Source organism: Triturus cristatus, chromosome 9 (assembly GCF_964204655.1).
Source record: "Triturus cristatus chromosome 9, aTriCri1.1, whole genome shotgun sequence".
Lineage (NCBI taxonomy): Eukaryota > Metazoa > Chordata > Amphibia > Caudata > Salamandridae > Triturus > Triturus cristatus.
The window spans coordinates 123,669,630-123,741,718 of NC_140592.1; the positions used below are offsets into that span (position 1 = coordinate 123,669,630).

Sequence of the window (72,089 nt, forward strand, 5' to 3'; positions counted from 1 at the left end):
TCTTCGTGGTCTGGGGGCTGGTCCTCAAGTACTGATGGCATTAGTGGATGTAGTGATAGCTCCTCACAAGGTGATGCAAGTACTTTGTTGGCGAAAAATCTTTTGCTCTTGTTGACCACCCTCAATTTGGAATATTTTCAACAACCCACCTTTGCTGACTTTGCACACTTTATCAGTCAGCTAATATGAGAAATTGAAAATCTATTCAACAAAATCAAAATCATACTCATGGACTCTAGTTTTACTGTGTCATCCCCCAAAGTTGTCGTGCTATTTGTGAATCAAAAGCATTTTAGGTGGTCTTTGGGATTCAGAGTTCATTAAGTGAAAAATAGGAGGAAATTTCAGTTGAGAATTTGCAGTGGCATAGCTTCAACAATCAGCACCATATTTGCTGACAGGCCAAAGGAGTAACTGTGTTAGCAAGCCAGCCAGTGAGCTGTTGGACTGCTGGGCTTCTTCACTAGGAAAATGATAAGAACTTCATCGGATCTGTTATAAGGCACACCTACCGTGCCCTTTGCTGAAGAGGTGTTCCACGGAACATCTGCTAACCCCAGGCTCCCTTGATACACCAATGATAATAAGCTGGATGGAGGCCTTGTCACCCAGGCCGTGTGGTGGCTGGTGTTGCTGAAAATGCAGGTGGAGGATAGACGCTTCCCCCTTGCCAAGATCAGAGGATGATACAATTGTGTCCTCTATGCCTGAACTTTAAAAAGTGTATATATGTTCTCCTGCAATATACATATATGGACTAATCTTGAATTAGGGTTTTGAAGCAGAAGATGGGAGGGAAGGAGGGGACTAAAGTTGCTGATACCAGCAGCCCAGTTCCTCTGGACTCCCTATGACCCTCTTCTGGACGGGAAAGCCCTGGACAAACTTTTTTTGGGCGAAGCTGTTTGCTAATGCTGCGTAGCATCAGCAACAAGCAAAATGCCTTTTGCTGATGATGCAGCATCGGCAAAAAAAGATGGGTAAAAACACACAATGACACAGCCGCTGTTGCCAGTTGAATCATGGTGTAGGCCAGCATATGCAGCGCCATTTTCTTTTTTTTCACTGACCAATTAAAGATAGCAGGTGCTCCTTAGATTGGTAAAAAAAAAAAGCGAAGTTTGCTAAAGTGCTTTTGATTTAGCAGAGTGCCCATCAGCAAATGGCAGGTGTTGGGCCCTTGAATAAAGTGCAACCAAACAATAATTGAAATCCCCACGTGGGGTGGGGCACAATGGAAGAGAGGTTGAGGGCGGGAAGCAATGCAGTGGGGAAATAAAAATGAAGGCAGGTTGGGGTGGAGGGGCAAAGCACCACATGAGGAAAAAACCAACACTAAGAGTGAGGGAGAAGCAGATGAGAGAGAAAGAGAGAGAAAGCAGAACATGACGGAGAGAGTAACACAGCCCAGGGGCAATGGAGAAAGACATGAAAGAGAGAGCAGCACACAAAGGAGTCTACATACATAGCGCCCATGGAGGTTGACAACTGTTTGGAAGAGGGAAACAGCAAACAAGGGAGCGAGCTAGACAACACAGACTCATTCATGGAACGCTGAAAAAAAATGAAAAAATAACTCCCTCAATGTGAGCAGTGGAAATATACACGTTATCCAATTAAAAGGATGGTAAAGTGGCAAAGCTCCAGTGGAAGTCTACTACAGGGAAGGCAAGCAACCGAATAAGAAACAAGCCAATGAGAGTGACAATGAAGCCAACCAATGCTAAGCAATGTATAGGCTCTAGCCCCACGATAAACGTCGTTTGGTAAGCCCGTTAAAGGTCTTTCACAAATACACTGCATGTACTCTCTGGTGGACAAAACTTTAAATTTGGAGCGCAGAAACAGGTTTAGGTCATTGAACGCAGCACAGGATCGCCCCCGTGCACCAGACCGTTATAACATCAAGTTTCCTTCACAGAAGATATCTGCTTCACATGAAGACATGATCTGAAGTCAATGCTTTTCAATTGAAAGTTCAACCAGACCCTGCATTTTTATGTTGTCATTTTGTGCTAAGCCGACAGTCTGGGAGTCGTGCATTCCTGGCGTGAGTGCCAGACTTGGATCCAGTTGGGTTGCACATTGAAGTGGCCAATGCACAAGTAGTCAAAATCCCTCAAAGTACTCACTGGACCTGGCAATGATTCCCTGAGGGCCTTGGGTGTCACAGACAGCATATTCCTGCTTACCTTAGACTTTTCTTTTAGCATTTTAAAGAGTTACTCCAGAAGCCAAGCCTTGTCCATGAGTGTGATATTATGCAATATTCCTTTCTTGTACATCATTGGATGCAGTGTGAAACCATGACATTCATCAGGGGTGTCGTCAATCAATCAGGAGTTGTGTGAGTGTGTGTAAGGCAGGTTCAGTGATTGCTGAACACGCAGCGCGCTCGCTGACCCTGCCAGGAGGTTAACAGGACTCATTAATGTCTGAGTCCAGGTGCCTCGTTAAGGGACATTGTCTGATTGCTATTCAAAGAAAGGTTATTCCATTGTGATTAATGAGTCACATTAATGCTGCAAGGTGAGCAGCCCAGGGCTCGGCTCTGTGACATTTTAGCAGTGATTCTATGCGCAGCCTCATTTCCTGTCCATTTACCAGTCTCGCTCTAATGGGAGGGTGTTTACCGTGCAGTTGGCGGACTGCATTGTACACTAGGGGATAATTTACAGAGCTGCAGACTTTTATCCTACAGAAATGTGAATTTACAGTCTTGGATTGAGGCCTCCACATTTCACACTCCCATAGGATAATGGAAAATGGGATATTTTAGGGGAGACATTAGGGGCATTTACAATTTTTAAATGTAATATAATGATCACACTAGTTTTCGAAATCAAAGAAGGCTATTCTCAATTTGAGAAAGTTCTGACGCCCAGTGTGTGAACACAAATTGTATGAGAGCCGGAGGGGGAGGGTAATTGAAGGTGTTGAATGAGGTGCATAGGACAAAGCCCAGATGGCCTGTAGTATGGGCTCACAAGAGAAGTTTCTCTGATCACAGATGGAAATGAATCAACCACATTAGAGCCCCAGGTGAAGAATAGGTAAGAGGCCTCTGATCAGAAATAAATCAGCAGGAGTCTATTGGCAAGTCACTGTGAACTCACTCGCAATTTCATAGGCGTTACTGCAATCCATGGTGGAGGCTAACTCCCGATCCATTGAGCCTCTCCCCTCCCTTCCCTGCCCCCTGGGCTGCTCCTCTTACTGATTTACTCCTGTTTTTTACAAATCCCTAAATATCATTCTTTCCCCCATCCACTCAGCCCCCTTCCATTACACCCAACACTTTTATCTTCTTACCTCTTCGTCAAGCTGTCCTCTTCTTTCTTCCTGTGTCTCCCTTCTTTCAAAAACGTTCTGGGTCATCTAGACATGAAAGAAAGACGACTGGAACACTCTTTTATAATAAAGATTTACCCTTTCCACGAAAACATCATACTTTCATAGAAAAGGTATTTCAGCATTGGGAGTTTACTATAATGACGTTTCTTCACCCTGTTTCTGTCAGGCTGACTTTCTTCAGTATAGAGATTCGGCAAAATGACATATCACAGGCAGGAATTCACATGTTTTACAAATACGTACCTTAGCTGTTATAACTCCAGCATGGTGAGTCTCATCTTTTCCCTGGATGGTGTGTCTTGGTGTCATGAATCTCCCGGAGATCTTAATATAAGTTGGAGGAAGTTAAAATCTCTCGATCTGCCAGCACTCACTGTTCACCTGCCACTTCTTTCGATGTTTCCTGGTTCCAATTAGGGGCTCGTCACAAAGAAGACATTTTAATATATATAAATCTTTAAAGTGGTCCTTGTGTGACTTCAAGTAAAATGTAATATCTAAGAAATTTCAGGTGTGGACAAATGTAATTCACTTAATTTTACTGAGGTTATTATCTATCAAGGGTTGCCAAAAGTCGTCCTTAACTCTAAAGGCCCAATTATGAATCTAGCGGTACACGGACCGCCGAACTTGTTGGGATGTAGCTGTCTCCCGACCGCTCTATTACAAGTCGGAGTGTGAGATCACCAAAGCCCCACCGCAACTGCCAGGGAACCAGCATTCCCTAGTAGTGTTGCTGTGGTCAGGAGGCCACAATATGCTTGGCAGGACTGCTGAGGTTCCTCCAAGCATATTAGGAGTTTCCTCTCCGCCGGCTGTCGTGAAGGTTCCTCCTCCATGAAAACCGTGGCAGAGAGGGAACAAAGGGAGCCCTGCAGGGCCCTCTGAGCCTCCTCTGCATGGGGATGGACACAGGTGGCACAACATGTGCCCCCTGTGTGCATGCACCCCAGTTTCTGCACGGCATAGACTTTTCAGTCTGGAGGTTTAATTAACTCACACAGCAGCACGTCTGCGCAGCTCAACCGAGCACTAATGCTGTAACCAGCTTCTGCCCAATCTCAGGCCTGCTTTTAATTTCCTTGTAGGAGTTGGACACATTAGGCATCAAACCCCAGTTTAGAGGTGCCTGGCTCCCTCTCAACAACGGGCGCCATCTTGGAAGGGCCCGATTTTAGCTTTTTGATCATTTTATTAGTTTCTTTCTCACCTTCTAAGTTTGTTCTGCCTTGGTTTCCAGGACATTCCTCTGCAGGGAAGCCTGTGCAAGGTTTGCGGGGTGTCTGAAACCCAGGTTTGCCCCTTTTTACTTTGTCCACTTATTTTCAGGCTCTCTTGCATGTCACGCTGCTGTGTTGGTCACGCCCCCTCTAAGGGGGGCTATTTAACTCACACAGCAGCATGTCCGCGCAGCGGGCACCGAGCTGGCGCAACAAAGGCGCACCAAAGGCAAGCCCGTCTGCACGTGTCCGCGCCTGGCCGCGCCTAGTTCCAGCCACGCTGTCAGTTTTGTTCCCCAGTCTGATTCAAGGAGAACCTACATAAGATCTCAGCTGTTAGATTGGAACTTCACAAGTAAGTCTTGTTTGGGACCTCCACTATGCTTAGATGTGTGTTCTGCCCCAACTCACTGTCCTGACTGCAACCTTCGCCTCTGTAATCTAAAGTCGAAATTGCGAATACCTAGCTCAGTCCCTGATTTGGGAGTATAACCTGCAACCAAGTCAGTTCGCTATACCCTAATCAATGCTCAATCTTAATGTGAGCATGCGCTTGAATCTGCCATCTTTCTGGACGCTCATGCTGTTGACCTAGCGTTTATAACAGAGACGTAGGCAGATGCCTCATCAGGCACAGACTTAGCTATTGCTGTCCCAACAGGATATGCCATCTTTAGGCAAGATCGGATAGGAAAAAAGGGTGGTGGCATTGCCAAAATATACCGAAGCAGTTGGAAATGGACATTTCTAACCCAGAACAACATAGCAACCTTAGAATCCTTGGCTTTTAAGATTTTAATTAACAATCAATACACTTTCAACGGCTTACTAATTTATCAACCCCCAGTCCCCAGAGCAGATTTTTTAAATGCTGTGAGCCAGTCACTGGATGTTATCTCTCCGTTATCTGACTTTACCTTTCTGGGTGACTATAATTTACACTTACAGGACCCTCTACATAGGGTTGCTGTACTTGTCATAGACGTCCTGGAAAGCTTAGGTCTCATACAACAGGTCACGGGTGACACCCACTCAGCAGGTCATCTGTTGGAATGAGTATTTTCTAATACCGTCCTCCTCCATTGTCTTCCTTCCCTCCCACTGACCTGGACTGATCACAAAGCAGTCATGTTCTCCCTCTGCTTTCATCAACCCTGTTCAGAGAATATGAGAGATACATTTCCCAAATGGTTCCATTCTTGGAACCGAATTTTGACTGAAGCTCTGGAAAGGTCTTTGACCCGGAAACCCCCTGAGGTCAGCAGTAATCCTAATGCAGCAGCAGCCGCATTTGAGAAATAGCTTCTTAGCTTGATAGACAGCCTACTACCTGAAAAGACCAACTCTAATCATAGATCCAAATGTTCTGAACCTTGGTTCTCAGATCAACTTAAGCATCAAAAACAAAAGTGCCACAGTCTCAAAAGGAGATGGAGGCATCACTATAATGCCAGTGACAGGGAAGTCTATAAACAATCGCTGCTAGACTACAAAGAATTAATCCATAGTGAAAAAACTCACTTCTATACTGCAGCCATAGTAGCAACAAAAAAACTTGTCTGAAGAACTCTTTGCCAAATTAAAGAAGCTGGCCAAACCTCCAGAAGTGGCACACGCACCTGTTAGTCAAGCCTTCTGCAATTCTCTGGCCACCTTTTTTCAGGACAAAGTTAAGTCAGTTTACAGTAACTTTCCTGCAGTCGCATCTCAGAGCCCAGTCCCTGCCCAAAGCAAGTTGACTAACCATGACACGCCTAAGGAGGCCCATTTAGTCATCACAGAAGCCCCCACTCCCTCTGCGCTATTTTACTTTCCACCACTGACCTCTGACCAGGTATCTAAGTCACTCCTGTCTACTTAATCTGGCTCCCCTCTTGATCCTTGTCCGCCTAAGATTTTTCATCTCCTGCCGGAAGTATTTGCAACTCATCTGTCAACCCTCTTCAACCAAATGTTTACTTCAGGCATCTTTCCCACCAAGTGAAAACTAGCATTGGTTCTTCCACTTTTGAAAAAACCTAATTCAAACGGGCCAACCCAAACAGGTATTGCCTTATCTCAAGACTCCCACTGCCCGCCAAAATGGCTGGAAAGGCCATGAACATGGTCTTTTCTGACTATATTGAGAAACATGCATACCTGGAAACCACCCAGTATGGTTTCAGGAAGCATCGTGGCATGGAACTGGCACTGATCTTGACATCAGAACAGATCAGACAGACGGTCAACACAGGGGGCAATGCAGCACTGGTGCTGCTTGACTTGTCTGCCGCGTTTGATACCGTCAACCACAAAAAACTGCTAAAATGTCTTGCCGGGATAGGCATAAAAGGTAAAGCCTTGGAATTACTTGGATCATTTTTGTCTGATCTAGAACAGTTTGTTGCTCTTTTTGAGTTCAAATCGCCCAAACTTACACTGCCTTGCGGGGTACATTGAGCCCTACCCTTTTTAATATTTATGCAGCCCCTCTACCACAGTTGATTCGATCTTTGGGTTTCTTAGCAATTTCTCATGCTGACGATACCCAAATTATTGCATCTGTGACAAATACCCAATCTGACACAGCCTCACAGTTTCATGCCTGTCTTCTTCACGTTGGACAGTGGATGGCCGCTAACTGTTTATAACGAAACTCCAATAAACCGAGGTCCTGCTTTTTGGTGGCAACACTTCTTTTGGGTCTCCTGCTTTTTGTCTGCCGGAACTGGGGGTCATATTATCAAGAAACGGCATTAAAATTATTGCCGAAGTGGCGATAATGTGCTTGATAATATGCCCTTGATAATTCCCATAGAAGCCCATGTTCTGGTGTCAACATGGGCATCTATTGGAATTCTCTGTGGCATATTATCAAGCACATTATCGCCGCTTTTGCGGCAGTTGTCTGCCGCTAATGCGGCGATAATTTTAACACCGTGATTGATAATATGCCCCCAAGTTCTTTGCCCACCCCTACTAACAAAGTGAAAAACCTGGGAGTTTCTAAGCTTACGTTTGAAGGTCATGTGAATAATGTCACCTCGGCATCCTTCTATACATTAAAACTGCTTAGAAAAATCTTTCCGTTTGTACCTGCCAATCTTCGCAAACTTGTCATCTCAGCCCTGGTCTTGTCCAGAGCCGATTACTGTAATGGCCTTTTCATTAACTTAAGGACAAAATGTCTTACAAAACTACAGATTGTAAAAAATACTGCAGCTCACATTTTGCTGGATAGTCCCAAGCATAAATCTGCTGCTGCTACATTAAGACAATTACATTGGCTCTCTGTAAAAAGATGCATTGAGTTTAAAGCTCTATGCATAGCGTTCAAAGCAGTACATGGTATAGGACCCATCTTTTTGAAACAGAATCTTCAATGATATGTTCCCACTCGACAGCTTCGCTATGCCCATGCCCATAATTTGGTGATCAAAGCAAACACAAAGAGATGATGGACGGAGTGCTGAAACTTTTCAAACACTCACCTCCAGTCACAGATCTGGGTTGAATCCATCATCATTTTTTAGCTCACTTTGTCACCCTAGTTCAGACACAGCTATATGCAAATCAGTCTTGACCCTGTGCCTCATGGGAACAGTCCAGCCCAAACTGCCAAGCCATGTGTTCCCTGGACCGGAAACAAGCATCCTGTGACCGGTTTCGGGCTAACAGCCCTCATCAGCCAGGCTAGCTTGAATCCAGTGACAAAGTGAGCAAGGAACCCACGTCTGGGCATACCCTGCCAACTTAGGGTGACTGGGGGTGAGTGTTTGCAATGTTCAGCACTCCGTCCATCATCTCCTTGTGTTTGCTTTGCATAATTTGGTGACCCCAGGTTTAAGAAAACTATCTGGGGTGGTAGAAGCTTTTTGGTGGGTACTACCAGACTTTGGAACTCTCTTCCCCTAGCCTTAAAAAGTGAAGCCAACTGTTAGCCTTCAGGAAAGCCCTAAAAACCTGGCTGTTTACACTCTGATCCATTTAGACAGATCTCATGGCTTAGTTGCTCTACGAGCTAGCGCCTCGACACGTTCAGGTAATTGTTCGCGCTCATTTTTCATTTAATTTTATTTCATTTCTATACTGCAAACGTGAGAGAGACACTATCAGTGGGTGTATAGGAATAACTTTTTTTTAGCAAAATTATGATGTGACTTGATATTAAACTGAGACATTGAAGCCTGTCTGTCCTCCATTTGTTAGGATCTAAAGTTAATTCTTGTATAATTATTTAGAAAACAAATCATAAGCATTAAAAACAGTGTAGTCTGTAGGTTAACCGTCTGCTAATAATTAGTGGCATTTTCTTCTTTCTATGTGTGCTGCAGAAGCAGTACATGTGGAAAAAGGAACTAACAAGGAGAAAATATATTTCTATTTCTCCTCCTTACTCATCTCTGAGGAAGGCATAGTATTTTGGCACATTCCAAGGTTTACACCTTCCCAACGCAAAGTAACTCAAGGCAGTGTTATGCACTGCCTTTCGTTACTTTGCATTTACTAAACCACACAAAGGGGCTTTGCATGGCTTAATAAATTCTATACGCGCTGGGGGTACGCACCGTACATACACGGGTGGGGGTACGACTCGAACGTACACAGGTGTACATACACGGGTGGGGGTACGACTCGAACGTACACGGGTGTACATACACGGGGGGTTCGACACATACACGGGGGGGTTCGACACGTACACAGGTGTACATACACGGGGGGTTCGACTCGAACGTACGGGGGCTGGGGGGGTTCGACTCGAACGTACGGGGGCTGGGGGGGTTCGACTCGAACATAGGGGGGCTGGGGGGGTTCGACTCGAACGTACGGGGGCTGGGGGGGGGTTCGGCACGTATGCGGGCACATGTCTCCATGGTTGCTATGGGAGTTCGGTGCGGACAGTGTTTTTTCCATACGGTTGTAACATCGGACGCACGGGATGGATCGTAATTCCGCGGTCGGACTTCACTTTTCACATTTGTACGGTAAATCGTCCGTGGACGTGTCCGATCACATTTTCCGACCCGAGGACTTGTGGGGAATAATTCCCAATGCGATTCGTATGGAATTTTTACCATGCTAATCGTAATTGGCAGTTTGTACGGCACTTGTACGATTCGTACGGTAAAAAGACCGGATACGAGTCGTACGGGGAATTTTTTTACCGGATCGTGATCGGCACCTTAATGTTGAAGACTTACATTTCACACAATGCAATGCAGCAAGGCAACTTGCTATGCTGTGTTAAAGGGAGAAAGCTGAAATCTGCCATATCTACAAAGATATCGTGCATTACTACTGTCTACTAATGCTGGTGCACTGTGTGCTGCCTAGCGCCACTGCAGGTACTCTTATGCCATATTGCAAGGGTGCCTGTGTTACATGCAGTATTGATTTTGTGCAGGAAAGGGCACCTTCCTGCACAAGTGCAATCATTGGAGGCATCTTCCGCTTTCTATGTGTGCTGCAGAATGCAGCACATGTAGAAAGAGGAAATAACGAGAAAAAATAAAGATATTCTACTTGTTACGCCTCACTAGGGAAGCCATAGCATTCTGATGCATTTAAAGGTGTACAAGTCCCTGTAAACCTGGAAATGTAACAAATGCCATGGGTGGATGCATGGGAACGCCCATGCTCCACCAAAGAAATGCCTTCCCAAAGCGAGGCAACGCAAGGCTGCACTATGCACTGCATTTCTTTACTTTGCATTTACTAAATCATTCAAGCCACGTAAAGAGGCTTGGCGTGGCTTAGTAAATCCCAGATAAGGACTTGTGTTGCCGCGCAACAACTTGTGTCACACAAGGACAATGCAGGTTCTTAGTAAATCTGGGCCATGGAATGTGAATTAAGACATTTCTTACAGGAGGACTATGAAGACAAATTAAAGTTAGTTTGTTAAGTATGCAACAAGTGTGAAATGCAAGAAACGTGTGAAAAGATACAGGCTTGTAGGATTAAAAGCCATCATAATTCAATGAAGCAAAACCCTCTAACTAAGAATGTACCCCTAGATTGTTCATAACTTTTCTTGGGATAGTTCCCATGATTTATTATGTACAGATAAGATAGGTGTCGCTTAGTAGTTAAAATAATTCCATTTACTCCACATTGTAGAGACTGATATTTAATCAATGAATGCTTCAATAACCTTAACAGAAGCATGATTTATTTTTCAGCACTAAAATCAGACAATTCAGCAGGGTCAGATGCATTTGAAATAAGACCCTGATCTCAATATTCTTCAAGGGACCTACAACACATTTGGAGTAAATTATTCTCCCAAGACGCTTGGAAGGACGCAGTCATCACAGTAATTTTAATGAGATCTTAATCTCTGATCTCAAATTCTGTCTCAATAACTGATTAAGGTTACATCTTATTTGATCTGTCCAGATCAGACGGGCTTCATTACCAAAACGCCCCCTTTTGCCATTCCCACAACTTGATTGAAGCAATGGATAGTAGTACCAGCTGCAGGTTCCTGTTCCGTTGCCACTGTTGATGCCACATTGTGGGCTAAATTAGAGCAATTCAATCCTGGCTCACGATTTATCCCCAGTATTTACATTTTATGACCCTTCAAACTGCAAAGAAAGGGGTAAATAATGCTCTTTCTAAACAATAACAGCGAGAGACAAGCCAAGACTGGCCGTTTTCCCTGCACTGTCCTAATTATTCATAGAATCATGACTATGCTAGTGAGGCAAGAATCCTTTATACTTATATACCAGGGTTGCAAACAAATTGGCACTACTGTGAGCAATCTTCTGTTTTTACTGCATCTATTTGAACCATTGTTCCTAAAAAAAAAAATCGAATTTGGAAGAATTCAGAAGACTTTCCATTGATCAATTTTGGAATCAGATGAGATTCAGTGTATTCAATAAAATGCAGTAAAAATGGAACTACATCATGGAATCCTCAATATAACTGTCAACTCGATCGAGACTAAATCCGGATATTCGGAGTACCAATTCTGCTACAAATTCACCAATTCTCTATTGGTTACTCTGCATAAATTGGAATAATAAGTTGAACAGAGCCTCACAGGAAGTTTTGGTTTCTCCTAACAGTCTTTGGCAGAGTAAATGCTGCACAGATGTCAATCTTTACAAAGATGAAATGTTTCTAATTCATTCAAGAATACTTTTAGAATATCCTGACATTCAGACATTAGTAACATAATATCACACGATAACACAGGAAATCTCACGAATCAGACAGCAATGATGTCATAGAACATGTCATGGTCATGTAATATGTGAGGTAATAAGCAGGGGTGGCTGGAGTTGGCGGAGTGCCCTACATGTAATTCCATGGAGTTGTCTAAAAACTCTGTGGAATTCTGCTCCGCTCCAATCCACCCTACATGCAGGCAGCAGACCTGGAGGGTTCCTGGCCCCTAGACTGCCTGCCACCTGAGGAGGGCATCCCAGGCACGGCGGAGTTCGCCAGACCAAGGTACGACCTGGTCCTCCTCACCCCTTATATCTCTCCACGGGGTGGGAGGCAGGGGCAAACTCCACCACGGCAAGGAATTTGAGTTTTTGCCCGAATTCCACGTTCCCAGCGGAGCGCAGAGTTGGCAAAACTCTGCAAACTCCGCTGCTGGAGTGGAGTTAGCCACCCATCCCTAGTAATAAGCAGTGCATGGTGAAAGCTTGAATTATAGTTACTTCAGTTAATTATAACTGGTGAATTTCAGTGTTTTTGTGAGTTTAAAATGTAAAATTTTAACTAACATTTTCATCTGACTGTAGAGTCACTTTAACAATTGTTTTATTTTCCGGTGAATTTTTCTGTTTTTTTAAATATAAAGTAAAATATTATAACCATACCTGACTATAACGTCACAGCAACCTTTATGTTTTAGTGAATTTCTATGTTTTTAACAAAAGCAAAATAGTATTTTACCATACCTAAGAAGGCTTACCCCCTGTTGCTCATGACCAAAGACAATGCATGGCATTGCCAGGCCCTGCAGGCAACACAGCATGGGAACATGAACTCTCATGAACTTGCAGTTCCTCAAGGAGCAGCATTGTTTGTTTTTTGAAACACACAGGGGCCACGCTGAGTGCCGCTGTAGTACTGCAGTACAACTGGAGGAATAAATCTTTTTTATTTGACCCGGGTGGGTAGAGGAGGCTCTCACTGGGGTGAGGGGGTATTTGTACCCCTACCCTGCACACTTCTTGCTTATTTTTTATTTGTTTTCATCAATATTGTAATTTGAGATTTCATCAGTGATGTTATCAATGATGTTATTGAACATTTCATGAGTGGTGTAATATGTGAGGTCATAAGCAGTGCATACTCTAAGTGCTCATGACAGTTTGGCTAGCCGTCTTGGGCCGGCCAAACAGTCATGTGCACTTTGCATGTTCTCCACCAGAGAGAACATGCACAGGATCCCAGTCCCTGTCTGAACCACAGCACTCAGACCAATCGCAGTGCTGCATTGCAGGGTTGTGTTTGGCTTAGGGAAGCCTATGTGCTTCTGGGACCGAAGCGGAGGAGAGGGTGGCCCCGAGAAGGAACCGAGGTGAGGCGAGATGGAGGCCGTGAAAAGGTGAGTGGATTTGTTTGTTTTTTAAATTGTACCCCGTCTCACACCCTGCCACACCCATTCCCTGCTAGCCGCCACTGAGCTGAGGTGAGGTATATGAACCTTCTTTTTATGAAAAGTGTTAGAATTGGGGATCTCTGGTTGGCACAGGTAGGTACTTGTGACAAACAGGGAACCTCTCCTCTAGGGGGGGTTACACTCCTAAAATGACCCCTGCTCACCCTCTAGGTAGCTTGACGTGAGCAGACAAGGCTTATCTCAGAGCGTTATAGGTTAAGCATTTGTGACCACATACAGTAACCCAGTGACAACACCACAAATGGACACCACACTAGATTTATATCAAGAATAGTGATCTTTTATATAAAGACTTAGCACAAGACCAAATAACGACAAAAATGACATACACAGTTCAAGAATATGCTTTTAGAAAGAGTTCTTAGGTTAGCGACAAAATCATTCACCTTAGCGTCCGTTTTAACCCACAGTACCTTATGAAGCGATAAAAAGTTCCTAGCGGCACTTCAGTGTTGAAAATCAAAGTGTAGCTTATCCGGTAGAAACTTACACGCTAAGGCACAATGCGACAAAATTCGGCCTGCTAACGAGCGGGTCGACAATTTCACCAGCGGTTATCTTGGTTGAGTCTGCGACGATTTTCGCAGCGATAAAATTACTCACGCTAACGAGCGGTGCGATGATCTTGGCTTGTTCTGCGACAATTTCACACAGCAGCGGCAGGCTCTGCGACGAAGTTCGCAGCGATAGAATTCTTCCCGCTAACAGGCGGAGCGCGGATCTTGGGCTGGTAGCGATCAAATTCGGTCCGCTAACGAGCGGTGCGATGATTTTCCCAGCGCTGATCAGGCTCAGCGGCAGCAGGCTGTGCGACGATGTTCGCAGCGACAGAATTCTGCCCGCTAACAGGCGGAGCGCGGATCTTGGGCTGGTAGCGATCAAATTCGGTCCGCTAACGAGCCCTGTCACTCACACAAACCAGACAGGCAGATACACATCATAGCAGAGGCGGGCTGAAATGGTTAGGCAAGCAAATACCAACTTTCTAAACGTGGCATTTGCAAACACAGAATATTTAAATAAACTTTACTAAAAGATGTATTTTATTATTCTGAGTTCAGGCATACTAAAATTGATTTTCTACCATGTTCCCTGGGTCTGTTAGGATCATAGGATGTAACAATTCGGAATGCTGCTGATCAGGTGGCGCCGGAGAAGTTTACGCGACCTAACAGATTATCCCCTTCGGCGGTTTGGTATACCGAAGAGCTTAGGCTCCACCGACAACATTGCAGGAACTTAGAAAGGCGCTGGAGGAAATTTTACTGCCCCATAGCCAAGCATTCCTACAAAGATGCCCTGACAATATACAAAAAGGCTATCATTGCACGAAAAAGTGCATTTTTCTCGGCTCAAATCGAGAATGCCAGCAACTCTGCTAGAGAGCTGTTTTCAGTGGTCACCACTCTGTCCACCCCCTCTACGGGATCTGGGGTCGAACCCTATCAGTCTCTCTGTAATGCTCTGTCCAGCTTTTTCACCGCTAAGGTAGCAGATATATACTCATCCTTTGCAGGGAACGCAGAGACAAGATCCAGAGTCTGCAGTGGTGTAGAACCTGCCACCAATCATGATCCCTTCTCTTCCTTTGCTCCCATTACGCAAGATCAAATCAGCAGACTTATCTTTACTACCAAGTCTGGCTCCCCTTAGACCCCTGCCCTCCTTCAGTGATGGCTAACCTTAGCGAGGTGATCTCTTATCCACTTATGAAAATCTGTGACACCGCATTTCAAACTGGTCACTATCCAGATCTTTGGAAGAAGGCCATGATCAAACCTCTCCTGAAGAAACCCTCCCTGGACCCCACAGTTCTGGCCAGCTATAGACCAATAGCGTGTCTCCCCTTTCCTGCCAAAATATGCGAATCTCTGATGAATAAACAACTCTCAGAGTTCATCGATACTCACCAACTTCTCGACGAAACGCAGTTTGGCTTTAGGAAAGGTCATGGAACTGAGACCGCTTTAATAAAAGCTTCAGATGAGATTAGAGCCATTATGGACCAGGGAGGTGCGGCTGTCCTGATTCTGCTGGATTTGTCCGCAGCCTTTGACACGGTCGACCATGATATTCTGGTCGACCGTGTCACAGCCCTGGGGATAAACGGTATGGCTATAAATCTCATTTCATCTTTTCTTGCCTACCGTACCCAGACAGGGAAGTTGGGTAACTTCTATTCTCCTGTCTCTGCACTCCCCTGTGGAGTCCCACAGGGCTCCTCGCTAAGTCCAACGCTATTTAATATCTATGTAGCAGACTTAGCGAGGGTAATAAAGGCCCATGGGCTGCGACTTACATCCTACGCAGATGACACCCAACTGGTTCTGGCAATACACAAGGACGGCCCAGCGGTGGCAGCTAATTTCCAAAGCGCCATGCTTGCTGTCAGTACCTGGATGTCCTCCAACTGTCTGAGGCTTAACTCGGACAAAACCGAGGTCATGACCTTTGGTAATCTCTCCCCAGTTTGGTCTTCTGCCTGGTGGCCTGACCAGCTGGGCTCTCCTCCTGTCCCAGTTGATAAGGCCAGAAACCTGGGAGTCAATTCAATTCAATTCAATAGTTCTTTATTCGATGTTTAGAAATCATCATAAAAGAGTGCACATTTCTACAATTAAAACAGTATTAAATCAGTATACAGAACATTGAATGACTCTATGTATATATAAATAATTCATTATTCACATGCAATCCTCATGGGTGGTTATCCTAAAACTAACAATTTAGCGAATCTACAATATTCATGAGTAGGGCTGACCTCTAGAGACTCTAAGTCTAAATGCGAATTTTAAAAAACTTGTCACTGCACATAAAGTTAACGGGTCACTAGCCCTTTGTAAAAAAGTCAATGCCTCCTTAGCTCGGGTAAATCTTTCCTTTTTTAGAATGCCTTTTAAAAATCTGCGTCTAGGGAGGCTATAAATAGGACATAAAAGTACAAAATGAAGGGTGTCCTGCGGAGACATATTGTCGCAGCCGCAGGCACCCTTCTGCTCAATTGACATGCTAAAACCAGCTGGATCAGCTAATAAATAAGGTAAAAAATTGAGCCTAAAACGTGCCATTAGAAACCTCTCCTGGGCATTATAAAGAACACAGAGGTACGGTTCCATCCCACCAGTCGTTTCAAGCCTACTGTGGGTGGTCACTGAGGGTTTTCTCCCTTCTAGTGTGCTCCTAGCCGCTACTCTTAATTCCAAGAAACTTCTCTTTAATTTCAGCTTATCCTGTGCTGTAATCGATAAAGGGTTAAGGTACATCTCTGGGTGACCCATATTTTCCAAAGTATTCTAAATATAGTTGATCCATGGGATTTTCAGATGTTTATCTCTGCCCAAACAGTCTTGTATGATCAGCCTACTCAGTGCAGCTTCAGGGTTCGTCCATAATTTAAGCCAGGCCACGATTGGTCTGAACTTGATCAAATCCTCTATGTAGGGTCTTCCGAGTTCTTTATGGGCAATAATAGCTGGTGTGCAATTGGGAACGTTCAGTATTGAGCGAAATATTTTGTTTTCTTCCCTTTGCAATCCATCCAGGTTTATAAATCCCCATACTTCTGATCCATACATAGTTTTTGGGCAACACATCTTGCCATACAAGTTTATTGTTTGTTCTGGGCACCAACGGCCAACTTTCCTCCCATAGCCGGAGATTGCACCAAAAGATGCCACCAGTTTTCCACCCCTTTCAGGAACAAGGGATGTAAATTTTAAAGATTCGTCAAATAGCACCCCTAGATATGAAAATGTTTGCACCCTTTCAAGAATGTGGGTGCCAATTCAGTGGCCTATGGCCTGCTGTCATTACATATGATTTTTTTAAGTTGACAGACAGGTCTATTTCCTCCATAAATTTAACGAACCCATCAATAAGAATCTGCAGACTATTGGGGGTCCGTGCCAACAGAACCGCATCATCTGCGTACAGCAGCACTGGAATGTTACGTGTCCCAACCCTTGGGCAATCTGCTTTTAAATTATTGAGGCATTGTTCCAAATTGTTAATATACAACGAAAACAAAAAAGGGGCTAAAATACATCCCTGCCTCACTCCACTTGTGCAGCTAAAAGATTCTGTCAGTCCCCCGTTTTTATTATACCGTACCCTGGCCGAAGTATCACTATGTAGTTCCCTCAATATGTGGATTAACCCGGGGTCAATTCCGAGCTGATTCATCATTGCCCATAACTTATTCCTGTTGACATGATCGAATGCCGCGGCCAAGTCCATGAACCCCAAATACATAGCTTCGTTGCTGGTTTTAGTGTACTTTGCTACCAGCATGTATAGGTTCAGGCATTGATCGCTGGTGGACCTGCCAGTCCGGAAGCCGTACTGGGCATCTGAGATGATATTATTGTCCTCGGCCCACTCAGTCAATCAGTTCAGGATTACCCTTCCCAAGATTTTAGCAGTGACATCTATCAAAGAGATGGGCCGATAACATTGGGGATCATCTTTATTGCCTTTTTTGAAGATTGGAACTATAATGGCCGTTGACCATGATCGTGGCAAACCGGCCATTATAGCTGCATTCAGCACTCTGGTTACAATAGGGGCCCAAAGATCCACTTGGCTCAGAAATAGATCTGGGGGGATCCCATCTGGTCCCGGGGCTTTGTTTTTAGTGAGTCCTTCAATACCCAATCTAATCTCTTCCAAGGAGAATACCGCTTGATTACTCAGAGGATTCGTCCCCTTCTCCTTTAATAAAGTCTCCTTCCCATGATTATATAGACCCTCAAAGTGAGCAATCCACTGTTCGGGGAGGATGTTTGAGGCGATCACAGGGGCATTATTATCTTGAAAACAAGGGAGTTTATTAATCTCCAAAATTCAGTGATATCCCTGTTTTCAGAAGCCTCCCTCAGGGCCGCCCATGCTTCCACCTGCAGTGTAACTTTCCGTCTTTTTAACTCCTTCCTATATGCTGACCTACATATTTTTACTACTGCCTGGTCCCTCGGTATGCCACTCAGGGCCATTTTTAAGTTCTTCAGTGCTCGTGTGCAACCCCTGTCAAACCATTTTGGTGAGTTTGAGTAAGTTTTCGTGGGGGCCTTGGCCAACAGTAATTTATCCACCAGACACGTTATTTGGTCAAACACCTTTATAAGGCGAACCCCTGCCACCGAAGGATCTAAGCACTCCTCAATGAGAGACTTGCCTTTTTCCATCAGGGCTTTGTAGAATCTGGGCCCGTCTATTTTTGCCCACTTAAGCCTTCTACCCTGGGCCATCACGCATTCCATAATAGTACCATCCACTGGCTTGATTTTTTGCTTTCCTTGATATAGGAGCTCCATAACCAAAGGGTTATGATCGCTAAATGGGCTCCATTTGATATCTACCTTAGTAATGCGATTTTTTAAACCTCTCGAGACAAATATGTAATCTATATAGGACGAGCACCCTCTCCCCTTAAAAGTAGGGGGGAGAGTGCCGTCCGGTCCCAGAGTAATCATGTCAACTGTGTGCTCAAGGTCGTGGGAATAAAACAACTTACCCCATTCCATGCCACTAAAAGAGTGGCCAAAATGGGGACCCTTTTCTATGGGGCATTTGGACCAATTAGCACTGATTGGAAACAGGCCCGGGCATAAGTGACAGTTCAGGTCACCCATGACTAATAACCAAGGGGCCAAGGCGCCGTGAACTGGGGCAAGTTCTTGTTTCAACCTGGCATCCAGTTCCTTCATAGTGGTGGAGTCGTTTTCCGAGGCAATGGCATTGTACACATTGAACAAAACAAGACCCAACCCTTTATTACTAAACCTCAGGGCCTGAACGTTCCATGCGAACCAGTCCACCTTAGACCATTTGCCTTCTATATTTAGGTCAATATATATTAACAGGCCACCCTTAGCCCTGCCTGAGGAAGTTTTCTGTGCAGGTGTGAAAAAACATTTGTTGCCAGCTATTTGGAGGTGAGTATTATCCGTAGCCCAGGTTTCTTGCAGACAAATTATATGGAAAGAGGCCATGAACTGTCGCCATTCCTTGTTGTTAAATTTCCCTGCAATGCCTGCTATATTCCACAAAATAATTCTCAAGCCCTCTTTCTCGATGGTAACGGGCCCTACCGCTACCATTTCTTTCCCAGGGATTGTATCTGTATATCACTATCCTGTTTTCTTTGTTCAGTGGCTATAATGCCTAGCTCAGGGGGTGTTTGTGCACAACCCACACCAAGAGTATCTAAGACTCCTCGGGTTTTTACTAGGGTCCTGGGCCTATCCCCCCCTGCTGATAATTGCCCAACTTCAGTGGTCAAACCATGTCCCAGAGAGACTTCATCTGACGGGACTACCTGGTTAATTATTATATGGTCCATATCAGCCTGTGCTAGGGGAGAGTGTGAATCAAATAGTCAATCAATCTCCTCTAGTGACCTTAATGGGGTGAACCTGTTTACCCAGCAAGGGTGTCCCCCATCCCATAGCCCAGTCGCTTGTCGGGGGATATTTAGGCCTCTATTTAAACCAGGGTGTCGTCCCTCCACACGTCTCCATGCGCCATGCAGTCCCTCTTTTAATACCTGTTGCTTTGAATAGAAATAACTAAGTGGCAGCGGCCTTATACTTGTCATACAACCAGGTGGTACCGGGCTCAGAATATGCTCGACCACCCTGCTGTCCCTAAAATTTGCAATGATGCAGTTTCCCTCGATATTTTTCAGGCTCCTCCCTATCCAATTTACTCGTCTAACCAAAAGAATTTCCCCGTCCTGGTTGTTAGAAATTGGTCTATTCTGGTTAAGCCAGAAGATGACTTTATTTTTTAACTCCTCATGGGATTCTTTCTGTGCCTCTTTTAATTCTGGAACCCCTGCAAACACAACAACCAACGGGCACGCCTCAGGGGGAAGGTTTATCGTAGGGAGTTGCTTATGTGTAGGCAAGGGCCTCTCTTCGTGGGCAACTACCTCATTTATAGGGCCATCCGTGGGTTGGGGCTGTACATCTAACTTCTGTTTGCCTAGTCCATTATCGGGGCACCGTTTGCTCTCACTAAAGGTGTCTTTACTAGCCACTTGTCCATGGGAGATCGGTGCATCATGAATTTGTGCTGAAATTATATGTATATTCCTACTATCATTAAAATTATTCACCCTTTGAGTTGCTGGGTGGGTCTCTAGGGTGCTGATGAGGGTGCTTGAAGCACCTAGTGGACTGTCTTTTGACGGTCTATTCTTTAACTCACTTAAAATTTTGTCCAGCCTGCTTGTCACCGGCTTCAATAGATTTATAATCAATAATTCTATCTGGGCCTGTAGGTCTGACATAATCTTATTTAACCAAATTGGAGCATCTGTTTGGGAACATGTCTGTGTAGCTCGCTCGATCCCCCTGGGATTTCTATTAGTTGGGTTAGTGAGGGTGGCTAAGCTATTAATAATCTTTCTCTTTTTTGGAGCGCATTTCTTCTTTATGCGTGTAGTAGCACGTTTGTCGGGGCCTAAATCCTCCTTGTAACTAGTTAACATGGGTGGGGCGCATGGAATGTCCCTCTCGCTAGTTTCCGAGGGGCTAGGGGGTGAAATGAGCAGAACATCCTGCTCCTGGTCCTGTGTTCTTGCAACAGGGTCAGGGTCAGGGGTTAAGGAGAGGCGCCTCTCGGTGCGCTCAATTTCACTAGATACAGCCCCTAGCGCTCTTTTTAACATGCGGTCAATGGCTGTGGGCTGCATTATAACTGGGAATACCGTGCTAATATCCTCTTTCTGTGCCTGTGAAACCTCGGCAATACAGCGCTTAGCTCTTGACGAGCGTGTCAGTGTTTTGCTAGCCATACTTCCCCCAGCTGCAGGACGGTATCTATACAACTAACATGAGTTGTGTTAATCACCCACCTCCTGCAACACTATCACTATGCCTCACGTAAAGGACATGCATACGTAGTGGGCCACTCCACCTCCTATCACTACTATCACAGTTCACAGACCCAACATCCACATCGAGTCCGATGAGAAAGTCACAGGGATATGCGGTAGGATCCAACCTAAGTTACCACAATGTCTCAACTGGCGTTACTCACAAATAGGTGTCCAAGACGGATGGTCAATAGGGTGGCCCAACCCGGCCTTCTTCGGCCTCGGACGGCCACAGACGGCCCACCCTCTGCCCGGGCTCAGCCCGGCGCCGCCCGCGCGCGGGCCCGTGACGCGGGACCGCGACGCGGGTATAGTGTCCGTTATTTGAACGCCTCCGGGCGCGGGAGATGGCTTCGTGCTGCTTCCGGGGTGGTAACGAGGAGGGAGCCTGGGTAGTGTAGTCTCTTCCTCCCTCCGCACTGCGGCCGCGGGATTGCTAACGCGGCGGCGGGAGGGAGGAGGCGGCAGGAACAGCTGATGTGGCACCGCTCAGGGAACAGGTAGTGAAGGCTGGACCCAGCGACCCAGCGAGGACAAACAGTGGTTGTGCTGGAGTGACACCCGCTCCACCGGAATAGTGTCCGTTATTTGAACGCCTCCGGGCGCGGGAGTTGGCTTTGCGCTGCTTCCGGGGTGGTAACGAGGAGGGAGCCTGGGTAGTGTAGTCTTTTCCTCCCTCCGCACTGCGGCCGCGGGATTGCTAACGCGGCGGCGGGAGGGAGGAGGCGGCAGGAACAGCTGATGTGGCACCGCTCAGGGAACAGGTAGTGAAGGCTGGACCCAGCGAGGACAAACAGTGGTTGTGCTGGAGTGACACCCGCTCCACCGGAATAGTGTCCGTTATTTGAACGCCTCCGGGCGCGGGAGATGGCTTCGCGCTGCTTCCGGGGTGGTAACGAGGAGGGAGCCTGGGTAGTGTAGTCTCTTCCTCCCTCCGCACTGCGGCCGCGGGATTGCTAATGCGGTGGCGGGAGGGAGGAGGTGGCAGGAACAGCTGATGTGGCACCGCTCAGGGAACAGGTAGTGAAGACTGGACCCAGCGACCCAGCGAGGACAAACAGTGGTTGTGCTGGAGTGACACCCGCTCCACCGGAATAGTGTCCGTTATTTGAACGCCTCCGGGCGCGGGAGATGGCTTCGCGCTGCTTCCGGGGTGGTAACGAGGAGGGAGCCTGGGTAGTGTAGTCTCTTCCTCCCTCCGCACTGCGGCCGCGGGATTGCTAACGCGGCGGCGGGAGGGAGGAGGCGGCAGGAACAGCTGATGTGGCACCGCTCAGGGAACAGGTAGTGAAGGCTGGACCCAGCGAGGACAAACAGTGGTTGTGCTGGAGTGACACCCGCTCCACCGGAATAGTGTCCGTTATTTGAACGCCTCCGGGCGCGGGAGATGGCTTCGCGCTGCTTCCGGGGTGGTAACGAGGAGGGAGCCTGGGTAGTGTAGTCTCTTCCTCCCTCCGCACTGCGGCCGCGGGATTGCTAACGCGGTGGCGGGAGGGAGGAGGCGGCAGGAACAGCTGATGTGGCACCGCTCAGGGAACAGGTAGTGAAGGCTGGACCCAGCGACCCAGCGAGGACAAACAGTGGTTGTGTTGGAGTGACAACCTGGGAGTCATTTTTGACAGCAAGCTGTCATTCAACCTTCATGTCAACAAGGTTGTGTCATCTGCGTTCTTTATTTTAAAGAAAATTAGGAAAATACTGCCTTACCTTCCCACCTCAGCTGGGAAGACCCTGGTCTCTACCCTAGTGTTTTCCAAAATCGATTATGGGAACGCCCTCTTCCTTAATACTCAGAAACTCGTTCTATCTAAGTTGCAGTCCATACAAAATGCTGCTGCAAGAATTCTTCTTGACATCCCCCGCCGCCAGCCAACTACTCCAGCCATTCGTCACCTGCATTGGCTAAGAGTAGAGGGCCGCATTAAATTCAAGGCCCTCTGCATTGCCTATAAGGCAGTGCATGGCGTCGGTCCAAAGTTTCTGATTGAAGCATTCCAGTTGTATAGCCCCAAGAGACAGCTGAGATCTGCCAACTCCTGCCTGCTTCCGTTACCTCGCACCAGAACGGCAACCTGGGGAGACAGGCGCTTCCTGGTTGCCACACCTAAACTCTGGAACCTTTTGCCACTCACCATAAAAACTGCCCCCAATTTGATAAGCTTTCGTAGGCTCTTAAAGACATGGCTGTTCAATCAGTAATCCTGCGGCTTGGTCTCTCGTTTTTGTCACATGCGCCGAGACACCTTCGGGTATTTGTTTGCGCAATAAAAATCGCGAAATAAATAAAATAAATAAATAAATTCTAACAGCCCATTCTGGCCTATGGGAGCAGGTAGCCTTGCAATAGTGAAAAACGAAAATGGCTGTAATTCACTATTAGGACATGCCACACACATCAGAGCTTGTCCTGCCTTATGCGTACAATGCACCCTGCCCTTGGGCCTCCCATAGGGGTGACTAATATGAAGTTAAGGGAAGGTTTAGGGACTGGGAAGTGGGTGCACTTGCCCAGTCAGCATGACAGTACCAGACTGCACGCAGGTTCTGCAATGGCAGACCTTAGACACATTTTACTAGGCCGCTTCTGTGGGTGGCACAACCAGTGCTGCAAGCCCACCAGCAGCATTTGTATTTACAAGCCCTGGGCACTCCTGGTGCACTTTACTGGGGTCTGACAGTAAACCAAATAAGCCAATCATGGAATCCAACCAACATATACATTTTAAATAGGGAGCACTTGCACTGTGGCACTGGTTGGCAGTGGCACAGTGCTCTGAGCGGCCAACACCATAAAAACACATGAGGCACAGCGACAAGAAGTGGAAGGGAGACTCACGCCAAGGTGCCAGGTCTAACAAAAAGTATATTGAAGATTCAACAGAAGGCCGCACCGTTTTTAGCAAAACAAAAATGTTCTCTCCATGGAAACTCTGACTTAACTATGAGTGCACAGTAACATAATATTATCTCACTCACCTGAAACAAAAGTAGAGTTCATGCATTCATAAAGTGCACAGAGTCTGTACCAGTTAGGACGAACATTTAGAGCCAACTTTTTAACCTCACCAACCTGTTTGAAAATGGACCAACATCTCGTTTTCGTAAGCTCCATGCTTTAAGAATATCGGTCCAGAAACAATTCAGGCAAATACATTCATATCAGAATTTAAATAATTTACCACATTCTTTCTTACTTGTCCAGCATCTATCAGCTTCTTGAAGATCTAATTTCAATTTCCTCACAGAATATCTCACATCCCTATACATTATTTTTTCATTGCACATTTTGTCAGGTTCCAGCTGCAGATTTAAGACTTGTTTTTGCTATTGCCCATCATTAATTACTCTGACAATTTTGCATCCAATTTTGCCTTCCCCAGTCATCAGTATATTGTTGCTGTAGCGACTTTAGATCATGGGTACTTACAATCATTTTCCCAGGGGCCAAAAAGTATGATCTGTGGTGTACCTGAGGGCCGCATTGATGCCAAAAGAGTGGGAGTGTGGCTTTGGGGGGATGCATGGGTGTAAAGTAGGTGTAGCAGTAGCTAAGCATGTATGTGGTGTGGAAAGTGAGTCATGGAGTTAATTTGAGGATTTTATTCCATACTGTCCTCTAAATTAAACCACTAGGCTCTAGAAGAATCATAGATCTGAAACCACTGTGTTATGCTGTATCTGAATCGCCCCTTTGTGTAGGCCTTCGCTACTTGCTATCGCAATCTTGGAAGAGTCACAGGGACAAAGGATGTAACTTGATTATTGAATTGGAATCTAATAGAATTGCACAATGTGAAACCAGAAAATCTGGAATTAATCCTGGCGGGATTAATCCTGGTTTCCCCAATTTAACCAAGTTGTGTGAGCAAAGGCAATTGTTTTATTTCACTCTGATCACTTTTCTTCATTACCATACATAACAGCACCTTGAAGTACATGAGTTCAAGAAATACTCTGTGCTAAATCTTCTTTTGTGTTTGATTTGAAAAACTATAACATTGTCCATGTATAATAACAACTCAGGCCTCCCATAGAAGTCCACTTAACAGTTGACTTTACAGTTACTTCACTAGCGGCATTGTTGTCTGGGTGAGAGAAGGCATGAGTGTTTCTACATTCATTTTTGAAAACTCTCACTAAGGTAAAATGCTACTGCATGCTAATGAAATGCACTTTCTTTGAATTTTAAAGAGACTTTATCATATTTGTACAAGTGTGTTGCAAGATGTCTTTAAAACGGAAGGTGTTTGTAAAGTTAGCTGGTGCAGGACACTTTCTTAGCTTCTTTTCTTCTACTTCAGTTAGCCAGTAAATAAATGCTCGCCTGTTTATTTAACTACTTTCTAAATGTTAGTGCTCAGTCAAGTACATATGTGGGGGGGCGCATGTGAAGGTCAGGAGGGATACAACCACCCATCTGCATTTTGATTATCACTGCTTTATCACTGGGGGTTAGTACACCCCTCTTTACCGCCTGACCACCATTTTATCAGTTAGCTGTCCAGATGTTAGGACTTGTGAATGTATGCTTCCCTGATAAAACAGGTCAGTGCACGGATGCAGATTCAGTAGGTCAACTCCTTGTTTTACAGACCTTACAGGCTGAATTTTTTAAATTTTTAATGTCTTAATTGTTCTGACTGTTTTGCACTAATTGTTACCCGAGTGACACTACTTAAATTGAATTTGACGTGCTTAATTGAATCTAATCTGTTATGGTCTTAGGAGGTATTTGGCTGGGGGTCCAATTTTATGTTATCAGTTGGGGGGTCTTGGAGGTTTTCAATTGGTGGTATTTTTTGTGCTCCTTCGTGCACCATTTCTTTTTGCACTTGATTAGGGAGGGGTTCAGTACGCCCCTTTTTTAAAGCCCGACCGCCATTTTGTTGGTCAGCAGTTTCAGTTTTGGGCTGTGTGAATGTAGTCATCCCTGATAAAACAGGCCGGTGTGCGGACGCACAGCGGGTGCGCCTAAGGCAAGCCCTTCTGCTCTTGTCCATGCTCTGCCTATGCTCAGTGGCAGTCATTCTGTCTGTTTGGGGAATATGGGCTTTTATTGAAACAGGTGCACATCACAGTTAAAAACCCTTGGCCTGATTCCTTAAAAAACTACAACCACACTATACAAGACATTAGCTATGTTAAACTACCCCCACCCCTAAGGTTCCCCCATGCAACCTTTTAAACTTGCATTTCATTACCCCCTGTGACCATTTAACCATTCGTCACTGAACTTTAACCATTGACCTTTACCCTTTACCCTTTCACCTTTCAACTTTAACCTTTGCGACTATTAACCTGTAACTAACCTAACTTTCAAGTGCACCCTAAAGCTCCTACCTCGTGAACTTGTCTACCCAATCCCTTCAGCCTGGATTGCCTCTATCAACAATGAATAACCTTGGCTAAAACATGCCAACTTGACTGCCAACTGCCAGCCAGAAAAGGGGGTGACACCCCTTTTTCTGCCCCCCCAAAAAACCTAAGGCAGCATCAGTGCCTTTGCAAGGGGAACGACTCCTTGCGGAAAAAGAAAGACACCAACCACCTAAATATACCTCTGTGTCATATTTTAAAGCCAGCCCCATTGACTCTTCAAAAGATGACCTGTCACCACTGACCCTGTCCTTGCTTTCCTATTGCCTCCATCCTCACAGCTGCACGCCATTCCCTGAAGGGAATAAACTCATACCACCTGACCAGCCACTTGCCCATTGGCGTAACTCACCTGCAAGTCCTCCTATATTGCTTTGATCAACAGACTCCCTTTTCCCCCCGCTATATCATTGGCACTCTGGTAATAGTAAATTCCTGACATCCACCCTCACCCCACCCCACCCTCATCCCCCACTAATAACCTATCACAAGAGGGTAGCAGTTGCCCCCTTTCCTATACTATCAGATGTGAAAGTGATAAGGGGCGAATCCCAAAGTGACCCAGAGTCTGCTCCTCTTTGCCTGCTGTTCATCCCATTGTTCTAAGAAAACTCAATTATCAAAACCAACACACCGGTGACCTCCGAGCTTAGAGCTGAAGCTGAAAAACAACAATAAAATGTTAGAAAATGAAATATCTTAGCATACCTTCTCCCTGACCTGTGCATATTGCTAACGGCATTTTGATGTCCCTCTCCCCAAGCCCATTATGTCCACCATGCTCCCTCCCCCTATCCCTGCCTCTGGGGTCCTGTCTATACAACAGGCATGCCTCCCAATACCTAGTGTGTCAGCAGCTTCTCAGAAATACAGACCACAGTGGAAAAGCCGTCCCTTGTGTCCCACCACTGTAACATAACAACAAACCCCTTCACTGTGCAACTCTTCTCAAAGGGAAGTGGCTCACTCCACAAAGCATAATGTGAAATGGGTCCTACGCAACACCGAACTGCCAAAACCCATCTAATCTGTCCTAAAACTTGCGCAACCAAATCTGTATGTCTGCTGCCCCTGGATGGACTTCCTCCCAGATTACCCCTTTAGACCCAATATTTTATCTCCTAAAAGTTTGCCCCCAACACATCCCAGTTGTGAGGGTCAAAACAACAACTTTCCATGTTCACTAGAGCATATCATGGATAAATCGAATATCCTCTGAAACTAGCCCCCCAGAGTTCAGGGTCAAAGTAGCGATCCCTCTCCTAGATTCCCTAACCCAATCCCCCAAATTCCTGGACACCACGTGTCTGCCATCCGGGCATATCTCCACCACAACCTACCCTTGGATGCCGTGCATTTCTGCTGTCAAGCACTACGTACTCTAGACCTGTCCCTGTTCAAACAGCTGAAAGTTAAACTGTACAACATCTTCAACCTCCCATCTGGCCTTTTGTCTCCTTTGCTCCCTACTATGCAGGACCTCCTGTTAATCCTTTGTAACAGTGGGCATCCTATAGAACCCCACCCACTGTGAATAAGAGAAAGCATCTGCGATGTCCCTGTCCACACCAACTTTCAAAATGTTCACACCAAGCCCGCAACAATTTCAGCCCCTGCACATACATTATAGACTGTTGATTCCCGACTACCCCACTGCTATGTTATTAATGTGAAATTATACTTTCTTGTGAAATTTAACTGTCCCCAAACTACTTCGCCTCTCTTTGACAGAAACTCGTGTATTAACAGCATGGCGACCCGCCCCCACCACTATTTCATTCACGGTAAATAGAACTTTCCTGTGAAATGTATAATGTCCCAGAAATGTTGCCCCTCTTTGCCCAAACCTTGTGTTTAGCCAGCATGGCGTCCCCAAGCTGCCCAAAACTGTCCAGCACCCTCTGGAAGTCCATGGAAACAGGCTTGTTAGATTTATCCCCATGTACTGGGTCCAGATTCCTTCCTTATTGCCAAAGGTACCCTCCGTTCACTCTTGAACTGTCCAGCCTCCTCGTGCAGTCCGCGGAACCGGGTTGTCAGCTCTAATCCCCATCTATAACCAGTACCTCCACGGTCACAAAATCCATGTCCATCCCTTGGAATGATCGTGCCGTGCTGATCAAGCTGTCTTCTATGCTGACAACGGAACCCCATGTTCGCCCCTGACCTCCCAGAACTGTCCAGCATCCTCTGGCAGCCCACGTCATGGTCTTGTCAGCTCTGATCACCATCAGTAAACCTTGCCTCCATGGCCACAGGATCAATGTCGATGCCCAAGGGGGCCAGTGACATTCTGGGCCAAATATCTCCTATGTTGCCCCAGGGACCCCAAGATCAACCCTGAGCTCCTCGAAAATGCCCTGCATCCTCTGGAAGCCCTCTGAACTGTGCCTGTTTGCTCTACCATTGGTAATTAGGCCACCATGGCCACAGGATCCTTCGGATTGCACTGGGTTGACAGTCCCTGACCTGGGTCCAGCTGTCTGTTCTGGTGCCCCAGGTATACCAAATCACCCATGATCCCCATTTGTTTTTCCTTTATCACTATGGTAACCAGGCCTCAGTGGCAACAAAATCGATCTCAATGTCCTAGAATGACAGCCCCCTTAATGGGTCTGACTATCTGCTCAGATGCCAGAGGTACACAAAAATCCTCCATGAGTGCCCTAAACTATTCTACTGGCTGCCCCCCAACAAAAAATTCCCAAAGTTAGTGAGTCACCTCCAAAATTCCCTGTCCTTTGTGACACTTACACTGACAAATAAGCGAAGAAGGCCTCTTCCTCCGGTACTACGCTGTTATTTGACCTAACCCCTGCCCAAGACGGGCAGGAGGCGAAAACCGTGCTTGGCTTTCCTTTTCATGGGAATCCCACGCCTATCCTTGATCAGTTTCTCATAACCACATGGTCTGCTGCGCTAACTGCTTTGATATCCTCCGCTCATCTCTTTACACTCGCACCTCTGTACACTGGCCGAAAACCATGTGTTACCCTTCCCTCAGTCGTTGACCTCGTCTTTGTTACTATACATCCACACTCCAAATTATTTAGTGGTCAAGGTGCATGACCTTTTGCTCCAAATCCCCACCCTCCCCCTCCCCCCTCTAGCCCATATGCCGGCTTGTGCTGCTGTGTCCCTGCAGACACCTGCTGCTGTTGCCGCTACTGTGTTGAAAGGCTAGGCTAGGCTGGTGGCAGCTGCCGTAAGAATTGGTAAGGAGGGATGCATCCGAGGCCTATAAATATGCATGCCTACCTACGAAACTCCTTGGTGTACCCTCCCGAATTAAAGCTACGGCACTCACCAACAGGATCACCCTTAACCCCTTCCTGCTTTTCTTTTTAATGGCCATCTTATGAAGTGCACCCAATAGCTTTAAACCCTGCCCGTAGTGTAGTTCCTTGGTCTTGAGTTCAGCACTCTCCTTCCCTTGTACCTTAACCCCATCTTGCTCTCTGGCTCCGAGGCTCCTTCCTCAACTACGCCCGACTCATCCTTGCCAACTATTATATCAGATACTTGCCCAGCCCTACACAGCCGCATCGCCAACCACTGAGCGGTAATACCCCGGCGCCAAGGTCGGGGCCTGTGCTGTTGCCATCCGCCTAGCCATTCCGGCTGGACTTGTCGTCCTGCATCCCCTTTTTTTGTCAAATGTTTTTATTAACATTTCCATATAGAAAACATATTGCATGGTAGTGCATTGAAACTGACTTCATTACATAGGTTTCAAACATTGGTACATGCAGTTGTTTGTCCGGGAGGACAGTTACTTATTACATAGTATGGTCACTGCGACATACATTCTCCCATGGTTGTGTATGCCTTCACACTTGAAAATGCATCTCCTTCCTTTTGACTACCGGTGTACCAACTACCGGTTGTGGTTCTTAACTATTAACTAGGGTGTGAAACTGGGGTGGTATTCGTGAGGTCTGAGGAATAGGAGTCAGGCGAGGTACCGGGGCCATAATGTATCCTGCCTGCGGGTATGGTTTATTTCTTCAGGTTTAGAACCTGTCCAGCCGTTGCTGCCTTTCTGGCTGAGCTAGGTAGTGTATGGTTGAGTTGTCGTACGCCGTTATGCACTTGCAGTTGTTTGGTGAGTAGTGTGTGTGCATATGGTCTGGGTCTGTGCTTGCGAGCCTACTGGGGCTTGCGACGATATGCTTGGATCGTCACGCATTGTTTGAATTGGATATGTGCTGTTTGCGTATTCCTTTTATCTCCTCCTCCATTATTGCATCATCTGCTGCTGCTGCCCATTTGCTCACTGCTCCCTCAAAGGCTGCTATTGGGGGTCCCATAGGGGCCCGCCAATGCATAGCTATTCCTCTTTTAGCTAGTAGTATTGCTAGTGATGCGAATCGGATTTGTACATTGTATTGTTTCCACCTTCGGAAGATTCTGAGTGCACAGGCTTCCCATGTGTTCATGCCGGATAGACCTGTGACGTCTCTTGGATAATGTTACAATATGATCGTATTGTGGGACATCTCCAGAACATGTGATGAAAATCTGCGTCTGGTGATTGACATCGGGGGCATAGGAACTAAGTGGTTGGATAGTATCACTGGAGACACGCTGGTGTTTGATATGCCCTGTGTAATATGTAAATTTGTATGTTTTTAAAGCTTGCGTTGCGGTACACCTTTTTGGGGAAATCAAGTGCTGTCTCCCATTCTTTTTTGTGTAACCTGCGCCGCAGTTATTCCTCTCACGTCGCCCGTAGCGCATCCATTGGTTTGTTTATGAACTCCCGTATTATAAAGCCAGGTGACCAGGTGCCGGCCTATTCCCATGTGCATGATTGCATGTATGACCGGGTGAGTAGTGTGTTGTCCCTCTGTCAAATCATGAAATGGAAGGTAGCTTGTTATGATCTGCCTATGAAGTAGGAAATGCCCGGGAGGAAGGTCAAATTCTTCCATTATCTGGCAGAACGGCCTGAGTTGGCCGTCCTTGAACAGGGATTCCATCTCCGTTAGTGAGTATTCTGTCCATATGTGTAGCATATGAGTTGTACAGTACGTCTCTCATCTGGGCCATCCTATTAAAGGCAGCAGAGGAGAATAGAAAGGCTCCCCTGAAGACATACGATGTATTCTCTGCATTGATTTGCAAGCCACTGACACCTGTATTGGGTATGTGTGCCGCGGTGTAGTGCCTGGCAGTTACAATTGGCAGAGTTCCGAAGTGGGTATGGGGCCTGTTGCTGTGTGAGTTTTCCCTGTGTGTCTGCCCACCGTCCAGTAGGACAGCCACTGTAGTTGTGCTGCCAAGAAGTATGATTCAAAGTAAGGTGCCCCCAGCCCTCCCTGGTCGGTGGGCAGTTGTAGCTTGGCCAATGCGATTCTATGTCTGCCTGCTCCCCAGATTAGCGAACTAAGCAGTGAGTCCAGGTCCCGAAAGAAGGCTCGGTGAGATTCCAGGCAAATTTGTAAAGTTATATAATAATCGTGGAACTATTATTATTTTGGCCAGGGCCACCCTTCCTATCGGTGCTAAGGGAAGGTTCTTCCAGAATCCTACTGCTGATATAATACCCGCCAGCGCTTTGCGGTGATTGCCTTCAAATATAGCGGATGGGGAGTGATACAAGCGAACTCCTAGGTATTGAGGGGCGCCAGCACTCCATGCTATTCCCTGCTCTCCTATCCTAACCTCCTGAGGAGTAAGGTCTGGGTGCAGAGGATATATCGTAGATTTGTACCAGTTCACTCTGAGTCCTAATGCTTCTGCGAGTCCTACATCCCCTTTATGCACCTGTACAACACTACACACTTCATTAGTTGGCCACACCCTGCCATTTTCTGGCTCCTCCTCAAGAAGCTCACTGTCCTCCAAGCTGTCCACCTTGTAAACTTGTGTAACCTCACACAGTGGCTCCTCCACACAAACCCCATTGCTGTGCTGCAGCACAGGTGCCTCGTGCTCCGTGAACTTCACCATGGCACCTCTACGTCAGCATCCAGGGGGGGGCTGAGGCAACCCTGCCCTGCTGGTTTGCAGCTGCCCTACGTGCCTTCACCATTTCTCGTGCACCAGAGGTTACACGTGACCTACCGGCTGCTGGGGCCAACAATGTCGCACTGGGCCTTCTTGTGTTGGCATTGTCAGGATCCCTCTCAGCCCTCTCTTCACATCGGAGTGAGTGAGTCATCCGTAGCTCTGCCGAGTCTGCACCTGTGCCCCATCCCTGTAATTAAGAAAACCGGACTGGTGTTCTGGCTCCCCAAAACCTACCCCTTAACCTGTCTAGCCCCCCCGAACTCAACCCCTTAGGGATACCCAGCCCAGAAATCCCCCTTAACACCCCTGCCCAGCTCCCCCTAGGGACTAACACCAGATGGGGGGTACCTAGCAGGTGCCAAAATCTTCATCCCCATGTCCTCTTCGCCTGAACCCTCTTCCCAGAGTCCACCTCTTCCTTGCTCCCATCCACATCGCCGCTAAAGGGGCAGAAGCTGGGCCCTACCCCACCCCCACCCACCCTCGGGCCCCCCCTCCCGTGCCTGACCAGAATTCCCCCCTCCCAGGGCCCTCCACTACTCATGTAGGCATCCAGGCGGGACACTAATCCCCCCCCCTTGCTGCCTATGCCCCCAGTCATCAAAATTGCCCAAACCAGCCAGTCTAAGCTGGGCTCTCACTCGTCATCCCCTCCCACCTCCCAACTAAGCTCCATGACCTTGCTATTCATATCCCGACCTTGGGGCCTCTTCCTGCCCCCTGACTCTGCCGTGACCCACTTGCGGTCCGTAAGCCCTGCCTTCCCCTCGGCCCCACCCTCCTGCTGCTTTCCTGACCGGTGCACTCTGCCCCCGGGTCCCCATAGGCAGCACGTGTGGTGGAGCGCCTCCTCTCCATGAGGGCATGAGAAATGTACGGATCCTGAGACACTGCCCGCTTCCTACTTTGTCTGGGTGCTGCGGTCCTGTAGACCAGCATTGTGCGCACCAGGGACGCTCCTTCCTGCTCCACCCTCTCAGGCTTGCGCACGCCTGACGCCAGCCGCACGTCCGGGCCAAAACCCACGCCATTCATAACTCCCAGCCTCCCCCTCCTGGACCCCCCTCTGCGGAAGGCCACGCCAATGTAGGTACGGCCTCTGCCACTGCCGCGGCCCCTCCCCGCTGCCCGGAGCTCCCGCAAGCACTCACCTCCCTCCATGCCTCCCTTAAAAGCAGCTGCTCCAGGTGAGGCCGAACTCCCCACCTCAGCATGAAGGTAAAAAGCTCCGCTATACCTATTACCAGCCACCGTGGATACCACAAAATGGTGGCTAGTCGAACCAAAATGGGGGCTAAATATCCTTTGGGCTATAAAATAAACCAACTAGCCCAAAGGGAGGTGGGGATGGCGCCTAAGACGCTCCCACTCCCGAAACACCCCGGGGGGCAGACCTCCCGATGTTCGACTGCCCCCCAAAGCCCCCTTCTCCACGACTGGCTACATCACACTTATACTTCGGCTGAGCTTTGTTCTTTACAGTAGCAGCACCTGTGTCCAGGTAGGCACATTTCCCCAGCGCTAACCTCAGTCTATGCTTGCCCTCATTGTACTCTTACTCTACCTGTCAGTGTCACCCCTCAGCAGTTACATTGGTGCCCCCCCATTGTCCCACAAAACTTCTTAAGGGACTGGGGTTACATGCCCGTTTATATAGTATATGTTCCATTCATAAAAATGCACAACATATTCATGACATACTAAGTGACGACAAAATTGACGTATTCTTTCTCACTGAAACTAACTTGGTTTTCTGGTAGCTCTGTGCCCTATATATCCCAAAGGCTATCCCAGCAGGGTATGCAATGCTATACTGGGAGAGAGAAGGCAAAAGAGCGGGCAGTATTGCAATTGTTTATAGATATACATTAAACTGTACCACTTTTGACTTGAAGGAGCTCTTGGCGGCCGAGTCAATGGGCTTTTGCATTACACCTTCTACCAACACAATCCTGGCTGGAGTGCTGGTACATCAGCCACTTGGTCCTGTAGGTGATTTTTTTTAACTTCATTAGTTTAATTTCTTTCGAAATTCATGTTAAAATGCACTAATTTTACAAGTTTAGGAGACTTAAATCACCATGAGGATGTTCCTTTCGTTACATTTAAGAAACTCCTCATTGGACATGCAGCAATTGGTGACCCATCCCACTCACATAGCTGGCCATATGCTGGACACAATCTTTTCCAATGGATCTGTCCCAGTGTTCACCATTGACCCTTCTCTCTGGGCGGATCACGCTCTTATTTATTTCTCTTGGATAGAGGTGTACTGTCCAAATGGTCATAGATTGTGTACTGGCACCCTTTGTAGAAAGTGGGCAACAGTTTCTCACACAGATTTTAGTTATGCCTTAAATAAATCCCGTCCGTGTTTGACCAGGATAATTGAGGCTGACACGCTGCAGGTCAACAAATGGCTTTACCAGGCAGCTGACTATATTGCGTCTTTAAAAACTCCCCTTTTGAACTCAGTGACTAAATGTCAATCTGCACCTTGGTTCAACGAGGAGTTAAAACTCCTGCGTAAAACTTGCAAGAGACTGGAGAGATGTTGGAGTCGTCAGTATCTTTCTAAGGGTAAGTTAAAATACAAGACAAGCCCTACAAAAATACCATCAGGCTAATAAGAAAACTCAGGCCAATTTTCTTACTGTTCAAATTGACATTGCTCATAATTATTTAAAATTGTTAGCAACTTCCCTTCAACATGCTGGCGACTGAGCCGCTAGAGTACGCGACGGCGACTCCCCCCGTATTCGAGCTGGAATTCATCATAACTGGAGCCGCCATTACAGCAGCCCTCGTCTCCCCGCCTAAGTTCCCCCATTCTGGAATTGCGGCTAATGAGGCTCTATTTAACAGGCATGTTATTAAAGTCCTGATGATGATCCGCTCATCTTTTAAACGGATCGAAACTCCGTCGACACCTAATACACCTTATACGCAAAAAACCTTTCGTTCATTCCGCTGTAAAGGTGTGTTGTATGATTGAATCCTAAGCCTACAAGTAAATATCAGACCTCTGTCTGGCTGGACAAGTCCACTAAATATAGCTACGATTGAGTCTATATTCATTCTTTTGGTTTCCATTTCACTTTCTAGGTTTTATAGGTAAGCACACAGAAGCGCGTTACAGTCAATGGATGCATCTCACCATGTAAATCGCTAGGAAAGTCATGGTGTCCCAAATACTTAGGAATGTTTCCTATGTCCAACCTACTAAGAAATACATTAGGAACCAGTAGTCATATCTACACATGAAGGCACAGGCACCTTCTCTGGTCTAAGACCAATGAGTCCCTTTTGGCTTCAGACACATTGTTGTGTGTTTCCTGCATGGCCTAGTGTAGTTTTCTCTCTGTTAGCCTAATTGTGCTCATTGTAGTCTGCATTTTCATTTGCACATATTACTATATAAACATATTTGCTTTGTGCCACACTGTACTTTTACACGGAACCGGCATATGTTTTTGTATTCTTTTGTTATCCTGGGATTTAGTCTGAACACCCTAGACAAGTTTAAACAACAGTGTCCCTGGTTATTCTCTCATAACACAAGACCGCAGCTGCGGTTTATAGCACACGTCATCATAGAACTGAGTGCGAGAGAGTAAGAAAACACACGCTGAGCGAGGGAAAAGAGACGAGTTTGCTGCATCATCTGAGATGTAGAACATCCATCTTTGTATGCTAAGGTACGGGCTCTGCCACTAAACCCAGAGATCTTTTTGATACATAATCATTTAGCTTCAGTAGAAGGAGGTGGGGGTAGGCAAAATCTCTCTTATAACATGACAGGACTTTTTATAGTATATGGTTCAATAGCCATGCTAACGGTACTTTTAATATGCTATTGTTTTCTAATAGTGGCACAAATACTACATTTTATGGCACAATAGTTTGAATAAATATTCTAAACTTCTTTTGTTTATCGTACTGTGGATGCCTACGAGTGTGAGAGTGAAAGGGTGTGTCCTGTTACCACGATTCCTGAGAGGGTCAAGAGTGTTGTGTTATGGGGTGCGAATTCACTTGTTTTTCTGGTAAGGTTAGGAGGGCAAGTGAAGGACTATAGCTAGTCGGACTCGGGCTCATGGATACTGAGGTGGTATAGTGACTCTGTCCCCTACATGCCGATGTTCTATGTCCCAAGCATAGTTCTGTTCCTGAGCAGAATCCCTGCAACAACATTTCAATTATTTAAGCTTTTCTTCCCGTTTTGTTCTAGCTGCCACTCCAATTATATTGAAAGTGTCAGATTTCCTGGGGAGGTAAATATTTTTATATAGATGGGGCTAAGTTGTGAAATTTAAAAGGATTTGTACATTAGAATATTGTCCAAAAGTTTAGTAAGGATATCATCTGATGTGACCATCCATCAAGTACAGAAGTTGATTTTGAAATTGTTTATAAGGACAAATAAATGCACCTTAATATATTCTTAGAAAGAACAGAATATAATTATGATAGAACCAAGCTTCTTTGCCACATGATCCAATCATGACCTCAAAGCACTAGCTCAAGGTGATCAATGTAGTAAAGTAAACATCCTTTCATCTCATTAATACGCATTCAGGAAAGGAACATGTGTTGAAAAATATCAATTTGAGGTTTCAGCATAGATCAGAATATTGTCAAATGTCTTAGCTGTTCTTCACCACAGGGTGTTAAATTGAGAAATGTGGTTCCCTGTAGAGAAAGAGCTGTTGTCAAGTAAAAAATCGCGATGGCTTAACTGATCTGGGCATTATTAGAAATATTTTTATACCATTCTTTTTTAAATTGAAGGAACTCGTGACACACAAAATCTTGGGAAGCCCAAGAAAGGAGGAGCAAATAATAGGCACCGTGGTAAAGGGACAAATTGGTAATGAAAAATATGTGAGGATAAAAATCCAGCACACTTACAGAGATAGGTCATCTTATGATACCTTAGGAAAAATGTGTGATAGCTGCTTTCCAAAAGTAGTGGGAACAGAGTACTTATAAAATCGAATCTCTGGATTTCTAAAGTTATTTATTACAATGTATTAATTTTTGTTTGCTGTTTGAGTAACGTAAATTTGCATTAAGTGGTTTTGTTATGTACAGCCTCATTTACATTCATGTCAAATATGCTGAGAATTTGAACCTCTGCAAAATCTTTAGAAGAGAAGCCCCTTGACATTTGGGAATTCTAAAATTAAGTTTGCATCTGTGTAGAAAAATTAAAATCTATTGACTTAGTCTTAGACTTAAATCAACTGTCCAGGGTCACATTAAGGATGCACAAGCCTTGTTCCTCGCTTGAGCAGATCATCATTTATTGTCTTCAGTCTTGGGTGTGTTGAAAGTACTGAGGGGTCTACAAGTTAACCTAATTATTGTGTATAGATGGGTTGTTATTAATGTCAGATCGATGCCCATCTTTAGGTAAAGCTTTCTTAAAGATATCTTCGGGCTCCAAACCTGCCTTCCTACAAGACCTATAGATGTCCATGGTTTGTAGAGCTGATCCGTTGAGGACACATTCACCATCATCATCAGCTTCAATACAGCTGCACTCTTCATCGCAGCTGCAGATTGCATTGCACATACAGTCTTCATCACTGCATTCTTCATCAACTTTCCACTCCCCAAAGTGCCTCCATCGTTCACTGGACTCCATTGCTCCTTGCGTTCTCCACTCTCGTGACCACCACATGCTCGCTGTACCCCACTCTTCGTCGGACTGTGCCTCTTCAGGGGAGGCAGTAGAGAAGCTCCGTGAGTTGCTTTGGTTGGTCAGATTCAGAAATACACTGCAGGGTGAACTTTCAGTGGAGTGATCTTCTCCACATGATGGATCTGGAATTGAAGAACAAACAATTTAGAGGATGAGGGAAGTGGAGATCTGAGAGACTAAGTCCATATGTGTGTGTGTCTATATAAGCATATATATATAGACACACACATATATATATATAAATAAATATAGCTGAACACATACATATAGACACATAGAGTTAAATATATAGATGTAGAATCAATATCTATATAGATAGCTAAATCCATAGTTATAATTTATAGAAATGAGAAACCTAGAAAATCGAAAGGAGGCAGACTCCAGCCAGATCAGGAAAGGGAAAAGGCAGCTTGGGGGCAAAAACAAGATGAACATCAACTATTACAGAGTAAAACAATGCAGTGACACTGTCTTTACTGGGGCTCGGGAATCTGCCCCCCCTCACCCCACCCTCGGAAATAGTCTGATGGGGTCACTGACACCCTGGAGATGACAGGCCAGTCATGCAGTGCAGATAGTCATTGATGGATGCCGGAGAAAACTCCAAGTTCAGCTCCTTCAGTTTATGCAGAGAGTCACCTCTCACAGGCATGCTAAATAAAAAAAAAACACATTCCATGTACTCTTCTCTCCGAATCTGGACATTCTTTCATGGCAAGGACCTGTTTTACTTCTTTGCCTCCAGTCTGGAGGAAGTAATAGGGATGAGCTGCACAAGCCAAGTCCATCAACAAAGAGGTGTTTTCTGGAGAAACCTACCAGATGCCCTGAGCCTATGGCTGTGACTGAGACCCAAGGTAAGACAGTGGCGGATTGAAAAGAAGGTGTGCAGGCTGAGGTCAGCGTTTCCAGAATGTAATATATGTCATACAACTAAGCATATTTTTTTCAATTTGTGCAAGAACATAATCACTTACCAGGTTGCTAATTTATTTTACTGACTTTCTGCTATTTTGTGCATATTGAGTTACAACTTCTTGATTTCATGGTGCTCCTAGCTGGTTGAGTGGCAGGGGTGGCGCTGGGGGAAGTGACATACAGTCTTAGCAGCTGTACATATATAATGTCCAAGTAGCAGCCTCTTTCAGGAGGCCTGTGCTTTGAATCCCAGCTACCCCACTACACCACGTTGTGCGATTCTGGGAAAGTAACATTGTATTCTTCCACGTCAGTTCTCGTATCTTACTACGAGTGTCTTGGCGCAATTCATTTGTGCTCTTTAAAAGCATAAACCTTGTGACCAGGGCTAATGGAATTATGCAGCATGGGAGGACCCAACTATATGGCAAGGTTGAATAAATTATGCTGCAAAAAACAGGCAAATTATGCGACATAATGCTGCACTTTTTGCGATAGTCTTAACACATTCTTTTGGCATTTTCACTCATGTTAACACATCCTGGGCAAAGGTTTCGCCTCTTTAGGTGGGAGTAACTCGCGTGATCTGCTTCAGTGCAATTACAGAATGTGTAAAATTACGCAAGATTAGCCAGAATTACACGAGGAGTGTGCCCCAGCATTTAGCGCTATTTTCTTTGTGCAAAATGCAGCCCTGAGTCAGCTCTGGACCAGAGGATACAGTTTGCGTTAAGAATATAGCACTAAACTCTACAGAACCCAAACGGCAGCAGCCAGCAGTCACCATGCTCTGTTCCTGTGCTCCAGCAAGAGGCAGTTTTGCCCCCTATTATTCTGAATTATGCGAGCAGGCATAATTGCGTAATTTCTGCTATTTTCGTGCCACAAGAGCCATGCGAAATTGCCGAAATTACTCTGACTACTTCAGCGTAATTCAGATGTTACCCAGGCCCACTCATTAGTACCATTTTGACACCCAAACACAGAAATGAGCAAAAGAAAGGTGACCGGTCAACCTGTGCAGAGGCTTTCCACTGTGACGTGACATTTGTTGCTCTGTTTTTCGAAACTTTTGATCCATTTGAGCTAGAAACATGTTTTTTGTTTTTTTGCTGGAATCTGCATATTATGCAGCAGATGATGGCTTGTGTGGCAAAATCAGAAAATCTGGATTTATGCGGAAAATGCTGCATCCGCAAAATCTGCCAATGACTGAAGATTTCACAGCCAAGAAGTGAGTATGTGTCAATGACACATGAATAATGAATGTTTAAGAAATAAGCCGCCAGGACCCATTGTCTGGGTTGTTTTCAGAAAACTAGGCATTGCACTTTAGAGACTTTTAAACTTTCTTTTACCACATACCAGGATAGAATTCATCATAGTTCTTAGATGCATGAAGATTTGGTTCCAGCTCTTTTGATGTTGCTTCATATTTATTGTAGACTTATTTTCCACGAATGAGATTTCATTTTTGTGTTAGCTTGTGAAGAAGCCTTAAGTCTCTCTGCTTGTTATGAGAATGTAGCTAACATGTATTTTTGCAAATTTGTGGATTCTGCTACATAGTTGTTTAAGAAAACAGCACTGACCGTTATAACTTACATCAGCAGTTATCTAAGATGGGGTGGGGGCCTGGGCGAAAAATAATGAGTCGCGACAAAAAGCCGCAGTATGCCTCCAGCAAAGAGCCAAGTAAAAGCAGTTATCTGTAAACGTATCTATTTAGCAGCAACAGCGCTGACAGGTCTCGAGAGCACAATTCTTCCGTCGCAGCGCGAGGATCACACTGCTCTGACAGTGCTGCCTTCTGTCCCCACAGGGCCGCCATGGCTATTTACAGAGTCATCGTAGCACCCATGCAGTGAGCCAGTACAGAGTGTCAGTGGGAGCTGAGTTCACATTGGACTGACTGGAGACCCCCTAAGCTGCGCAGGAACCCACGCTGCGAACAGGCCTTCTGTGCGCATGCGTTCATTGATCAGCCAAACCTCCCCAAGAGACATCAACGGAAGACTTTGCTAGTCGGATCATCTTCATGGTGTTAAACCAACATTATGGTGGGGTACTTGGGCATGATGTCTGTGCAATTCTTGGTGAAGGATATGGCGGTAATTCAAGCCGCATGAAAATGGCACATCAAGTCCAAAAAGCAGTTTACTGCACACAGGGCGCAGAACAGTCTATCAGACTGAGCATAAGCCATCATGGACATTTTCCACTAGCCTTCCTCCCTTGTTCGGTACCCACAGGGCGCAGAACAGTCTATCAGACTGAGCATAAGCCATCATGGACATTTTCCACTAGCCTTCCTCCCTTGTTCGGTACCCAGGTGCCCCTCTGACTTGGCCCCGACACTTTAGGCTCGATAGCGTTTACAGTGTAACTAGACACATGGAAGTAGGTGATACGCCATTCTTTTATTGCTGGGAACTTTTGGAGAAGTTAGGCGTAAAATACCAGACTGTCGCTCACTCGCGCATTCCCTGACATAAACCGAAAACTTGCACTTTTTTTTTTTACCTCTTCTGCATTCTGTCTTTTCTAACAGGCTGTCATCCTTCTCTTCCCTTGGCCAGGATGCAGGGGTCGAGGATCCATATCCGGCATTCTTCCCCCAGGATGAGAAGAGCCGGTAGGTCTCCCAGACCTGGGGCTCTTCCGGGTCCGTCCCTGGTGCGCACTCGTCCGCGAGCTGCATGCACTGGTGCTTCCCGGAGCAGTACCACTTCAGCAGGCCGCAGGAGCAGTAACCCTTGCCCCAGAGGTCGGGCTCTCGGCAGCAGCAGTCCCAGGCACAGCAGTGGCCCTTCCTCTCGGTGGAGGAGGGCCCGTCTGCAGCAGGAGAGAGAGGCGCTGGCGATTCCTGCTGCTCCAGTGGTGTAAAACTCTCCTGCCCCGTGCCAAGATGTCCGCAGGACTCTACCACAGCACCGCGACCGATGCCAGAGTCCTGGGTCCCGAAAATACGGGTACTTCCCTCAACACTGACACGACGCTCCATGGAGCGAGGGCGATCCCACGCACGACTGACTCAGCAGAGAGATAAAAAGCCATGCAGCAAATGAGTGAATGTGGGGTAAAGCCAGGCCCAGTTCCTCTTATAGCCGAAGCTTAGCAATCAAAGGGCAGGCACCCGGGGGTGGGCCTGCGGCCCTCCCCCTACAGATATGCAAACTGGATTAGCCTTCCCAGATGTAAATTGAGGGTTCCCCGTGGGGGTGTGAGATCTTTCTAGACAGGTGGAGGCAGGGACAGCCGTTGTTCTGAACACGACTTTCCTGAGCTAGCGACCTACCCTGATCAGACAGGTTCAGCCCGAGCAGACTGGCGGACTGTCACTGGACACACCACACTTGTTTCACCTTTCACTCCAAATATTGATTCAGTTGTGCTGTAGTGGTGTGTTTGGCTTCTTTGCGGGGTTTCTGGCGGGGGATCTCATTTCAGTTTGTTGTTGGCTACGTTTTTTCGAGAAAGTGCCATGGAACTTTTCAGTTGGCTGGCTGCTTACCCAACCACATCAAATAGCCTTCCTTGTTTTTCTCTACACAAATTTACCAGTGTTTCCAGATTTAAATTGTGAGGGAAAAACAAGCCGTATTCAACGTTTTGCAGCGTGATACTGACTCAAATTTGAGCAATTACCAAGTTCTTCCAATTCTATAGGGTGACCAGGCGTCCCTGAATTGCCAGACAGTCCCGGTTTTTCCCCAGCTGTCCCGGCAGATTACAGGAAATTAAGCTCACGTCCCGGTTTTTAGAGAGGGTCGGCTGAAAACGGTGAAAGGTATCTTTTTATGTTTTGCAAGGCAGGGATAGTTAGCAGCTGTTATAAGAAAGCAATTTAATTAACAGGCAGGCTACTGGCTTCAAAAATGGCATTTTATGTATGTTCTTACAGCCTCTTCTCTAATTCTCTGCTTAGGAGCACTGTCATTCTGTACTCTGGGTTGAAGTAAGATTGCAGTCCTTCTTCCATTTTTGGGAAATGTCCCGGTTTTTGGCTTTAAAATTCTGGTCACCATACAATTCTGACCTGCGGAGAATGGAAAGGAGGTAATACCACAAGAGGGCTACCGGTAGGCTCCAGGCGGTATTAGCTTCCGGTATTGCCCTGCATCATGTGTGATTTATAAACTGAAGTATTACATCATATAGTACAAAAAACAAAAAAACATTTTGAAAATGTAGGGAAATATTCAATTACAGCTCACCACACAGTTAATTGCGCTGTGTTGTGATTTATGGAGCAAAAACGAGTGCTTTGTGTAACACAGTAACATGCTACCCTCCTACATGCGAAAACTGTGATATCGTGATTAACTGCTTTTTTTCTTCATTCAATGTTCATAGGACCTTAATAGCAACCATCTCGGGTATAGTTATGGGGTTACATTCTTATAGTGCTTTATACCCAGAAGAGGAGCCAAAACAGTTTGCAGACCTGTTGCATGTCACTTAGTTGGGCCTACTTGGTCGGACGTGCGTGTTTCATAGAAAATCCCATGTGGGATGTATTTCATTACATTGCTCCATGAGAAGAGCTGTACTCCTTGTGCTAAGTGCCTGCACCTCAGCGTGTCAGTGTGTAATGAAGTGAAAATGAGTGGCAGATGGAATGCCTAAGCTTATGAGGCACTGATGTGTTTGGTTGGATCAGGGAAGGTATGTAAGGTGGTTTGTTGTGTGCGATTGGCAGAGAATGCATACACCATCTACCTGCTAACTGTATATGTACTTATGCTTGGACTGATACGAAGGAGAGTGAGATAGCTGTCTATGTGCCTGTGCTTGCGATCCTCGGTGGGAGATATGGTTCCAGTTGCAGGGTGGTATGATCCTCGGTTCTGTGGCATTCATGCTCTTCTTTCCAAGACAAATGGTTGTTCCTCCTGGTTAGTGGGTAGTTACCTTCCTGAATTCAAGATGGTCTTGGATGTTTCTTCTCTTTGCCGCTTGGAGTTTCTTAATTTTGTTGCCTCCACAACAGATGAAGTTACACAGATATGCTCCTTCTTGTAGGTGACCGTCAGCTGAGGCACCAGTCTAGAGTGGATCTTAGCTGTTCTGTGAGGATCCTTTCAGTATTAATTGGCTGAAGGATGTACTCTTGTTGTGCATATACCTTGGAGCAATGAACAGTGCCTTGAAAGAGCATCTGGCCATTGGTAACCCGTACTGTGCTCAGAGAGCTGGTGATATGCGATCCGATCCCATAATTGAAAATGTAGGAGTTATCTTGTTGCAGTGGTTTGGAATTCTTTGTTGTCTTTAGTTTAGTAACAGTTGGAACCCAGGAAAGTGTATTTGCGTAGTCTAAATGAGATGCGACAAGGGCAATGGTGGGCTGAAGGTTCTGTGGAAAACCCAGGTGAAAACAATTATGTCAAAGAGCTTGCGTAGTGCAGAAAGCACTCTTAGTCACTTGATAAATTTGGCCTCCTGGGAAATGCTGGAGTCCATGACTACTCCTAGGTTTCATACTCCAGTCAGTGCTGCAGAAGGTGGTGATATTTTCTGGGGACTTTAGGGTGTAGCCTGGCAGTTCTTCCACTTAACACCCTTTATGCGTTCTGTTTCAGAAGAATAAATTGACTTGGTTATTTAGCATCTGCTGGTTAACAGATCAGACAGAGAGCAGGCGCGCAAAACCCATTGGACTCAAAGGGCTTCAGCCCCCCCCCTGTCGTGTGTGGCAGCCCGGGATGAGACAGATTCCCGGGCAAAAAGCAGCCGCACCCGAGCACTTCACAGGTCTTTAAAAGACCATTTGCATGTTAATGAGGCCTTGCTGTTGTTTCACCCCTTCTAAGAGCCTCTGCAGCTCCACTCTGCCTATTGCTTAAAGTTCAGCCCCCCCCGAAATTTTTGCTCAGCCCCCCCCCCCCGAAATTTGGCTCTAGTTGCGCCTCTGACAGAGAGTACCAGTCCTAAGGACCACAGTTTCTCTGTCTGGTTTTAGAGTGATCTGGGTGAGATCGGCATCATTTTGGATAAATTTTGAGGTATTGATAAGATCTGGTAGAGTGCTGACATTGGTACTGAAGAGAAGAGGGGAAATTACTAAACTTTGATGTACACCAACATTATTGCTAAAATGAGATAACGTAAATGGCAGATGTGAGATGACACTAAATGATTTAGAGAAATGGGAGGCACAGTCCATGAACATGTTGGGGAACTTTTTAAAAGAACTCCCAATTAGCACACAGAAAACTGTCACGCACACCCTGCCCACAAGCAAACAGGACCAAGGGAACACCTTCTGTGCCTGGGTCAGCAAAAAACGTATCTGAAGGCTGCAGACCCTTCACAACTCGGTGGCCAGAATCACTCTCTACCACCCATAGTGCACTCACATCACACCACACCTGAAGGAGCACCTCTGGATCCCCATTCACACAAGCACAATTCAAATTCCTCACCCACACTTTCAAGGCACTACATAACACTGGCCGAGTGTACTTCAACAATTGCTTCTGCTTTCACAAACCTTCCAGACACCTCCACTCGTCAAGACTCCTACTTGCAAAAACTCTCGTATATGAAAATCCAGATCCGGCAGTTAAGCCTTCTCCTACATCGCTCAAAAAGTTTGGAATGTCTTGCCGCTACACATAAGAGTCTCCTCACTTCTTGAATTCTGCAAGAAGCTGAGAACCTCACTTTTTGAGTAGTCCCACTAGGCCCTAGGTGTGCCTAGACTCACACCTGCTCAGTGCCAGGATACCCCCCAGGGTGATAGTGTGCTCTACTAATCTGCATAACATATCATAAAATAACATACAGTCTACGATATTTCTTTTGAGGCGTTTGCCAAAATATTGATTCAAAAATATTGTGTGGATAAAATTCCATGTCAAGAATATCCAGTACAAAAATATTGTGAAGGTAATTTCTTTAAGTAAGCCAAGGTTTACTATACCTAGCACCCCATATACGTACCTTGCCAAAATATATATCTTCAAGGTACGTAGATGTGGAGTTAAGAATAGTAAATCTATACTTACCTATTTGAACTTACATTCTCTATAAGTACCATAAGTGGTATACCCGGATATGTCTCAAAACTGTAACAAGAAGAAATATCTTTAATTCTCCTCTCTTTTTTTTATCTATGTGAGGAAAATGCCTTAGGAGATTGCTTTTGTGCAGGAAGGTGTCCTTTTCTGAACAAAATCTATCCTGCTTACAAAGCAGGCCCCCTTGCACCACGGTGGAATAGGGCCTGCGTTGGGACCAGGCAGCACATTGTGCACCAGCAAAAGACAGGAATGCGCTGTATTACATGAAATACTGTGTATTTCCACTATTTCCCTGTCACGTAGCCCAGCAAGGTGACTTGCTGCGCTGCATGACTTGTTGGTAAATGTGCAGCTAAATATACCCTTGCAAAAGTCTCTTTTGCTAGATGAGTTTTTTTAGAATAAGATTAGTAAATACAATCTCATCCTTGCCAAGTTAGAAAAGTGACAAAGCTTGCCATTTTTGCTGGAAACATTTTAAGCACAGGATCTGCTAGTGCTATCCACACCAAGCTGAAATGTGAAACAAGATTTTTATCATTCTAAGCACAGTGTTACAGCTCTGAATTGGTACAATACTATCAAAGCCAACCTGGAATGATTAAAAGCAGCTTCATCCATGCCAACCTGGAATGATTAAAAGCAGCTTCTGACACATGCATTTCACTCTTATTAGAGCTCATCAGAGAAGCACAGCTTTGTCCCGACACGAGGGAGCACCCAGTGAAAGCCAAAGAACAATTTTACGTCAATGATGGAATTTAAATAATTAGTAAAACGAAGAGGTCTTTGACCCCCACAGAGTTTGTTCTTTTGGGACATTACTTCAAGGAGACTCATGCACCATGACTCCAGACAGAGATGCTCTGTCATTTTGTTTGATCTTCAGATTCTGTGGAAATATTCCAAACATAAAAGCCTACTTTCAAATCTTATGGCCACGCACATATAGATGTGAGTATAGTGTCAGTTTGACTTAAGGTGTGTTACTTGTTTTTAGGGCTTGGTGTTCTTTTTATGACTTGCCTCCACTAGGGCTGCCCGTGCTTCATGTTTAATATGTTGTGTTCTCATTTTTAACTCCTGTCTGTGAGTCCTTCTATATGCAGCTGCCCCCACCCCCTTGAGTCTGTTTGTTCTGTGCAAGGCTTCCTTTAAGTCTGCGTGCGCCTTGAAGCAATTATGGACAACTCAAAGTTCAGATCACAAAAAGCGGTCTGACTTGGTAGTCGATCTGAGCACCAGGTTGAACACCATGCCAGTCCCCTAGAGAAAAATCTCCATCATAACTTTGGCATGTCCTGGGTCATAGAATGGAGGTCCAGTCCCAGTGGCTGTGCCCGGTGATATTGCTCAAATTCCCAACCCCCACACCAAGTCTGTGAAAAAACTCTAGCTTTACGTTTCATTTGAGTCTGAAAATATATTTATAAACAGCTGTGAGTCACAGGGACATTAGTGCAGAGGGTTCTATAGCACCTCTCAATGAGTTGAGCTCTATGAGAAGAAGTGGAGCACACAATTATACTCTAATAGAGAGAGTTCTAGAATCTGTTATATGTTTAAGGATTTCTATACTACATCAGGCAAATGTAGAGATGCTCTCAAGAGAATGAGATCAGATGAGTTTCAGAAGTATGAAGATATGAGCACAGTTTCAACGAAAGCAGAATATTTTCAATATTCCCGTCTCATTTGCCAGGGAAATTTCACATCTCGGATCACAGACTGCCATTTACAATATGGATTTGATGCAAGCAAGAAAACATGGCTACTTGAAGATACTGTAGTCAATCCTAAAGAGCAGGAATACATCATAGTTACAAGATACTGTGAATTCCTGACCTTTCAGCCGGCTCACAATTTGCTGCTGAGTGCCAACGCAGGCACCCTTGCACCATGGTGTTTTTGGGCAGGAAGGGGCGCCTTACTGCACAAAAATAATCACAAGAGGCATTTCCCCATTTTTTGTGTGCTACAGAGTGCAGCTCATGTGAAACAAGAGAAAAAAGCAAGGAGTACCATTTGTTACGTCTGCTCTGGGGAGACAGGGGTTTTTGGCGCTACCCAGTTTTGCATGATGTAAATCTGGGGCAGTGTCAAAATCCATGGACCTTGAGCGCGAACATGTTGTACAACAAGGTGTCCCCCAATTACTTTAACCTCTTCGGTGCCCATGACGAGCTGGACTCGTCATGGGCCGCGGTTGCGCTGTGCCCATGACGAGTCCAGCTCGTCATAAACCCCGCCCGCTAATGTAACGGCCGGCACAGGGCGGGGAAAGGGGCGGGCACTGAAGGGGTTAAGGCCCAAGAAGGGGGGGGGGAGACAACAAAAACAGAAGAACCTCTTATCTGGCCTTTCTAATTTTTACCTAGGTAATAACTCTAACTAAACATTTTTCCTTTTTTTCTTTTTGGTTTATTTATCAAAAATATTTTTTCTTTTCTTATAATATCATGGACTTTTTAAGGGTACAATTTATATAAAAGTCACAAAAACAATTACACATACGACAGTGTCACAATGTCATTTCATTTTACAAAAAGGCCATAATTGGCTTCTGTTGATTTAGATCTTGATTTAGATCTTCGAGATTTTGATATTTGAATGATTTAACATTTTTCATCCTTTCAACATAGTAACATCATCAGAATCCTTTATACTACTCAAAGATGGCGGCTATACCGGTGGATAGTCCTTCATCTATTATGCAAGATATGGCGAGTAGATACTTTGAAAAACACGCAATACCATGCTATAAAACCAGATGAAGGACAGTCGGTATCCTTCGGTAGAACAGTTTGGTTTTCATGGGACACAACTGACAGAAAAACACAGTAAGAGATAACGCCTGCAGGTAGTTCAACCCGTGCGTTTCAAATTTATAGGTTGCTGCGTCCCTCTTAATTAGACAGAAATAGCAATCGTTGACCCTCGCTTTGCACTTGATTTTCGTTTTGCAGCTAGCGTGATTTGTTTTTTAACCGATAGGTCTCTATGTCTTATCTAATAGACAGAAATAGTAATCATTCACACTAAGACCGTTTTGTTTTTGAAGCTTGCTATAAAATGGCCAGTGATCTTATACTCTCGACATGCATATGCGGTGGGTCTTCATTTTTGTTCAATCCCCTGTTTAGTTTTTACGAGGAGTCTGTAGATAACCTCACGTCTTTGATTACATTTCCGTGTTTGTGCCGGATTTAGTTTGTTTAGTCACAGTAGGTGACTTATAAACTTTGATCACCAGTTTATTAGAGTATATTTTCATGTACATCATAGGACATTTTTCTATGCAATTTTGAAAGTGCTATTCTTTTAATACTCACATGCACATATATCCTTTGCTGTGGCTACCATAAGACGTGTTTACCTGACACATTTTGCCATTTAAAACAAATATGTTACTCGTATTTTAGGATAGAGACGTGAGAATCATTAAGGGTACATGCACCCATAATTTCTCCTTTAAGATTATCGCTAACATCCCACATAACCAACTGGTGGGTTCAGTTACGACACATATAAACTCTTTATTCTATAAAGAGACTTTCTTCTCTTTGTTGTGAACTATCAGACAATATCATATTACGCATTGATCCTTTTTCAGATTTTGTGTCAATTGTACAAAATAATAACATCCAATTCATATTTCAAATATTTCTCTTATTTTCAGTCTGCAATTTTTGGGAAATACCAATCCACGAAATAAAAAGATGCAAAAACAACAAATCAGTAAACTACATACCTCATGATATCGACAGATGTTCTCTAATTTACGTAAGAATTCCTGTAGGGACATGTCCCCAGTGAGCGGTAAAATCTATGAGTTTATTTGTGTGTAATTTTTGATATTCTGTGTTATAGATGGAGCCATCACATCTTATAAAATATGAAATTCATATTTTGATTGCAAAAACACAGATCGGACTGTATTAACTCTGCCCTTTGGGTTGAGAGTAAAACTCCTTTAGGGGTAAGCCGTTTTTCTCGTCCTCCATTATTTCTGTCATAGAAAACATGATAAAATAGCCTAAGTATTAACCATCATCATTCTTTATCCTCTCTGTAGAATTTGCCTCTGCAAGAACAGATTTGTCTGTCTACTATGACCCAGACGTTTTAATCAGAGACTCTTCCATGTCTTTAAATACATGTAGGTTTTTAAGTCTTTTGGCTCATTTCATCTTGGTGTAGGTATTTCTACTTGTCACGCTACACAATGTTTACTAAAAATGATACATGTTCTTTTCACTCAGTATCACAATTTGGTGATCTCATAAACTATTATAGTTTATGTTTTTCTTTATTCACATTTAGAAGACGGTGGTTCAGGAGAAATGAGGTGTTGTCAATATGAACATACAAAGTTTCTCTACAAAATAATAGTTTTTTTGAATTATACGACATTTTCCTTTTTTCGTATTATTATTACAGATAGACCCCCAGATTACTTCACAGATGAAAACTATACTTCCTTTTTGGTCCTGAAGAAGGTGATATAAATGTATAGGTTGTCACCGAAACGTACGTAGACCATTCATCACACTTCTAGGAGTCCTATTCAAGAACGACATCAAAAGAAAATGTAACAAAGAATTAATCGGATGGATCTGTGACATGTCAAAATTGTGCTTTTCAACAAATGTGAAAAACATCATTTATGAGCAGGACTCCTCTCCTCAGAAGTGGTCTTTATTGTGATTTTTTCACTTCTATTGTGATTGTTTGCTTGTGTTGGTATGATTGTTGGTTTGCATGAGCAGAATGAAAGGTGAGATTGGAAGGATGATGGTGTTTTTTCATTTTGTCTTTGGGGGATATTACAACTTGTCTCTAAATCAACAGAAGCCAATTATGGCCTTTTTGTAAAATGAAATGACATAGTGACACTGTCGTATGTGTAATTGTTTTTGTGATTTTTATATACATTGTATCCTTAAAAAGTCCATGATATTATAAGAAAAGAAAAAATATTTTTGATAATTAAACAAAAAAAAAAGGAAAACTTTTGTGTGCAGTGAGAATTTATGGTCTAAGGGGGAATGTTTGGTTAGAGTTATTACCTAGGTAAAAATTAGATAGGCCAGTTAAGAGGTTCTTCTGTTTTCGTTGAGTGCGAACACCCACAGCAATGCCCAAGAAACGCCTCCTTTGCATTGAGTAAGATACTCCATATCTATGAAGTCATGCAAAGCTATGCAGGGTGGTCTTGTGTCACCTCATAGATATTATTGAGGTGCCTGCGCCACCGGATCGTCATAAAAAGTGATCCTTCGGCTGTGCAGGCCTCTTGTAAATGAGGGACTAAGAATCTAAAGAATCACCAAGATCAGTGAGTGGGCAGACCACAGGAAGGTCCAGCTTCCAAAAACCACTAGGTAACTAAACGTTTTGAAGTTCACCTAAAAACTGTGAACGGATAAAAACAGGAAAATGCAGCACCAAATCAACCTGGAATTTAATGTAAGAGTGTATGAGATCAACATAGACGAATCAAAGGCTTAACGATCCCAACCCAAAGAAAGACACAGTGTTCAAATCCTTAAGGAATCTTGACAGTGTGAGGACTACCTAGGAACATAGAAACGCAAATGCACAGTGCAGAGAAATATGAAACTCCCAAGAGTTGCAGTCAGAATCTGTAGAATTTGGGGGCACTATTGGGCCAGATTTATTAGGGTGCATCAGTAGGGGAACTGGTTTACCATGGGGCTCACTGTTCAGCTCCCCGTAAAGTGGTTTGGGGGGAATCGACGAAAATGCGCTCCCAGAGGAAGAACTTGGTAAAATTGTTGACTTCTAGTAGGAGATTTAGCGAAAAGTAATCTTTGTGGTCCTAGACCGTACCCAACCTTAACAGGTCCAAACAGGAAAGTCACTTCTGGAATCTGAGCCATATCCTTTGGAAGAAGCATGGAGTTTAGGACAAACCTCTGACGTGGGTGAAATGCCTCATCTGCCAGTAAGACAGTAAGGAAGAATAAGGTTGTTACCTGCTTTGCAGAGGAGCCACTGATATCACACTCTTGGAAGCTGTGTGTGACAGAGATTATAGGAAATCGCACGCAAAGTGGATTTTAAAGAGTGGTACTGCAAACTCACAAACAACTAGTGATAGGGTAAGCACAAAAAAATCAGAGATGTAAGAAAGATAATAATGCTTGCTGCTGCCTGCATTGTTTGCACAGGACCTGATATACACACAGGACACATTAGTCTAAACATGTCACATACAAACAACAAAGTGAGGTGACATCTGTCCCATAGCAGACTAATGACTATAAAATATGCACAAACATCCAACAGACCATAAAATAAGACAACATTTCATAATCCAAACACAGGGCAGATATGCCTGTTTGCCTGCTATCACATGGTTCACAGGTGCACTAAATATTGAGAAACAACATACAAGATTTCAACAGAATGTGTTAGAAATATATTCAAAACAGACCATACAGCTGGCTATCAACATTTTCAAAGCAGCATATTGATACAAAACACAGCAATGCCTAACAGAAAACATTAAAAAGACCTCCTATTAAACATCCAGTGAGGGACATGTCTGCTACATAGTTAGCTATCACAGTACTCAAAAACTCTCACGAACCAGGAAACTCCACACATACATCGTCACCTGGGCAATTGGTTTGTCTACCAACATTAAAGATGCTTGGGAAACTGACCAAACCTGTCAACCTTAACACTTGAACATTGTAATGAAACTTGGCCATCCAGCTAAGAATAGAAAGAGAACACATCTGTTACGCCTTATCACAAGCAGAATCCGACTTCATTGTGCAATGGAATCCTTAATTTTGTCAAGGTGATATATAATCGTAGAGAGATAGATTTTGAGGTGTATTAAATGAACAACAACAATGTCTGGTGCAGGGCACACGATAGAACTGGGCAAAGTGACACCTAATTGCTTCACAATACAAACGAAAGAAACAAAGTATCACTCGCTGAGTTAATGGTTAAAGGGGTGATCAATCAGGAAACTTCAGCCTTGCAAAGGCAATTTGCCCAAAGAATCTGAGGTAAAAACTGATGAATCAGTCAATGTTGTAATACTGCAGGCCATCATTTGGACAACGAGAACGGCCCAGATTGTTAAAGGATGAACAGAGAAAAAAATCTGCTGATGCAGTACATTTTTTTAGGTTCTTCTTCAGACACCTTTGTTTGTACTGGAAGAGTGCTCAGCTCAGTGATAAGAATTATCACAAGGGGCTACGAAATCTGTAGGTGAGAGCCTCATTAAGCATGGAAACCTTCTCTGTTGGCATTAGTGTGGGTTTTAATGGCTACCACAACTACAACAAATTGGCGACGTGGCTCCACCGTGAACTCAGGAGACATGCAGGTTGGTGTTCACAATGTGTTGTCTTTGCCTTCTCATTTAAAGCCGATTATTAATGGCTGGTGTTTACTGGCTTTTACTTTAATTATTAGCCCATCACTGTCTTTCATTAATATGATCCACGTTAGTTAAACAGGAAACTTGGAAGAGAACATAGCTTACAACCTAGCACAGCTAGACTAGAATGAGTAGCGCTGTAAAAAAGAATTAAATTAAAAAAAGGAACTGTATTTGTATGTAACTAGCACTTACTACCTTGATTAGGCACTAAACGTACTTTTCTGCAAGTAGCACACTAGTCCGGAACCCAAGGTGGATCAGTGGTGTATTAGTAGAGGGGAATATATATTTTATATATGTATTTGTGTATTTAAGTATTTTTTAAATGTATTAATTTATTTGATTTTTATTACTCTAGTAAGTAAGATAAATACCCATATTATTTTGTGTGGTTTAAAAAAAAAAAGTACTGATGTTTTTATTATTTCATTATTTATGATTTAATGTATTAATTATATTTTGTATGTAATAAGTGCATTTAATAGCTAACATCAGTGACACTGGAATTATGCAGCAAGGGAGGCCTCATTTTACCCCAGGGGTGAGTAAATTATGCACCAATAAAAGGCAAACTATGTGGCATAACGTGGCACATTTTGTCATTTTAATAATTCATTTTATCATTTTTATGGTGGTTAACACTGGGGTGCCGATTCCGATCGGGTAAAATAATTTCCCGTATGAATCGTATCCGTATGTTTTTACGTACGAATCGTACAAGTCCCGTCCCACCGGTGAAGTACGATTGGTACATGAAAAATACATACGAATCGCTGCGGGAAAAAGTCTACGAGATGTACCCGGACAGTTTTACATACAAATCGTAAAACTGAAGTCCGAGCGCACAAGTACGATCCGTACCGCCCTTCCAAATATACAAGCGTATGTAATACGTCCCGTACGGAGCGAACTCTGTACCACTCGTATCCCGGGTAAACTTGTGCCGGGGATACGAGTCGTACAGCCTCCCCTCCCCGCGCGTATGTCCGCACGTCCCCCCCGGTATGTCAGCACCGTACCCCCGTATGTCAGCACCATACCCCCCCATGTCCGCACCGTACCCCAGCCCCATACATGTACGCACCGTACCCCAGCACCGTACCGCAGCCCTGCACTTGGACGCACCGTACCCCAGCACCGTACCCCAGCTCTGTACTTGGACGCACCGTACACCAGCACCGTACCCCAGCCCCGTACTTGGATGCACCGTACCCAAGCCCTGTACTTGTACGCACCGTACCCCAGCACCGTACCCCAGCCCCGTACTTGTACGCACTGTACCCCAGCACCGTACCCCAGCACCGTACTCGGACGCACCGTACCCCAGCCCCGTACTTGTACGCACCGTACCCCAGCCCTGTACTTGTACGCACCGTACCCCAGCCCCGTACTTGGATGCCCGTACCCCAGCACCGTACCCCAGCTCCGTACTTGGACGCACCATACCCCAGCACCGTACCCCAGCCCCGTACTTGGACGCACCGTACCCAAGACCTGTACTTGTACGCACTGTACCCCAGCCCCATACTTGTACGCACCGTACCCCAGCACTGTACCCCAGCCCCATACTCAGACGCACCATACCCCAGCCCCATACTTGTACGCACCGTACCCCAGCCCCGTACTTGTACGCACCGTACCCCAGCACCGTACCCCAGCTCCGTACTTGGACGCACCATACCCAAGCCCCGTACTTGTACGCACCGTACCCCAGCCCCGTACTTGGACGCACCGTAGCCCAGTACCGTACTTGTATGCACCGTACCCCAGCACCATCCCCCAGCCCCATACTTGGACGCACCGTACCCCAGCACCGTACTCCTGAACCGTCCCCCAGCATCGCGTATGTACGGACCTTACAACAACATTGCGTATGCGAGCACGGTACAACAACATGGGGTATGGACGCACCTTACATACGCGAAAACGACTCGTACTGAACCAGGACACTGTAAAACAGCACAAGGAGGGTCAATTTGACTCGCACAATACCACAAAACATGTCTACAGTACAAAAAACATCAAAATGACTGACCTGGCACATCCAAACAGGTAAACAGAGGCCCAAACTCACAACCACCTCTTATAACACACCCACCAAAATTTCAAACTCAGGCCCACCCACAAATGGACCAATAAAAAGGGCCCACACACACAAACCATGAGCCTTTGCAACAGACTCACTGCAGCTACAGAGCACACCCCAACAACTGCACCCATACACCTTAACATATACACCTTCACACACACTCCTTCACACAAACTCCCTCTCCACATTCCCACACACACCTTCACATTCACACCCACACACCCACAACCATCCACACCCTCACCCCACACCATGTCCACAGACAAGAATCCAAAGTTCACAAGGGAGGAACTGGACATCCTTGTCAACAAAGTCATCAGAGTCGAGCCACAGCTCTTTGGAACATTGGTCAGACAGACCAGCATAGCCGAAAAATCACGCCTGTGGCAGAGGATCGTCGATAGGGTGAATGCTGTTGCGCCCATCAGAAGGACCAGGAATGAATGCCAAGCCAGGTGGTACGATCTGCGGAGGGCAGTCAAACGCAAAATGAACGAGGACTACGCCCAGAGCAACATCACTGGAGGGGGGCTGCCCTGCAGACCGGTACATTACCATCCCTGGGAGGAGAAGGTGATGGCCCTGCTTCCGCCGGTGGGAGTACACGGAGTCGAAGGAGTTGCAGAGCCTGGTGAGTACACTAACAACTTACGTAACATGGGGGTAATGGCATCCACACCCCAACTACACAAAATGCACGCAACTACCCCCAAGCCCTCACCGGACACCACCACACTAAAAAAAAATGCTCATACCACTAACATGTGTATGCCCCATCCACAAAGCAAGGCCATGCCATGTCTCAGGCTACACGAAGCACAAACCCAAGACTGCATGTCCGGGATGCTGGGAGGGTGGGGCTCACAAAACAGATTGTTCAACTCTGAATCAGACACCATTGCCGTCAGCCCATATGGCCCAGGTACATACCCATGCACCATGCTCAATGCACAGGGACTGGCAAAGTACTGACAAGGTAGCTGACACTTGGCCCTGCTGTAGCCAACACAAGGCCCTCCTGTGACCACTGTAAACTCAAACACCAACACCACAAGCTCAGATATCTAGGGCAGGAACTCACACTCACTGTCATGCCAGCATGCACCACGAGGAGACAGATACATCACCTGGGAGACCCACAGCCAAATCACACTACACCCACCAGCAGGCCCTGTCACACACATCCCTTACACAAGCACACACCCCCGGGGCAGGCAATGGATTTACCCACTCTCACAATGGACATGTGACACAACAAGATCAATCCATAGCCAAAGAAGCATCCAAGCAAAAAATCTACATGTCAAACACTCAGGAGAACATATCAATCTGTCCCCCGCAACATACCCATCCACAAGTGAACAGTGAGGGGAATGCTAGGCACATACAACTACCTGTAGGAACTGTGCCAACTTGAATATGTATGAAACATGGATGTCGCATGAAACAGCATTAACATTGTCTCTCTCTCTCTCTCACACAAAGGGCAACCTCATGGATATCCCCCCAACAATGGGGGGGGGAAGAATCACAGTCCCAGGCTCGGTAGGAACCTGATCCCACCGGCAGCGATGCCTCTCAACAGTCCGCGGATAACCCCAACCCACCTGGACCCTCTGGTGTCCAAGCCCCTGCAGCACCTGCCTCAGGTACATCTGTGCCAACCACCACCCCCATTCCTGCCACATCCCAGGAGACACCCAGGAGCCCTGCCCGCAGTGAACAACTGAGCCAGTCTGACCTGGAGGGACAAGGTTCGCCGGGCACCCAGGAGGAGGCAGACAACCCCGCAACTGCCATCCCTCAGGGGTGCCGTAGACCCGATGTGCCCACAACGGCAGGCCAGGCTCGTGTGGGCAGGGTTGGTGGGAGTGGAGGCAGGTGGAGGCGAGAACCTGACCAGCCAGCTGAAGGGACCGGTATGTCACACATACGCAACATCATGGACGCATACCGGCGTGACACCAGGGCCATCAGCCAGGTAGTGGAGACCCTCACAGAGATTAAGAACCAGCAGGCCGAGCAACACGCCAGTCAACAACAACACCAAGGACGGATGGAGGCAAGACTGGCTTTGCTCCTGGCGGTGCAAACGGACATAAGCCGTTCACTCCGTCGGATCGCCGACAACATGGGCAACCCTCCCTGTGCCACCAGGCGAAGATCAACACCAGCCACAGGGAGGGAGGAGGAGGAGGATTCGTCCGACGGAGCGTCCCAAACATCGTCAAGGCCTGCATCTGAGGGTCCCCCGAGGAAGGTGGGTCATCCACGGAAAAGACCGTGAGAGACAGCGGACCATCCACATCTCCCAGGTCAGCTGGCCTAGCACCTGGCCTTCATGCGCAACAGCAGCACCTCATCCACTGACATTCTCTGCCACATGGACTTGCTGGTCACAGTCTGACCAATGATGACAAACTCTGTGTTCTGGACTCTGATGACTTCAAATGCAAAGGATCCCATCTCCCCCTGTGAACTTTGGATTCTAGCCACACTGTATAGCACCTATTTTCACCCACAATAGACGCCCCCCACCGAGAATAAAACAAACTTTCTTTAATTAGATGTTGTAGTCATTTTGCATGAGTCCACAACATATGTGTGGGGAAATGTCAAACTACGCCTGAGTGTTGAACGAACTCCAGCCATCCTTACCCTGGGATCTGAGTCCGGTACAGGACACACATGGGTCACAATGTATCATCCAATACAGACATGGAGCACAATACTCACCCATGATGGCCTCAAGCTGCTGAGGGGGGGTTTGCAATACTGTGCGGACAGACCAATTTGGAAGAGCATCATTAAGGTGTAGAGGTCATGGCTCATGTGGAGGTGCCCGGAGAGGGAGTCCCAGGTATGTGTAGCCAGGTGGGAGAACTATGTCCTGCATGCTGGAGTTCGGTGGATGTGAAGAATGTTGACCAGGGCAAGGTTGGGTGCACGGAGTTGGCCCAACGGGGTCTTGGATGACAGACGTCCAAGGTTGGTTTGGGGTCTGGGGTTGTGGATTGCCTCCTGAGTGTGGGTGAGGAGTCTGCAGGTCATCCTGCAGCAGACAGTGATCCATTGCAGCTATCTCAGGTGGATGGTGATGTAGCTGGGGCGCGGGATGTTGAAGCTGAGGTGTGCAGATACACCCTGGATGTGGACAAGTTTTCCGGGAGTTTGGCTGTACTTGCTCCGTAGAGGGCGGGGCTGTAGTTGACACGGCTGGTGTCGTGGACCTGGGGGGTGGTCTGTCTTGCCTTGGAGTGGGTCATGTGCATCATGCGGAGGGTGTTGCAGCATGAGGTACAGATGCTGGTGAGTTGCATGGCAATTGTGAGCGACGAGTCCATGATGCACACCATCTTGTGTGCGTGGCCACTGGGTGCTGGTGCAGTGCCCTGGCGGGTGGGACCCAAGGAGTTGACCCAGCTGTAAGGGGACTATCCTCAGATGATTACCTCAGTCCTGTACAAGTCCAGCCTCAGGTGGCTGATGTTCAGTCATTCATCAACGGACCTCATGCCTTCTTGAAGGTTGGAACTGGCAATGGCTGTGTCTTTGGTGAGGGTGAGGAGCAGCTGGCTGTCAATGGCATACGAGATGATGATGGGGTTGTGTGCGCATTGAAGATTGACATGCTGAGAGATGAGTCCTGGGCCATGTGCCAGATGACGCCGCTGTACTACATGCTGAAGGCGTGAGTCTCTACCCCCATGGCCTTGCTGGTGAGCCACTTGGTGATTTCATCCTGGTCCATCCCCTGGATACCAGTGTTGGAGATGTGTGAGCTGACAGTGTGTGAGCACATCGTGCATAATGCTGTGGAGAGGTCAAGGGGGGTGTCCTCACCATTGTTGAGCAGGGCAAAGTTGTCGGTGTTGGTGGCAATGATGACGGTTGCAGTGGGGTGATTACTGTGGAAGACGGTCATGTGCAGGTTGCCTGGAGCTCTTTGCGTGGAGGAAGTTTGACAGTTGCTTGTTGACTGTCTTCCTGATGACATTTGCTGGCTAGGGAAGCACGTTGAGGTTCCTTGAGAGCCAGCGTTCCTGCCGTCCATTGTCTAAGATATCATGGGAGGTTGAAGTGTCTAGGATCCTGGTTGGTCTCCGAGGTTTCTGATCCCGGTTTCTCCATGAATTCTAGTTTTGATGTGGTTTGCGGTGGGATTTCCCACCAAACACAGTTGGGGTGGGTCAACTCCCGCAATCTCATGTGCGTCCTCAGGTACACAAATTTTTTGTTTCTGGTTGGTAGAGCTTGGGCACAGCTAGACATGTTTGTAATGTTGTTAATTACTTCTGGTGAAGAGATTTTCTGTTGCGTTGTCCCATTGGGCACTGGCGGTGTCCCTTCGTGCGCTAATGGAGTCCCAAAGAGTCGTTGAAATCCAGTCATGGTGAGGCTTTGTTTCTGGTTCCGGCCTTTCCGTTTTTGTACACGTCTTAATTTTGCACTTAGTTTCAATTCCCCTTTGGCTGCCTCTGCTTGTTCTGGCGTGTGTTCATGACTAGGGAGCAATGCTATTGTTTGCTTACAGTTGTCGATGTTGGTGTTCTCTTCTGGTTGTTCAATTAAAATTGGTATTTGCTCCTCATTGACCGGCCCAAGCTGGTGAGTTACTACGTCTTCACCATGCCCAAGCAGGGTTTGCCCAAATGAAGGCTGCATTTTTTCATTATTGGATGCCTTTTTTATTTGTGCGCATAGATCCGTCAGCATCGCTGGAACGGTTGCCAGCTTGTCCACAATTGGGCTGCATCCGCAGGTTCGAAGATTGGCTAGGGTGTGGTCCTGAGTACTTTCCAACATTGTGTTCAGATTTCCCAATTTACCGTCGATCGATACCACATATACTGCCAGGGTGTTCAATAGGGATAATTGCAAGTCCATTTTGTCTGTCTGGTATTGCAAGGCCTCAACCAGGAGCTGCACAGTTTTAAGCAGACTTGCCCATGCATCCCCTTGGGCAGTTCCTTGCCCAACCTCTTTAAGGTTGCCAGCCTCATTGTTGCCATTGTCTGTTTTTTTGCGTTTTCCCGTGGTGTACTCTAATTTCGCTGATTGTGCAAGTGGGCAGCGCAAACAACCCCTTCACTGTCTCCTTGCATCCATCAGTTTTTAGGTTTTCTGCTGATTCGCTCTTATGCGTGTCCCCCCGATAGGATGCCAGGAGTGCTTCCCACTCCTTCTTATCTAGGTATGAGTGTTGGTCTAGTTCTTCTGAATCATCCAGCAACAGGCTGGATTGAGACAACACTGGCTTGCGTTCGGGTCGTGTAGGGACAGAGAGTACATAATTTTATGTATCCAGCATGTCCTTTAGGTTTTCAGGTGTTGATCCCCCTATTGCCTTTGTTCCCTCTGTATTACTTTCCAGGTTGTTCCCTAGAGTGCCAGCTTTGGTTCCCGACCGGAGGATAGCTGTCGGATTATCTAACTCGTAGATGGTCAGTGGCTCTAGTGATACGCAGTTACCTCTGTCATTTTTGTGTTGGTTGGGGGGCCTGGATGATATGGCCGCAGGAATGTTATGGGTATATGCAGGGTTGTAAATGCCTAGGACAGCAGTATTTCTGGCCCATTCCTCCCTTGCGCTGTTGGACTTTATCTTAGCCCCCCCAACTTGAGGCAAATTTTGTGGCGCCTCTGGGTACAGTTCGTTAAGCTTTAACTCTGGGGTCTTCTCCGGGGTTTTGGGATTCCAGCTTGCGGCAGGTGCTGGGTCGTGTGGAGATATCGTAGAGCTGTCCCCCCTTCTTCCTTGGGCTGTAGGCCCTTCGTTCCCTTCCACCTTTCCTTTGTCCTCTAGGCAGGGTAGGAGTGGTGTTTGAAGACCCGCGGGTATGGTGGGGCGTGAAAGCAGGGTATCGCCTGCATTTTAAAAAAAAACAAAATTTAGTGTAAATTTTCGGCTGACAAAGGCGATGTTTTGGCATTTTAGACTCAGGCGTCAAGTTGCTAAGCCTCCTTGTGTCTGATGTTATTTCAATTATGGTGCCCTCTACCTGCATTGCCGGTCTGGTCTGGTCTTGACCTGCGGCTCTCCTTCTTTGCAATCCAATGATTTCAGCTTCCTTTTCCGCTTAGCTGTATTGCTTGAGTTGCTGCTGACATTGCCTGCTCTGCTGGCAGGTTTGAGCACCCCGCGGATGCACCCTGATCTCATGCTCCCAAGTCTAGGGGATCTAATAAGATGTTTATCTTGGGCTAATCGTGATTTGCGCTAAAGTGTAAGTACCAACACACTTTGCATCACGTTTGTGTTAGAAAAGTAACACAAACCTGATACAAAGTCTTTGTAAATCTGGACTAACTCATTTGCTTCAGCATGTCTTATGCTGTGTGTAATGAAATTATAAAATAATGACACATTCACAGAGCTTTCTGGGAAAGACAAGGACCTTGTAGCACTATAAAAACAAAAGTCACTATTCCCCACTGCACCAAGCAGAATTCAATTATGTGACTCTAAGGTCACTCACACAGACAACAGCAGTGATTGCATTAACCAACAGAGATTTCATCCTGTCAGAGTGCCTTTCCAACTGATTAATTTACATTTGTTTTTCTTCTAAAGTGTGTGTGTGTGCTTTATTTAAACGCAGTTAACATGAAGTTAAAAAAAAACATCAAACCAGCTACTGAACATTTTGTTCTTTGCATGCTGGTAATTGACCCTGCCACCACAATGACTGACCTCTGGCCCATGGCACTTAAAATCACTGTCCCCATCCTTTTTTATGTCCTTTTTAAGTCTCGCGTGCATTGCAGGGCAGAGCCCTGCTCGACCTCTGCGAGAGATTTTGTAAGAGAGGACTTTGAGAAGAGGGCTTTAAGCCCCGCCCCTCATTTCCATTGGCTGGCGTCACCATTTATGCTAAACGGTGGTATGCCATTGTAAATTAGGGTTTTCTGTTCACGCCCTTTGTCTCCGAGCCGGACTGGCTCGCCTGCTTCACGGCTGTCGTGAAGCACTTTCTTATCTTTATGGGGCTATGTGTTTAAACACATGGCCCCATAAAGACAAGAGATCCCCATGCTCCGGCGTGATCCTCTTTCGCTTTCGGGACGTCGCTTGTTTTGACTACTGCTGTGAATTCTCCATGCCTTGTTATTTACCGGGCATTTTCCACAGGTGTAAATTTTGGTAGGTTTGACCTCCAGAAACTGAACGGGGAAAATTGTGGGGGTTAATATTTATGCACCCGATAACTACTCCACACAGAAAATGCCACGAGGGACTGAATTCCAGCACCCGCACAAACAAAGATTTCTGCAGGACTAAAATTCAGCATCATCCCACGAAACTCATGCACAGGCAGAATATGCTTTTTTTGGAAAGCTCAGCTGATACATCAAACAATGCGTGGGTTTAGGAGTCTGAGCTGCTATGCTTGCGATAAACATTTAAGTCCACATTTATGTGTTTAATCTTGCTGTGTGTAGGGGCAGACATTTTCACTGTCTGATCAAGGACTGCACGAGAACACCGAGTACCCATTCCCCTCATTTCACTCTCTGCGCGCGCTGCAGTTACGCACGATGAGCTCCTTGGCAGACAGAATTCTCCATGCCTCATTATTTACCAGGCATTTTCCACAGGTGTAAATGTTGGTAGGTTTGACCTCCAGAAACTGAACGGGGAAAATTGTGGGGGTGTAATATTTATGCACCCGATAACTACTCCACACAGAAAATGCCACAAGGGTCTGAATTCCAGCACCCGCACAAACAAAGATTTCTGCGGGACTAAAATTTAGCATCATCCCACGAAACTCGGGCACAGGCACAATATACTTTTTTTGGAAAGCTCAGCTGATACATCAAACAATGCGTGGGTTTAGGAGTCTGAGCTGCTATGCTTGCGATAAACGTTTAAGTCCACATTTATGTGTTTACTCTTGCTGTGTGTAGGGGCGGACATTTTCACTGTCTGATCCAGGACTGCATGAGAACACCAAGTACCCATTCCCCTCATTTCACTCTCTGTGCGCGCTGCAGTTACGCACGAAGAGCTCCTTGGCAGACATCAGATGACAAGTGAGGCTTTACGCACAGGCCAAAGGTTCATTCAGCTAAGAACCAACATTTAGGGACCGTATAGAGGAGACATTTGGGGTGCTTGACACGAATAGCCCAGGAAAGCGTGGGTGTGGGCTGAAACTTCCAGGAAGCTCAGCTCCTTTCTCTCCAGACCAAGTGCTTCGTGTGTTTACAACGGTCCTTCAGATGACAGCATCCCATTCAGCAAACATAGCTGGAGCGGTTTGTCATCCGTTTCCTCACAATAAGGCCTTCTGCTGGGGAATTCTGCTGAGGACTGACGGGTATGGAGGAGGAGTAGGGGCAGAGACACACCGTTCATAACCTGTACGCCCGCTGGCCTTGACGGGACGATGCCAGGGCATTTTAATTAACTGATTATCTCACTGGCAGCAGGCCCAGCCACTGAGCCTTGAGAATGAATGCGGCAGCATTGTGCCGCAAACCTCATATGGAAAAAAAACAAGCATTTGCAATGCAACAGGTCTCACATTTACGCGAGTTTAAGCTATTGGCATTGTAAATGACAATGCCTTTTATTTATGTTTTATAAACCAAATTATAAATAAAAGGCATTGTCATTTACAATGCCAATAGCTCAAACTCGCGTAAATGCGAGATCTATTGCATTGCAAATGCTTGTTCTGCTTTTAAATGAAGACAGCCTGGAAACTGGAAAAATAAGCAAGTTCGCGCTTCCATGCCATCTTCATTTACAAGATTTCCAAGTCTTCACTGAGACTTTTGCACCCCCCTGAGAAGGCAGCCGCGGACCTTCAGGGGGGCGCGCCCCCCAGTTTGAAGACCTCTGATGTAGGGTCTGGATGAGAAAAGAGGAGTATTTATGACATTTGTTCTGTTTTGAAGATAGGATGTGATTAAATCGAGAACAGTATCCTCTGCCAGATTCACTGAGTCTTTAGATGAGAGTGTCATGATCAAATGTGTCAAAGGCAGCCAAAAGGTCCAGGGGAAAAGTGCATCAACCCCGTTGTTGTCTACTGTGTTTTTTAAGGTCATCCCACACAGTGATTAGGGCAGATTTCGTGCCTCTTCCTGGACGAAATCCTATTTGGAAGTCGTAAAGTATATATTTTCAATTAATTGAGACATATATATAAATGGCACTATTAGTTTGCCAAGGAATGGTCCATTTGTAAAAGGTCCGTAATTTTTTGGGTCTTGAGGGTCCAGGTTTGTTTTCTTCATTAATAGGTGTATGTATGCCTTTTATAATTCTTCTGGAAAAACATTTGTTGTCATGGAGTTATTGATTATTGTCCTGACTGGAGTGGCAGCAGAGGTAGTTAAAAGGATGTTCTTGAAGTATTGTGGTGGACAAGGGTCTTGCTTGTTTTGACATGATCCATAAATTCAGTTTCTGATAGTAGTTTGTTTGGAATGCAGAGGTTGGGTTAACCTGACATTGTGGGGGATTGTTGGAAATAGGTTGGGGCTGGTGGTTTTCTTTTGGTTTAAATAGGAATTTAACATGTCTGCTTTGATAGTGTAATGATTCACCAGTTCATCAGTAAATTATTTGTAAATGGTATGGTTTCCTTCCATGCATTTAGTTTTATGAAATTCAGTGAGAATTTTATAAAATTCTTTATTTGCACATTTTGAATTCCAAATTCTGTTTGAACAGTAACTTCTGTTAGCTTTTTTGATTGTTGATTTGTGGATTATGTTGTTTTTGTGTATGCAAAATTTGTCTTGAGTTTTGATTGTTGTGTAGTTCTGGATTGGCAAATCACATCTAAGATACGTCCAGTGATGTGTGTGGGTTTGGGGATGATCTGATTCAGGTTCAGTGTGTCTAGGTTAGTGATCGTAGATCTGGGACGGGGCATAATAGGTTTAGCAAACCGTATGTTTAGGTCATCATGGATGCATAGTTTGGAGTGTAATGGCAGAAGATTTAAAACTGTCTCTTGAAATGTGTTTGGAAATATTTCATTGCTCGGTAGTGGTCTGTAAAGAAGAAAGGAGGTTACAGGAGAAAATTGGTGTAAGGATGCATCTGGTGATGGGAGCCTCACAATCTTCTATGGAAACATCTCCAGCTTTGGTGGAATGTATTGTTTTTTTTTTTTTTTTTATTTATTAGCATTTATTATTTAATGCAAGCAAGGTACAGCAATGTATAAAAAAAAAGAACCAGTAATACAGTCCACAAATACACTTAATGGTAGAGAAAAAAGAAGAACCCAAATACATTACTTAGGTCAAAGTATCGTTAATCCAATTCTCTAAAGGACTCCAGAGTTCTTCACCCAACCTTCTCTTTTTCCTACTTTTAACACTATATATGGCCTTTTCCAAATTATACTTAGCAAGTAAACATGCTCTCCAGGTAGGGAAAGTGGGAGAGTCTGGGCTCAGCCAGGCTTGAGTGATGCATGCCCTCCAAGTGGACATACAAATGAAAAGAAAATTTGTCTGTCCCACAGATAACTCAAATGGTGGCAGACCTATTATTATTAATTCTCCTGACAAAATAATTGTCTGATCCATCAATATTGTTAAAAAAGTTTGGATTTCTGACAATACAGGAGACAAACGAGGGCATGCAAAAAACATATGGAGAGCATCTGCTGCGTAAAGTCCGCATCGGCTACACAGTATACCTACAGTAGTTGACCATTTGCTAATTTTGGCTGGTGAATAGTATAGATCGAATAAAGCCATATAGTGCTGTGTGCGTGATCTCCCAGTTATTAGTATTATGTTGGCCAAATCTATTGATTCTTGAATTTTAGTGTTAGTTATCCCCAATTTTTCATTCCATTTTTTTTGACATAGCAAAATATCATCAGGAAATGAGGCCAAAAGTAGATTATAATATGTGCCGATCTTTTTTTTAGTGAAAAGACTGTCTATAAGAGGAATCCTAATCAGCCGTGATCGAACTGACGGGCAAAGGGTATTAAGAAAACTATGTATCTGCACATATTTAAAATAATCGTTACAGGTTAGGTTGTATTTGGTCTCTAACACTGAGAAGGGGGTTAACTGACCGTCCTCACAAAGATCGCCTATACAATTGATACCTAAATTACGCCAACGTGTCATAACTGTATCCTGAAAAGTTGCAGGAAAGATATTAAATGATTTGAATGGTGTATACACCAAGATTTTGCCGATACCCATTTGCTTTTTAATTAGCCGCCAAGTGCCGAAAGCAGCACTCAAAACCTTAAACTTTGTTTTTTTTAAATAACTAGGTTCTACAATTCTCAAAAAACTACCATGACAATCTGTACCCATTGCAAATTCATAAATAGAAGGTGTGTGGCTAGCTGGAATACGTAATCGTGGCCCTATTATCAAAGGTGAAATAAACTGTAGCACTGCAGCCAGATAATCAAAAAGAAAATGTGGGATTCCCCAGCCTCCTCTTGATTTGGGAAGAATCATTTTTTGTATGACCTACGATGACCTCTATACCCCCAAAGAAATCTTGCCGACATCCTTTCCAGCTGTTGAAAAAAAGTCAAGGGAAACGGTAGAGGGATTGTTCTGAACATATATAAAAATTTGGGTAAAATCATCATTTTCAGAACGTTGCATCTGCCAAATAAAGATAAATGAAAATGATCAATACGTTCTAAAGATGACTGCGCTTTTTTAAGTATGGACGTAAAATTAAGTTCAGGAATAGCGCCAACTTGGGATGTAATTTTTATACCCAAATAAGTAGCAGCTGAGACTATATTTAGCTGTTCTGGGGGATTCGGTCCTACAAATAAAATTTGTGTTTTTTGTACGTTTAATCTATAGCCAGAAAAATTACCAAATTGCAATGCAAGGTCTTGTATTATTGGCATTGCCCCCTTAATATCTGTTGTCAATACAACGATGTCATCTGCATATGCAAGGGCTCTATATATTGTAGCAGACACTTGAACTGGTTTTATGTCCTCTGTATTATTAAGTCTATTTAAAAAAATATCAATATATAGAGCAAAGAGAAGAGGTGAAACAGGGCACCCCTGCCGAGTCCCACGGTTTATACTAAAGGGCAAGGATTTCTTCCCAGCAATACTAATACAGGAAAAAGGGGCAGCATAGAGTGCTTTTAGGGCTGTAACCATTTTAAGGCCGAAGCCTTTTCGGATGAGAAGATCCCAAAGATATGGCCAAGCCACCCTGTTGAATGCCTTTTCGGCATCCAACAGGGTGATACCCAGATCTATGCTTGAGGCGTGGGCCCAGTCCATCAAAGCAATCACTCGTCTGACATGATCAGAGGTATCTCTATTAGGAATAAACCCATGCTGGAAGTGCGAGACTATTGTGGAAATAACCCCCGAAAGACGTGTTGCTAATATTTTAGAATAAATTTTACTATCGGCATTTAAAAGAGATATAGGTCTATAAGAGGATGGTTGTAAGGGTGGTTTCTCCTTTTTAAGGAAAGCCATAATGATTGATTCACTCCAAGAGGGGGGTATAAACCCTTTCTGTGCTTCCAAGCATGTTAAGAATAGTGCCTGCTTTAACACATGTCTAAAAATTTTATAAAATTCAAGAGGAATTCTGTCCGGTCCCATGACCTTACCTGCAGGTAGAGAGAGAATAGCTGCTTCTATCTCCTCCCAGGTTATATCTTTGTCTAATGAAGCTTTCAACATAGGCGACAGCCTGGAAAACTCATTATTGACAAGAAAGTTTGAAAGTGATTCCGTTGAATACGCGATCACCTCCTCCATATACAAATTTTTATAAAACAAGCGAAACACCTCCAGTATTTTGTCTGGCTGATCATACACCTGACCAGATTCATCCTGTATTTTATTTATAGTGTTTAGGCTGGCTTTTTGCCGAATTTTCTTTGCCAAAAGATGTCCAGACCTCTCGCCCATCTCATAAACCTGGTGGAATGTATTGAATATAACTTTAGTCCACCTCCTTTCTTGTTGATGCAATTTTTTATGACAATTTGATGAGCCTGGTGAAACAGCTTCTTGCAGTGCTGCATCCATGTCATCCCCCAACCATGATTCAGTTATGAAACGTAAATCAGGTTGTGCGAGTAGCTTGTAGATGTAGTGGGGTTTTTTTAGAAAGGGATTGTGCATGTATTAGTAGGCAGTTTAGGGATTCTGTTTTGTTGATGGTGTGAATTTGTTTTCTGGAAGAGTGAGTATCCTTTGGGCTTGTAGTAGGTGGAATATTGCTGATGTTGTTAACTGTGTCAGAATAGCAGTACTGTTTGTCTGTATTGTTATCCTCATACAACAGGCTTAGAAGGCATTTTGTGGGACCTGGGTGTGCAGGTGGTGGGGATAGAACTTGAGAGTGAAGTTGTGGGCTGTGCAGTTGTTTTTGTGGTGTAGTCTTGTTGTGTAATAGACAAGGGGATGCGAAGTTGTGAAACTTATTGGCTGTGCCAAATCTTTTTTTAAATCAGGCCTGCTTTTTGTTCCCCTGTCCGGCCCTGTCTGATGTTCTGCCCATTTGCCTAAACTCACAACCTGCAGACGAAGCGGGAGGGGGTGGAAGGAGGGGAACAAGCAAGACAACGTGGGAAGGGGTGGGAAAGAGGGCGCCTGTAAGGATGAAGTGGGAGGGGACATGCAAGGATGAAGCAGGAAGGGGTGGGAGAGAGGGGGTGGGAGAGAGGGGGCATGCAAGGATGAAACGGAAGGGGGGGCATGCAAGGGCGATGCCGGAGATGGGGGGAGGAATAGGACATGTAACAAGATCAGGAGGCAGATGGGAGGGCTGTGGAGGAATAGAGAGGGCTTTAAAATATATTCACTCTTATGGAGTGCTAGTTAAAAATTATAATTAAAAAAGCACCTCCTCATGTGGGGGACAGGTGGAAGAACTCTGGCCACAAGCAGGAAACTGTACTTCATCCAAGCTCCAAAGAAGACGGAAGAACTGAAGAGGAAACCTAAAGAACTAAAAGAAATAAGAAGAATGAGGCACTGCCCAAAGAGAAGCAAGGAAAAGATAGTGATGTCAGACCAAAGCAGTGGTACGTACAGGTAAGTAATGGGCAGGCTCGAAGACCATTTTAAGTGTCATTTTATTTATAGGGGATTTTGCAAGCACAGCACAAGCGCTGTGCTGGTAAAACTTAAAGAGGGGTGCAGAGGATAAAGAGAAGAATCGAGAGGCTTCAAAGTGTGAAAGGAAGTGGATTTTTACAGGTTTTAACATACAAACAAAATGTTTTTTACTATGCAAGAAGACAATGAAAAGCTAACATGTTCAGAGTCCAAGTAGATCACTAAGTGTATTATAAATCTCAGATTAACTGGTGCTATGCTATGTTATATTTGAAAATAGTCAGATCTGGTTTAAGGCTAGATTAAGAGGAGTGTGGTTGCTCCTCTTATCTGCAGATGTGTATGTAGTCTGTGGAAGTAGACATAATTTAAATCATTATTTGTGTAATTACTCATACACACAGACAAATCTTACATTGTTACAATGAATTCACACCTCTCACATAGACAGTTGAACAAAGTCAAAAACCTGGCTATAAGTCATGGTTTCTCTTAAGTACTTGTGATGTGATAAGCTGTGTGCCTTTGGTTTCTTCCATTTCATTGGCATCTACGTAATAGGCCCTACATATCGCCAATACAGGGTGACACTTGAACAAAGGAAGGGCTGATGGCCCTTTAAATAAGCCCTTTGTTTTGTGGCCAGCTGGAAGTAAAAACAAGCATTGAAAATGCAATAGGTCTGGCCTTTGATTAAGTTAAAGCCATTTGGTTTGCTAATGGTATTGTATAACAAAGCAAATCTCTTTAAATTAATGAAAGGTGAGACCTATCGCATTTTTAATGCTTGTTTAACATGGAGAGTGGTGTTTAAACCTCCTCTCCCTTTGCAGTCAGAGAAAGTAAAGTAAATCATGTGACAATCTTGCTGGTGTGCATGAAGTGCGAAAGGGAAGTCTGTATGTCATTTTTTTATAAAACAACCAAAAATAAATACCAGTAAATTATCTGTACACATTCAGCAGTAAAGCAAGAAAAAATTAAGCACTTTTTTAAATTTGGAAGTGTGATACAAACAAAGATTTTAATAGGATCAGAACAAATCATGACCCCTTACTTGGTGATGCACAAATATTCACTGAAACCCAATTTCCACACATTATCATTTATGTGCAATATAGTTTGATCAGTATGGTTATTTCAATGCAAAATGTGCTGCTGCAAATGTCAATGTGCTACCACACAATGCATTTGTTACATTAAAAATATCTTCCGCCTCATGTCTATTAAAGTTAGGTAGGTCGCGAAAGTTTGTTGTACTAAAAAGTAAACTGTTTCTAAAACGTTTGGGAAGCACTGCTCTCGAGTACTTGAAAGCTCACTCTACACGTCAAAGAACATAGTGTTAATGAACATCGGAGCAGAGAAGGGACCTGCAACAATGTATCACTACCAATCTGACTCTCACAATACCACAAAACCTATTCCACACACCCACATAAAGGGATTCAAACAAACAAAAAAATATTTGTACTTGTTGATAAGTAAATGAAAAATGAATGTTTGAACCCGACCCTTTGGATTCCCAGCACCAATATCGTCCGATTTACTCGAGCACCCTTAGGCCTTCCTCTTCCTTTCTCATTCCCTCACAACTGTCTGCGATCTCCATGTCCCCTCCTTCCCTCAGCTCTCCATGTCCCCTCCTTCCCTCAGCTCTCCATGTCCCCTCCTTCCCTCAACACTCCATGTCCCCTCCTTCCTTCAGCACCCCATGTACCCTCCTTCCCCAGCACTCCATGTCCCCTCCTTCCCTCAGCACCCCATGTCCCCTCCTTCCCTCAGCTCTCCATGTCCCCTTCTTCCCTCAGCACTCCATGTCCCTTCATTCCCTCAGCTCTCCATGTCCCCTTATTCCCTCAGCACTTCATGTCCCCTCCTCCCCTCAGCTCTCCATTCCCCCTCCTTCCTTCAGCTCTCCATGTCCCCTCTTTCCTTCAGCACTGCATGTCCCCTCCTTCTCTCAGCTCTCCATGTCCCATCTCACCTCAGCTCACCATTTCCCCATCTCACCTCCGCACTCCATGTCCTCTCCTTCCCTCAGCACTTTGTGTCCCCTTCTTCCCTCAGCTCTCCATGTCCCCTTGTTCCCTCAGCACTTCATGTCCCCTCCTCCCCTCAGCTCTCCATTCCCCCTCCTTCCTTCAGCTCTCCATGTCCCCTCTTTCCTTCAGCACTGCATGTCCCCTCCTTCTCTCACCTCTCCATGTCCCCATCTCACCTCAGCTCACCATTTCCCCATCTCACCTCAGCACTCCATGTCCTCTCCTTCCCTCAGCACTTTGTGTCCCCTTCTTCCCTCAGCTCTCCATGTCCCCTTGTTCCCTCAGCACTCCATGTCCCCTCCTTCCCTCAGCTCTCCAAGTCCCCTCCTTC

At 45.3% G+C, this 72,089-nt stretch overlaps 1 protein-coding gene across 1 annotated transcript; it reads right to left on the minus strand.

Moving 5' to 3' along the window:
- Window positions 1-36,943: 36,943 nt before the first annotated feature.
- LOC146797503 (uncharacterized) lies at window positions 36,944-42,319 on the minus strand. The gene is made up of 2 exons (XM_085627563.1): window positions 41,625-42,319; window positions 36,944-38,305 (listed from the first exon to the last, which is right to left on the minus strand). The coding sequence occupies exons 1-2, from the start codon at window positions 42,103-42,105 to the stop codon at window positions 37,836-37,838; spliced, it is 951 nt and encodes a 316-aa protein (XP_085483689.1). The 5' UTR covers window positions 42,106-42,319; the 3' UTR covers window positions 36,944-37,835.
- Between the last annotated feature and the right edge of the window lie 29,770 nt (window positions 42,320-72,089).

Coding starts and splice junctions, on each gene's coding strand:
- LOC146797503 (XM_085627563.1), bottom strand. CDS start 42,105: ATGGAGCGTCGTGTCAGTGTTGAGGGAAGTACCCGTATTTTCGGGACC. Junction 38,306..41,624: donor AAAGACAGAATGCAGAAGAG/GTAAAAAAAAAA, acceptor CTTCAATTCCAG/ATCCATCATGTGGAGAAGAT.